At 41.3% G+C, this 72,089-nt stretch overlaps 1 long non-coding RNA gene and 1 pseudogene across 1 annotated transcript; one reads left to right on the top strand and one right to left on the bottom strand.

Annotated features, from left to right (window-relative positions):
• Window positions 1-35,572: 35,572 nt before the first annotated feature.
• Window positions 35,573-36,673, bottom strand: LOC127330863 (uncharacterized). Its single transcript, XR_011751172.1, has 5 exons — window positions 36,506-36,673; window positions 36,293-36,403; window positions 36,135-36,204; window positions 35,950-36,054; window positions 35,573-35,848 (listed from the first exon to the last, which is right to left on the bottom strand). It is a non-coding gene; the product is annotated as an uncharacterized lncRNA (long non-coding RNA).
• A 2,945-nt stretch (window positions 36,674-39,618) lies between these two features.
• LOC139835905 (cationic peroxidase SPC4-like) lies at window positions 39,619-40,313 on the top strand (annotated as a pseudogene).
• The last annotated feature ends 31,776 nt before the right edge of the window (window positions 40,314-72,089 follow it).

Raw genomic sequence — 72,089 nt, 5'->3', positions numbered from 1 at the left:
TAAAAACATAGTGGCAACTACTCATGGAGTCTTCCTACGCAACCTGCCACCTAGAAAACCTTAACAAACATATATAAATCAAGTTTTACCACAAATTGCCACTTCTCGAATCACTAGTGTAGCTATGAAGATGATTGGTTTTCCACCCAAACCCCTTTGCAAAACATCTTTCCCAAAACATAGTTTGTCTAAATGATGCCATAATTGTCACACTCATGTATATTTGAATTGCAAATAATTTGATGTAGCCCAATATGAATTATATTGTACAAAACACACATTTTTCATTTTGTAATTCTTTTGTTTGAATCCCTTAGTCTATTTACTATTTATGTGCCCTTGGATTCTTAGTACTACTCAGTTTTGCCCTCAAGTACCGTCACAAATGCTCGAGAAGCCCAAACTTATCCTGATTGGTTGAGCCGTTGTCACACGGATCGACTCCACGAACCGTTGATCCACCGATCTAACGGGCAGTATACCCCTATCCGTCTCTTCGTGGCAACCTCTCTCTCTCTCTCTCTCTCTTCGTGGCCACCCTCTCTCTCTCGTCGGTGGAGAATGCCCACCCTCTATTTATGTGCAATAACAAGTTTGCCACTTAATATAGTTTGGGATATAGTATTGGTATAAACATGAGGCATACATATTTGCGGATTTTGGTGATTGCATTATTTGTCACCCCTCTAACAATTATCAACTATCTTTAGCTGTCCTTTTCTTTTAGGGAATATAGTTTGGGATATAGTATTGGTATTTTGAAACGGCCTAAAAGTGGTATAATTTTGTTATAAACATGAGGCATACATATTTGCGGATTTCGGTGATTGCTATCAACTATCTTTAGCTGTCCTTTTCTTTTAGGGAATATAGTTTGGGATATAGTATTGGTATTTTGAAACGGCCTAAAAGTGGTATAATTTTGTTATAAACATGAGGCATACATATTTGCGGATTTCGGTGATTGCTATCAACTATCTTTAGCTGTCATTTTCTTTTAGGGAATATAGTTTGGGATATAGTATTGGTATTTTGAAACGGCCTAAAAGTGGTATAATTTTGTTATAAACATGAGGCATACATATTTGCGGATTTCGGTGATTGCATTATTTGTCACCCCTCTAACAATTATCAACTATCTTTAGCTGTCCTTTTCTTTTAGGGAATATAGTTTGGGATATTGTATTGGTATTTTGAAGGGACCCTATTTTGAAAGGGATCCCATTTTGAAACGGCCTAAAAGTGGTATAATTTTGTTATAAACATGAGGCATGCATATTTGCGGATTTCGGTGATTGCATTATTTGTCACCCCTCTAACAATTATCAACTATCTTTAGCTGTCCTTTTCTTTTAGGGAATATAGTTTGGGATATGGTATTGGTATTTTGAAACGGCCTAAAAGTGGTATAATTTTGGTATAAACACGAGGCATACATATTTGCGGATTTCGGTGATTGCATTATTTGTCACCCCTCTAACAATTATCAACTATCTTTAGCTTTCCTTTTCTTTTAGGGAATATAGTTGGTAATTTCGGTGAATGCACACACTAACTTTGAAAACAACTACAAGTACATGTAATTGAATAATGGATTTGTAAGGTATCCCTTGTAACAACTTCTAGCGCCTGGTGAGCAATGATAAGAATCCGATCGTAATTATACAACAACAAAAAAACCAGCCATCAGGTTAGCTTGCTTCTTCAACTCGATCAGCTGCCTTAACTGCTTGTTCATTTTCTTCAGTTCTCCCTTCACTTACACCAGTTCGCATTGGGAGCATTAGGCATAATCGGAACGGCTCCTCTCTCCGCCGCATTCTCTACAGCAAGTCCCCCCCTCCCAAATTGCGCCCCCCAATAGCGCCAATTGATTCCTGCAACTGAAGCCTCTGAACGTACACATCTATCCACTCGAAATGCCTGCATTTCTTCAAGATCTGAAAACAACAACGTGAACCCTAAATCCCAAATTCGAGGGAATAACAAGAAAATCGAGAGAAAACAGAGAAATTGGAGCGAGATCTAACCTTATCCCCCTCTCTATATGGCAAGCTCTCGCATGCAACGAACTCACGTCCACGGTTGCCGTTCTCGTCCGTCTTACAGATCGACCGCTTCAGAGGCTCCTGGCGTGGGCAGTCAGGGCATCTTGTCAAAGGCACGGGTCCATACTGCGGCCATGAAGAACGGGAGGTTGAAGAGAAACTAGACATCACCCGCCTACCGGAGAAGGGCTGCCGCTGGCGGAGAAGAAGAACAATGGGGCGCGGAGAAAGAAAGGGGAAGCAATGGCACGGGCACGGGCGCGGGGCTGGCTCGGGCTCCCATTTTGCAACGGTCACCTGGGTAAGCTGTAGGTCCGGCGCGCTAACGTGGACAAGTTGTGGGTCCCACGATGATCTGGATAAGTGGAGACGTGTCCACTGCGGGGCACCAACAGCGGCCCCACTTGCCAGCACCAACCAACGTCAACTAAACGGGATTCCTTCCGTCCGAGCTCTTTCTGCGGGTTACAGACAAGGGCTTGGGGAAAACTGAGGAAAAACTAAGGAGCTGGGGAAAACTGAGTACAACTAAGGACCCGAGGGCACGAAAATAGAAATCCCTTTTTCATTTTCTTCTCTATCCCACCTAGCACGCAATTCAGCCATTAATCTTATATTCTCATTAATTCTAACTTGGATGGCATTTGCTGTAGTAACAATTTTATTTTCAATATCCTCAGGTTTAGCAGCCATTTTATTAATTAAAGAAGATTGTGACGCAGACATGTATGAGATTCGGTTTTCAGCATTTGCAAGTTTAGTTTGCAACCCAGAAATCTCCATATTCAGATTTTCAAGTTGATTCCCTATATTCTTCAACAAGGTAGATTGTTCATTCATAGTTTTAGTAAACAATTTATTTTGCTCATATTGTGATTGCATAAAGCTCTTGGTGGATCTTTCAATTTCTAACATCTTTTCCTCATTAGGTGAAACATATCTACCATAAGAGTTTCCATTAGCAGGATATGGCCTAGAATCTTGAGCAACCAATGAAGCTAACGAAACATTATTAGGATCAACATTAGTCCTATCATTCACAAGCATAGACATAATAGCATCAATCTTATCATTCAAGGAAGAGGATTCTTCAACAGAATTTACCTTCTTACCTTGTGGAGCTCTTCGTGTGCCATTCGTAGTAATTAATCATCATATTATCAAGGAGCTTTGTTGCTTCACCAAGAGTGATGGACATAAAGGTACCTCCAGCAGCTGAATCCAATAAATTCCGCGAAGAAAAATTTAGTCCTGCATAAAAGGTTTGGATGATCATCCAAGTAGTCAGTCCATGGGTTGGGCAATTTTTAACCAAAGATTTCATTCTTTCCCAAGCTTGAGCAACGTGTTCATTATCCAATTGTTTAAAATTCATTATGCTACTTCTCAAAGATATAATTTTAGCAGAGGGATAATATCTACCAATAAAAGCATCCTTGCATTTAGTCCAGGAATCAATACTATTCTTAGGCAGAGATAGCAACCAATCTTTAGCTCTTCCTCTTAATGAGAAAGGAAACAATTTTAATTTTATAATGTCACCATCTACATCCTTATACTTTTGCATTTCACACAATTCAACAAAGTTATTGAGATGGGCAGCAGCATCATCGAACTAACACTGAAAATTGCTCTCGCATAACAAGATTCAAGAAAGGTGTTTAATTTCAAAGAATTATGCTGTAGTAGCAGGTGGAGCAATAGGTGTGCATAGGAAATCATTATTATTTGTGGTTGTGAAGTCACACAACTTAGTATTTTCAGGGGTGGCCATTTTAGCAGTAGTAAATAAAGCAAACTAGATAAAATAAATGCAAGTAAACTAATTTTTTTGTGTTTTTGATATAGAGTGCAAGACAGTAAATAAAGTAAAGCTAGCAACTAATTTTTTTTTGTGTTTTGATATAATGCAGCAAACAAAGTAGTAAATAAAATAAAGCAAGACAAAAACAAAGTAAAGAGATTGGGAAGTGGAGACTCCCCTTGCAGCGTGTCTTGATCTCCCCGGCAACGGTGCCAGAAAACAGTCTTGATGCGCGTATAATTGACACGTTCGTTGGGAACCCCAAGAGGAAGGTGCGATGCGCACAGCAGTAAGTTTTCCCTCAGTAAGAAACCAAGGTTTAATCGAACCAGTAGGAGTCAAGAAGCACGTTGAAGGTTGATGGTGGCGGAATGTAATGCGGTGCAACACCAGGGATTCCGGCGCCAACGTGGAACCTGCACAACACAAACCAAGTACTTTGCCCCAACGAAACAGCGAGGTTGTCAATCTCACCGACTTGCTGTAACAAAGGATTAGATGTATAGTGTGGATGAAGATTGTTTGCAGAAAACAGTAGAACAAGTATTGCAGTAGATTGTATTTCAGTATAGAGAATTGGACCGGGGTCCACAGTTCACTAGAGGTGTCTCTCCCATAAGATAAACAGCATGTTGGGTGAACAAATTACAGTTGGGCAATTGACAAATAGAGAGGGCATGACCATGCACATACATATCATGATGAGTATTGTGAGATTTAATTGGGCATTACGACAAAGTACATAGACCGCTATCCAGCATGCATCTATGCCTAAAAAGTCCACCTTCAGGTTATCATCCGAACCCCTTCCAGTATTAAGTTGCTAACAACAGACAATTGCATTAAGTATTGCGCGTAATGTAATCAATAACTACATCCTCGGACATAGCATCAATGTTTTATCCCTAGTGGCAATAGCACATCCATAACCTTAGAGATTTCTATCACTTCCCCAGATTCACGGAGACATGAACCCACTATCGAGCATAAATACTCCCTCTTGGAGTTACTAGCATCAACTTGGCCAGAGCATCTACTAATAACGGAGAGCATGCAAGATCATAAACAACACATAGACAATAATTTGATAATCAACATAACAAGTATTCTCTATTCATCGGATCCCAACAAACACAACATATAGAATTACAGATAGATGATCTTGATCATGTTCGGCAGCTCACAAGACCCGACAATTAAGCACAATGAGGAGAAGACAACCATCTAGCTACTGCTATGGACCCATAGTCCAGGGGTGAACTACTCACTCATCACTCCGGAGGCGACCATGGCGGTGAAGAGTCCTCCGGGAGATGAATCCCCTCTCCGGCAGGGTGCCGGAGGAGATCTCCAGAATCCCCCGAGATGGGATTGGCGGCGGCGGCGTCTCGATGAAGGTTTTCCGTATCGTGGCTCTCGGTACTGGGGGTTTCGCGACGAAGGCTATTTGTAGGCGGAAGGGCAGGTAAAGAGGCGGCACGAGGGGCCCAGACCACAGGCCGGCGCGGCCAGGGCCTGGGCCGCGCCGCCCTGGTGTCTGGCCACCTCGTGGCCCCACTTCGACTCTCCTTCGGTCTTCTGGAAGCTTTGTGGCAAAATAGGACCCTGGGCGTTGATTTCGTCCAATTCCGAGAATATTTCTTTACTAGGATTTCTGAAACCAAAAACAGCAGAAAACAACAACTGGCTCTTCGGCATCTTGTTAATAGGTTAGTTCCATAAAATGCATAAATACAACATATAATGTGTATAAAACATGTAGATATCATCAATAATGTAGCATGGAACATAAGAAATTATCGATACGTCGGAGACGTATCAATGATTCACCTGAGAATCGTTATGTGATGGACTAGAATATCATAAATACTTAGGAGGAGTTTGATAAGAAGTTAGACGCGAAACAATAGAGTAAGATTTGTGTTCCAAAACCATGGGAACTGTGTCAAGTACATCAGAACCCTAGTTATATGGTAAGAACATATGGAAGTATAGGAACTATATCCTAATAAATATGTATTCAGAGTAACCATATTAGAACTAGTGGTATCATACAAAATAGTCCTCAATAGCACTTATATATGGTATAATACTTTGTTAGTACTTCCAAACAAAACTAGGTTAACCTTAACTATCCTAGACCACTTTGTTTCAAGTTTATCTCATTGCAAATCAGCAGTTAGGTTAAATGTTGAGATAAATAGTAGAAACCTACATATTCGTGCTAAGTATCATGATATAAACCTATCTTATGTGGTGTTATATACTACACATCTCAGCCTGATGTTTAGAGATGTCTTACTCAATAATCATATTCAGGCTTATGATGGTGTGTATTATATGCACAAAGCTGAATCTTCTTGAATTTTATTGGAATTTTCATTGTTTGACTAGATCCATACATGAAGTTTGACTTTGATACACAAATGCATGTTGCAATATCAAGTTCTTACTTGATGCTATAGATCTAGAGGGTAATGGTATTCGTGGGAGGAAGTGACGAATTCTGGAAGATTCTGAAGACAAGATGAAGGTGCATCAGAAAAAGGAAGAAAAGTTGTGGGAAGTAACCGCAATACTCTAAATAAAGGATCAATCAAAACTCATGCTTTACCTCAACAGAGGAGTACTTTTGTACATAAGAAGCATGAGGTAAGAAATATGATGAATATGGAGAAGTAGAAGTAGAACCATCATCATTATCGAAGAGGGAATGCATGGGAAATCACTTAGGATACTATATTCATAGTGTCAGCTAGTGGTTTTCTTGCAAAATAAACCCTGAATGAAGGAAGATGATATATGAAACCATAGCAGATATAAGAAGACCATAGTTGATATCAGAAGACCACAATTGGTATAGGATCAATACTGCGAGAGAGAATAGAAGATGTCTCGTCCAGTTGATCAGAACCTATAATAGAATCCATTTTTAGATATCAAATAGCCACAGTTGGTATAATAACCACAGCTGGTATCAGTTGGTATTACAAATAGTCCACGATTTAATTATTTGCAACAAAAGTTGTGAACAAATAAAAAAATCTTGTGAGCCAAATAGCTAGATCTATAATCATTTAGTCAAAGGATTCATGTTGGATGTCCACGATTGAGTGGATACACCACAAAGATTCTTCGTAAAACCATAGAGGAATATAAATCATAAACTAGACCTAGACTAATATTCTAATCATAAGTCCAATAGTTGGAAGAAAAGAAGTTGAAAACCATAAGAAAACTCTAAGGGGTAGAGTAAAGATTGAGTTGGATGTACAATGACTCAATACTTTAAGCCAGATATAAGATGAAGGTCTGAACTGAGAGGAAGTTCGATCTTAATTTCATAAGATTGTTGGACATTACTTTCATAAGGATGTCAGACCAGAAGCCGAGGTTTATACCTCGAGGAAGTAAGAAGATGAATATAACTTGAGAAAATGAGTAGTACCTACTCAGAAGTACGAAAGCTCAAGTAAGTCGAACATAAAGAAGTTGGACGAAGAAAATACCGTAGGTCAAATACGGCTCAAGAAGGCCAAACACCGAAGGAGATTGACCCTACCAAAACTAAAGTCTATTTGAAAGATTCCTTTCATGGAACCTAAAAGAACCAAAATAGTTAAAGGTATCAATCATAAAACATGATTGGATGGACTAAATGAGTCTAATCCATTCTTAGAGGAATAAACCATCACGACCATTTCCATGGTAAGTACCTTACAAGTACCATTATTGCACTTTTGGTAGTAAGGGAAAACAAAGACCTATTTAACAATTAGGAGTTTATTATCATATTAGCTTTCAAATAAGACCAGCAGCACTAGAAGAAGTCTCAATCATTGAATCTTCAATGAGAAATGAAACAAGCTTATAGAGTTGGAAGAAATTAAATAATTAAAGTTAGAAGCCATGGCTCAGAGACAAGTATTATTAGATTCCAGAGAAAAATCATAGAACTGGAGTAAGAAACTAACGCTCAGAGACAGACACTATTGGATTCCAGGAAGTATCTGGACAAGGAATATATTCAATTATATCTAGTGAGATCATCACGGAGTTCGAGAAAAGATGTAGTCTGCACAAGTCAGATCCACACTTCGGAAACGTGAGAGAGTTCAAACTTCGAGGATGAAGTTTAGTTTAAGGGGTAGAGACTGTAATATCCCAGGTGTTGGGGTTACAAAAATAGAGTAAACAGATGTGTGCATTGCATTCATGCATAGAAAATCTGGGGAATTTTCGCGCTTTAAAGTAAAACAGTCACAGTAACTGAAGTTTCACTTGACCTTGGTGGAATTGAACTAGCTCATCAAGTCAAGCGCTATAAACCTCAATGTGACTTTGTTAAAACCTTGTTTTGGGTACAGATGATTTGATCTAAGGGGTTAGATCAAATGGAACTAATAATCAACACAACAACACTTTACTCAGTGATCAATTACTTGATCTTATTAAAGATCACAACATGGTATTCCTTGCCATAACATATGAACATCCATTTAAATGGAAATCAAGTAACAATAAATGAAGAAACCATTCTTCACTTATATTTCCATGTCTTAAGACTAATCTATGATCCTACCATGAAACTTCATGGTATTCATTCCACTTCAACATTGGAATTATAACAAGAAGATCCACCCCAGAAATAGATATCCTTCTCTATTCCAAGTTAATACACATCAAACCTAGAGAGGTGAGAGTTCTATAGTATTTATTAGAGAAGCAATGGAAAACATTAAGCTAAAACCTTGAATATATATCCAAGTATTCAAATCATCATCTTTAAGAGGAACATCAGGATATTATTCAAGACAATTCCTAGAGAGAGAACCTAATTATGTTAAACCTAGATATTGATGATCACATCAACCTCTAGGGAGCCTAACCTTAGGTTATCATTGAATTCCTTCCCAAATGAGAGAGACCATTCATACTAACCTTAGCTTTACCTACTTAAGAATCAAGGACACCATTGAACTAAAATATTGGGTTGTAAACCATTTCATCTTGGAGTGGTGAGATAACCAAATACCAAGTGGAATAGGACTATATCCATGAATTAGTGAAATAAGGGTTGGACTAATCCAACTAAGTTAGACAATTGAATCTTTAGCTCAGCAACCTAAATAAATATTAGGAGTACACCATAAACCCTAGAATAAACCATTCCTATATGAGAGAACTCAAGCTATGGAGTTACACTCAAGATAGATGAGGCAACACCTGGATTTGAGGGAGAGAACTATTCTTATAACCAGATGATCATATCATCATTGTTGAGTAGAACCCTAACATAGTATCTCAGGCATTCTCCTGGGATATAAACTTTAGAGGCAACCATAGTAGTCCCATCCAAGAAAGTAAAGTATAAGTACTATACCTTAGCTGATCAAGACAATGCTTGATCATGGAAGTGAGAACCCCATTTAATGAGAGGTCCTTAGGAAGCCAAACCTTGATCATTATAAATTGAGTGATGATCATAAACCCTAAGAACTTGAGGTATTGAGGATAAACCCTAATAGTATAAGTAGATCTCATTCACCACATGAAATTATAGGGAGGTAGCTAGTAAGCAACCATAGGCTTATATCCTAACCTTAACTTGTGATTCACTTGGTGATCATAAGTAGAATTATACCACATGTACATTCCCCTTATGCTTCACCTAACAAACATAAGAAAACCTTAGAGTAAAACTCCATACTTAATATGGTAAGAAACCATCTATTCATATGACCAAAGTTAACTATAAAAAGAACTACAATTAATATAGTTACTTTAATGATAAGTTGGGGATAATAATAGAACTTAATAGGTAGAAGATAAAACCAAGTCTCAAAGCCTTAGTAATTAGGGAAACACATGAAATATTAAGCAAGTACCCACCTTATCATGGTTAGGGGAGATTAAACCCTAGCACAGGCAATATGGTGTCATCCCATCTCTATAACCTAGAATTAAATCTCAACCCTAGTTTGAGTAGCACTTGGGTGATCATAACTAAAACCTAAGCCACGACTAAGTTCCAAACCATATACCCTTTGGTAAATAACATTAGAACCCTAGTATTGCACATTAATCAATTCTTATGCTTCAATTCTTGAACATAAGAAAAACCTTGTGCTACATTATATGGTTAAAACCATATGTGTAGTGATCACCTATTTGTCTTGGTAACCAAGAACAACCATGAGGGAACAATACCTACCCTAGATCCTTCCAATGATAATTATAGTGTTAACTTACAAGGGGGATTGTAATGGAAATCATAAAACCCTAATAGAATTAATGCTCACATAAAATCATATGTGAACAACCAACTTCTCAAATAAAAACCAACTCCTAATAACTAACTCTGGAATACTTTGAGTTGAGATTACCAACTCTATTAATTCCAAATAGATTTGATTCATATAGAAAAAGAAATTAAAATAAGAATACAAACTCATGTTTAATTGCTATATTGAATAAGCCACATATGGGAAATTTAATCAACTATAAAATATCTTCTTCCAATAAGCAAGTGGTGTAATAACCATTGCACTAATCCTTGTATTAATTCAAATAGGAAATACCTGCAAAATAGAAAAGCATTCAAAATTGAATTAAAAACAGAATTCAAAAACAGAAAATAAGAGGAAAAATAAAACAGAGAAAAGAAATAGAGAAGAAGCTTACATGGACTTACCAGACGCAGCAGCCCAGCAACCTAGCCCACCAGAAGCCCAACACCACGGCCTGGCCCAGCCCGATACCCCTTCGTCTCAAAATATCGAGGACGAGATCATCCTCATCCTCTCCTCCCGCATGCCGGCCAGCACGACGCCGTGCTCTTCCTCCTCACTCTCGTTGTCGACTCCCCAGGGCGCAAATTCGTGACGAGGCTCGTCTCTGGAGCCCTATAAATAACCACGACGAAATCCTGGCTCGTTTTCTTCCTCCTTACTCCAATTTTTTCCCCATACCGAACCCTGGCTCCGCCAGTCTCCATTGCCGCCGGCGATAGAGACCTCCTCGAGCCTCGGCGTGGTCACCATCGTCACCAGCACCCTCTTCTTGCTCAACCCACGGAAGGAATCAAGCTAAAGCCTTCTGCAGCATCCCCGTCGAGCTCATCGTTCCCGTCGGCCGGAGATGCCGATTCCGGCGAACTCGACCACCACTGGTCTCGCCGCCATGCTCATCGTGCTTAGGGTGAGTCACTGGTGCTCAAGCGCCTCCTAGCCCTCTCGATTACGCCCTCCATCATGCCCACACCGATGTCCCGTGAGCTCTGCCGCTCGGCCTCGCCGTCGGCCAAGCTTCGGCGACCATTTGGTGGCGGCGCTACCACCACTAGGATCGCCTCATCGTCTTCTTTCCAGCAAGCACACACACGCCCCCGCGGGGTCGCAGAATCGCCGGCTTCAACCACCACTGGCCGCCGGTGATGCACTTGGTTGCCACATCACCGCCACGGTGGCAGCCAGCGTGGCTCTGGCCCACCTGTCTGTGTCTGTGAGTACCACAGGCACGGGTGTAGTTAATAAATTTCGTTTTATTTCAAATCCTATTTAATTACTGCAACTTCAAATAAAAGTAGAAAATTCAATTTAAGTCAGAAAATTATAAATGAGATATTAAAATTCTTAGAAAAGAAAACTCTATCCAATAAAAATATAATATGAAATTTTTATTTTTAATAAAAAATCAATTATTAAATACTTATTAATTAAGCATTTTCCTTTAATTCTTAATACAATTAAAATTCAATAATTAGTAAAAATTTCCAAAAGTAAATAAAAACTAGTAAGTAAATAAAGAAAACATTAAAACTAATTTTCTTTATTTGTAATTTTGTTAAAGCATTATCAGAGAGATTTAAACCCTAATTAATAATTACCCTAATTATTAATTGTTTAGAAAACAATAAAATGCCAAGTTCAATATTATTTTATTTCAAAGTTATTAATAACTTCAACTTTAACATGAAGTTATTAATCATAGAATTAAATGATAAATAGCACACCCCAAATTCCACATGGAATGATATTACAACCCTATCATTTCATGTGAAACCAAAACCCTAACTCAATTAGGAACCCTAGTTCCATTAATACATGTGAACCCTAAATTACTTCTGAACCTAAAACCTAGGTTAAACATGTGATCATGCTATTTTATCTCATTCATAGGTTCATAATGAGCAACATAGTGCTTGATCATATCCACATAAAATTAGAAGACCTATCACTAATATATGGATATCCCATGTGTTCATCTCCATCAGATCTAAATAATCAAGTAGGGTCAACCAAGTGTAAACCCTAGATCCTATTACCAAAGCCATCATCCTTATTCATTCCTATTTAGAATCACAACAATGTGATGAACCTTAGGGGCAACTATGCCAAATCTTGAGCATTACCTAACCATAATACACTAAACCCTACTAGTGTTGGATACTTATGAACCATCCTATTTAGGAACCAATCATTCTTTACTTAGGGAATTAAATAGCAAACCTAGACCACCTCAACCCTAATTGATATACTTCTTATTATTTAAGAAGTATGTTCTTCAAAAGTTATTCTTTTGAAGTAAATAAAGAATCATCATCAATCCTACCTATTAGAACCTATAGCCAATATCCAACTATCATCAGCAAGGAAAACCAACTTTGATAGCAACTATTTATAATAAATTGATCAAGATGCTTAGGCTTAACTCAACCTTACAAGCCCTAGGTGTTGATGAATCCAACCTCGTTAAGATCCATCTACTACTTACTCCAGAAGCAGTGGAAACCATAGTAAACCATAGAACCCCACAACCCTAATTATCATACTTGTTCTTTATTAAAGAACATGTTCTTCAAAAATTATTCTTTTGAAGTATATGATAATTAATCATTAACCATGCCATGTAGTGCTAAAACCAACCATTATTCATTACATGTTAGGATTATACCAAATGTTATAGTTGTGTGCTATTAATATTATTGTTATTATATATTGCAGCACCTGTTCATGATACCATGTAACCACACCTGAATAAGAACCTTGTATGAGAATCATTCTAAAAGTGCAACACACCCTGAACCAATCATTACAACTCACTGATCCTAAATCATCGGAGTTAGATCACGCTTAGAACGATTGCATCTCATACTTATGCATTATTGCATCCTTGCCAATCTTTTAAACATCGTCCTTACCGGACGATGATGCCATTTCAGAATTTGGAGTTATTGCGTACCGAAGACCTTGTCTGCATAATCTTGCAGCCAAGAAAGGCAAGTTCATCACTTGCTCATGTCATTTGAGTATTTTTACCAAATTACTTACAAAGTACTATGTTTATCACTATTGCATAAAAAGCAAAACCACTATTTTCATAACTATGCATCTGACTATGTGGTGGGCAGTGGAACCATGGATTGTGTTGATATGGTGGAGGTTCCATTGCAAGGGTTTATATCCATCTAGGATTAAACAACAAATGTCGTCCAGTGATTCTTGTGCCGTAATACCCGTGTTAACCATAAGATCCGGAGTGGGACGGAGTAGTCAAAAGTGTTTCCACCTCTCGTTCATCAACGGATGCTCATTACTGGGTGCACATGATCTTGCGAGACATGATGCAGGGGTGGGAACCCGTAGAAGTCCCAACGGTAATGAGGTCTATGATGGGTTGCAACTGCCGGCGTAGGAATGTATGGTAGAGCCCTGCATTGACGTCGTGGTCGGGGTCCACCCTGAAATATATGGGAATAATGGGACCGGCGTGGACCCAGGGTCGGAGTTTGCAGCAAAGGGTGGGTGTTCGAGGTAGCGGAGGAACATGATTGGCTAGACCTTATACCGGGCCTCACACCAAAGGAAGTGTGGACAGGAATGTACACCTGGTTGGCACCAAGGTTAAGATCTCTTATGGGTAAAGCAACACACCTCTGCAGAGTGTAATGAATCGTGACCTATCACTCCCTGTTCCGGGATATGGAACTGCGAACGCTGCCGAAAAGGAACTCCATGAAGTTCTAGTAAACCGGTGAAGGCTGACGGACATAGTTCTTCTGAATAAAAGCAACCTCTTGAAGAAATGGTTATGAAAACCTGCATTAGTATTAGACTTTCTGGTCTAATGCCGTAGCTAGTGCATTAAACATCTCTTTCCTATAATGAACTTGTTGAGTACGCTCGTACTCATCCCACTCTTAAATCCCCTGCTTAGATACGGAGGCATCGAAGGAGGATCTACAGTGCAACTCGAAGATCGAGGAGTCAACAACTACTTCAAGGGACAGGAACCTGTCAGAAGAGTCAGATACCACATCCAACAAGGAGAAACCTAGATTAGCATTAGAAAGGAACTAGCTTCCTAAACTTAGTTCCTATTTAGCTAGAATCTATTCATAGCCTCTGTAGCTAGTTAAATACTCTACAAGTAGAGTTCGTGTTAGGATTAGATCACGAGTCGTTCTTCTGAAGTTTATTTGCAGTTTTACCCACTGTTCAAAAACTAGGCCGATTCAGCGATTACTAGGCCGATTAATCACTACTAGGGGTCTGACCGTGTCGATTATCATTAATCGCTTGTGTTAATCCTTTAGCCCGATTAATCATACTGAAAGTCTGATTACTAGGTATGTTCCCGATTAACTACTACACTTGGTCAAAAAAAGTTACAAAATTTTCAATGCATATTGCTAGTACAGGCGCTACCCCTCCCCAATAAAGTAGGTTTTGCAAAGCTCCCGCTTGATTGCAGCCTCCAGCAGCTAGATTTCCACTGCATGTCACCAACTAGTTACTTGCCCTCCTAGACCAGTTGCTCGCAGTTGCCCAGATTTCAGATACAGGAGCTCGTGCAGCAGCTCGAGGATGCCTTCAATAGGTTAGGTGGTTGAGGTGTAAGAGGGGTCGTACCCTAGGTAGGTGGTGGGAGAAGATAAACATCAGAGGTGAGAGGAGAAGAAGTGGAAGGAAGGAATGCGACTTCGGCTAGTGGATCCTGATGCGCTCGTGACCTTGAAGATTAGGTCACGGAGGAGAAGAGTACATGTTTTCTGAGATTTTAGGCTCTAGACAAGTTGGGCCAGGCATATAGAGGCTCATATACTATTATTTTTCCTATATAAACTATTTTAAGTGCTAATTTGTGTATGTTGCACCGATTAATAGCCGACCGATTAAATCAGTTAATCGTCAGAATTCCGATTAATCGCTGCTCCCAAGCCGACCGAGCAGTTAATGATTACCGATTTCCTTAACATTGGTTTTACCTCATTGTAAAGTAGGAGGCTGTGATGATCTTATGTAAAGAGTCTGTGTTGTAATTCTATAGACATGCCTTGGACCCGCATATGTTTCTGTTGTACCACTCTGAGCGATATAATACGAGTGGAACGGTGTTTCATTGGTGTTATATCAAACTTGCATACTACACCATGCATTGGTATGCCGGGTCACCACACTACAGTAGTAACAACTTCCAAGATTCAAATATAAAACAAAGTGCAGAAGTAAAATAATGGGTTGTCTCCCATAAGCGCTTTTCTTTAACGCCTTTCAGCTAGGCGCAGAAAGTGTGAATCAACTAACATCAAGAGATGAAGCATCAACATCATAATTTGTTCTAATAATAGAATCATAAGGTAACTTCATTTTCTTTCTAGGGAAGTGTTCCATACCTTTCTTGAGAGGAAATTGATATTTAATATTACCTTCCTTTATATCAATGGTAGCACCAACAGTTCGAAGAAAAGGTCTTCCCAATATAATGGGACAAGATGCATTGCATTCAATATCCAAGACAACAAAATCAACGGGGACAAGGTTATTGTTAACCATAATACGAACATTATCAATCCTCCCCAAAGGTTTCTTTATAGCATTATCAGCAAGATTAACATCCAAATAACAATTTCTCAATGGTGGCAAGTCAAGCATATCATAGATTTTCTTAGGCATAACAGAAATACTTGCACCAAGATCACATAAAGCATTACAATCAAAATCATTGACCCTCATCTTAATGATGGGCTCCCAACCATCTTCTAACTTCCTCGAAATATAAGTTTCAAGTTTTAGTTTATCTTCTCTAGCTTTTATGAGAGCATTTGTAATATGTTTTGTAAAGGCCAAATTTATAGCACTAGCATTGGGACTTTTAGCAAGTTTTTGTAATAACTTTATAACTTCAGAGATGTGACAATCATCAAAATCTAAATCATTATGATCTACAGCAATGGGATCATTGTCCCCAATGTTGGAAAAAAATTCAGCAGTTTTATCACAAGCAGTTTCAGCAGTTTTAGCAATTTCAGGTATTTTTGCACGCTTTGCACTAGGAGTAGAAACATTGCCAACACCAATTATTTTACCATTGATAGTAGGGGGTTTAGCAACATGTGAATCATTATCATTACTGAAGGAGATATGCCCTAGAGGCAATAATAAAGTGGTTATTATTTATATCTTTATGTTTATGATAAATGTTTATATATCATGCTATAATTGTATTAACTGAAACATTAGTACATGTGTGATATGTAGACAAACAAAGAAGTCCCTAGTATGCCTCTTAACTAGCTTGTTGATTAATGGATGATTAGTTTCATAATCATGAACATTGGATGTTATTAATAACAAGGTTATATCATTGTATGAATGATGTAATGGACACACCCAATTAAGCATAGCATAAGATCTCGTCATTAAGTTATTTGCTATAAGCTTTCGATACATAGTTACCTAGTCCTTATGACCATGAGATCATGTAAATCACTTATACCGGAAAGGTACTTTGATTACACCAAACGCCACTGCGTAAATGGGTGGTTATAAAGGTGGGATTAAGTATCCGGAAAGTATGAGTTGAGGCATATGGATCAACGGTGGGATTTGTCCATCCCGATGACGGATAGATATACTCTGGGCCCTCTCGGTGGAATGTCGTCTAAAGTCTTGCAAGCATATGAATAAGTTCATAAGAGACCACATACCACGGTACGAGTAAAGAGTACTTGTCAGGAGACGAGGTTGAACAAGGTATAGAGTGATACCGAAGATCAAACCTCGGACAAGTAAAATATCGCGTGACAAAGGGAATTGGTATTGTATGTGAATGGTTCATTCGATCACTAAAGTCATCGTTGAATATGTGGGAGCCATTATGGATCTCCAGATCCCGCTATTGGTTATTGGTCGGAGTAAGTACTCAACCATGTCCGCATAGTTCGCGAACCGTAGGGTGACACACTTAAAGTTGGATGTTGAAATGGTAGAACTTGAATATGGAATGGAGTTCGAATATTTGTTCGGAGTCCCGGATGAGATCCCGGACATCATGAGGAGTTCCGGAATGGTCCGGAGAATAAGATTCATATATAGGAAGTCATATTCCAAGTTTGGAAATGATCCGGTGCATTTATGGCAGGTTCTAGAAGGTTCTAGAAAAGTCCGGAAGAAACGCACTATGGAAGGTGGAGTCCCGGAATGACTCCACAAGCTTGACCAGCCAAACCCTAAAGGAGGAGTCCCAGGTGGGCTCCACCTAGAGGTGGCCGGCCACCCCACCTCAAGGAAAGGTGGGAGTCCCACCTTGAGTGGGACTCCCTCCTTGAGTAGGTTTCCCACATATGGGAGGTTCTAGTGTTGGGGTCTTATTCGAAGACTTGGACTAGAACTCTTGGGGCTTCCACCTATATAATGAGGGGCATAGGAGAGGGGGCTGACCACTTGAAGCCTCAGCCTTGGCCGCACCCCTTAGAGGGCCGGCGCCCAACCCCCCTCTCTCCCCAAACCCTAGCGGTCTCTCTCCTCCACCACATCCCGCACGCTTAAGCGAAGCTCCGCCGGATTTCTCCACCACCACCGACACCACGCCGTCGTGCTGTCGGATTCAAGAGGAGCTACTACTTCCGCTGCCCACTGGAACGGGGAGGTGGACGCCGTCTTCATCAACAACCGAACGTGTGACCGAGTACGGAGGTGCTGCCCGTTCGTGGCGCCGGAAGCGATCGTGATCAAGATCTTCTACGCGCTTTTGCAAGCGGCAAGTGAACGTCTACCGCAGTAACAAGAGCCTCATCTTGTAGGCTTTGGAATCTCTTCAAGGGTGAGACTCGATACCCCCTCGTTGCTACCGTCTTCTAGATTGCATCTTGGCTTGGATTGCGTGTTCGCGGTAGGAAATTTTTTGTTTTCTATGCAACGTTTTCCAACAGTGGTATCAGAGCCGTGTCTATGCATAGATGGTTGCAAGAGTAGAACACAATGGTTTTGTGGGCGTTGATGCTCTTGTTATCTTTAGTTTGAGTACTTTGCATCTTTGTGGCATAGTGGGATGAAGCGGCTCGGACTAACTTTACATGACCGCGTTCATGAGACTTGTTCCTCGTTCGACATGCAACTTGTATTGCATAAGAGGCTTTCCGGGTGTCTGTCTCTCCTACTATAGTGAAGATTCAATTTACTCTTCTATTGAAAACATTAGTATCAACGTTGTGGTTCATGTTCGTAGGTAGATTAGATCTCTCTCGAAAACCCTAAACCACGTAAAATATGCAAACCAAATTAGAGACGTCTAACTTGTTTTTGCAGGGTTTGGTGATGTGATATGGCCATAATGTGATGATGAATATGTATGAGATGATCATTATTGTATTGTGGCAACCGGCAGGAGCCTTATGGTTGTCTTTAATTTTCATGTTGAGTAGTATTTCAAAGTAGTTGTAATAGTTGCTACATGAGGTGAACAACCATGAAGACGGCGCCATGAACCTTGACGCTACGCCGACGATGATGGAGATCATGCCCGAAGATGATGGAGATCATGTCCGTGCTTTGGAGATGAAGATCAAAGGCGCAAAGACAAAGGGGCCATATCATATCACATATGAACTGCATGTGATGTTAATCCTTTATGCATCTTATTTTGCTTAGATCGCGACGGTAGCATTATAAGATGATCCCTCACATTAATATCAAGATAATAAAGTGTTTTCCCCTTGTATGCACCGTTGTACAGTTCGTCGTTTCGAAGCATCTCGTGATGATCGGATGTGATAGATTCAACGTTCACATACAACGGGTGTAAGCCATGTTGCACACGCGGAATACTTGGGTTTGCTTGACGAGCCTAGCATGTATAGACATGGCCTCGGGACAATGGAAACCGAAAGGTTGAACACGAGTCATATGGATGATATGATCAACATGTTGATGTTCACCATTGAAGCTACATCATCTCACGTGATGATCGGTTTTGGTGTAGTGGATTTGGATCGTGTACCACTTAACAACTATGAGGGATGTTGTATTAAGTGGGAGTTCATTAGTAATTAGATTAAAACATGAACTAATTATCATAAACATAGTCTGAGTAGTATTTTGAATTAATTTTGTAGTATTGGCATCCATTTTCTACCATTTGTTAGTCTTGTAATTGAGATAGAAATACTGTTAAAATCTGATAAGAAACTTTACGGATTGGTACCGTATTGTTAATAAATCAAGAAATGATTAAGTCCTATTGCAAACTTTTAGTAAACCTCACATTGTTGATTCATGAGTTATGGTTTCAATTAGTACCTAAAGTTATCTTGTCTCCATGAAACTTGAAGTTCAAATCTGTTTGAAAAGTAAGGAGCTGAAAAACTTAGTTTTCAGAAATAATCAAGGAATGAGATATATGTGATATCTAAGACCTTATTGCAAGATGACAGAATATAATTTGGTGAGACTACATAAACTCATAAGTTTTATGGGAATGTACGAAGGTTGAAGACGCAAGGCGTCCCAATCCTCCAACTATTGGGGCACTAACAATATTCGCATATCCATGAAGTTATCATCCTTAGTATGCACCGTTGCTAAGACTCGTCGTATCGAAGCATCACGTGATGATCGGGTGTTATAGATTCTACGTGTGCATACAACGGGTGCAAGTCAGATTTGCACATGCGAATACCAAGGTTAAAACTTTATGAGCCTAGCATGTATAGACATGGTCTCAGAAAGTCATCATGATACAATGGATAAAATTATGAGTGAAATTGTTCATCATATTACAAGATTACTAATAGTGAAATCCGGAACACTTGTCATATGATGATCAACTTCAAAGTAAGAACCTCAAGGTTATTGGTATTTGACCAACAAACCAAGAAGTTATTGAAGTTGATGTGTTATTCTGAATAATGAGGAAAGCTAAAAGAGAAACTGCAAAAGATATTTTGGCAAATAGAAAAGAAAAGACTAGAAAGTCTAGCTCAGGTGTATATAAATGATATACATGTTATGGTTGTATTCTTAGTTAAGTCACACTATGAAATTCTTGGGTATTAGTACTATATTGGTTGGTATGAAGTGTCATACAAAACAACGCAATACAAGAATACAATGGCCTAAGTGATGGACAAGGAATATGATAAGAATGCACGTCTGGAACAGAATAAAGTGTTATTATGTTCGTCGTTCTAGCCCTTAGGATTTATAATAAAGAACTTAATAATTGTTATTTTGCTCTGGTCAAATGAAAACAATGAGTTGTTCAAATTATGACATTACTCCATGTATGATGGATAAGTTATTATAAATCTTAATGGTGAAACACACATACATAACACTGACGCTAAAATGCCATAAGGCAAATGATTTGAATTCCACTTATTTGTGGAACCGCCATTTAGGTCATGTTAGAAAGGAACGCATGAAGGAACTCCATGCAAATGGATTTTTGGAGTCATTTGATTTTTGAATCATTTGGCGCTTGCAAATCTTTTCTAAAGAGAATGATTAAAATACCGTTCATAGGCCAAAAGTTGAACGGGCAACTAACTTAGTGAAAAAATACATAATGATGTATGTGGTTCACTGGGCATAGTTGTGTGCGGGGGATTCTTCTACTTCATGAAAACTTTCAACAATGAATTGAGTATATATATGTGGATATATTCAATAAGAAAGAAGTTTGAAACATTTGAATGGATTCAAATAAATTTCAGCATGAAGTGGAAATCATCGTAATAGAAAAGTCAAATATCTATGATTGGATCATGGTGGAAATATTTGAATTACGAGTTTTAGCGAACATCTAAGAGAGTTATGAAATTGTTCTAGAACTCACATTTCTTGGAGTATCATAATGATGATATAGTATCCGAGATATGTATCCAAACCTTGTTGGATTAATGATGAAATAAAATATTATGACGCCATTATATTTTTGTGGATTATGCTTTAGTGACTACCGCTTTTACATTGAATAGAGCATCATCATGATCCGTTGAAATGACACCATACGAGTTATGGCATGGGTATAAACCTTAATAGTCCTTTCTTTAAATTTTGGTCTAAGAGTTTTCAACCAAAATCGGATGAATGTCTTTGTTGGTTATCCCAAAGATTTGATTGGGAATTCTTCCCACGAGACAAAGACAAAAGTGTTTGTCAATGTTTCTTATTTCCGAGAAATTGTTTCTAGTGAAGTATTTGAGTGGGAGGACAACATAATTTGATAAGGTTTATGAACCTGAGCATAATGATCAGAGTAGCGCAGCATCGGAATTGGTTTCGGAAGCGGCCACAACGATCGTGGCTCCCATGACTACAAAGTGTTTTAATCATGGAGATCGAAGTACATATTGAACCTTGTAGGTATGGTTTACTTTGTGATCAAATAAATGATTTGTGGACAAAGGATTGATTTTGAACAATGATAAACCAACTACAAACAAAGAAGTTATGATGGGCCCTGACTCCGTTAAAATGGCTATGCGCCATGAAATCCATAATAGATGAATACTTTTTGAAAGTAAATGGATCTATAGACTTGGATGAAATATCCTTGAAGAAGCTCGACTTGTTGAAAAAAATTGTTTACAACAAAGTTCAAAGAGTTGACTACGATAAGATTAGATCTTCCGTAGCAATGCTTATAGTCTATGTGGATTATTTTAGTAATCACTACATATTTCTTTTATGAGATATGCTAGTAGGATGGCAAAATACATTACTTATCAGAAGTATGTATTAAAGGTGTATACAAGATACAACCAAGAGTTTTGCTGGTCTGTGGAATACTAGATAGGTATACGAACTTCAATTGGATGAAGTAAGTATCGCGGAGTAGGAATCTTCACCAGATGAAATAGTCAAAGAGTTTTTGATTTCATCAGAGATGATGAAGAGGCTTGCATTTGCAAGAAATTAAGTGGGAGCGCTAAGACATATTTATAATACTTTATGTAGGTGACATATAGTTGGTTATAAATGATGTAATACTTGATTAAAAGGATTCATTGAGAAATTAACTTCAATGAAAGGATATGGACTGAAACAAATTTAGTGTCAAGATCTATGAAGATAGATTGATACACATAAATAAGTTTAAGTCAAAGTACATAGAATAGATATTGAAATGGTTCAATATAGAAATATTAAGAAAATATTCTTATCATGTTAAAGTTTTAACAAGACTTGAGTGTATCTGACACTCAATGAGTAAAAACACATGAGTGATTATAGATCACGAATAATATGTACACAATCAGATATCATGTGCTATAAAGTGTTATGAGCATATACCAGAATGATTCATATGATGATCATTGGACGACAGTAAGAATATCCTTGAGTACTTTAGAAGAACTAAGGATATATTTTTTTTTTGTATGAAGAAATGACAAACAAATCGCTGTAAGGTGTTACACCGATATTGGTTTTGTCACATATAAAATATAATTTCAATCTCAAATTAGACTAAGTGTTATTTAAAAGGTAGCACAATGAGCTAGAAGTTGTCTATGCTAGATTTAGAAGAGTTCTAAATATTGTGACGGATTCTACAAAAGAAGGCAGAGTATGTCATTGTTTTGACAATAACAAAGGATGTTAAGTCAAGAGGTTCTTTGAGAACTTGGTGTAGTTCCGACAGAGTTAGAACTTTGAAGCTATATTGTGTGTGACAATATTAGTAACATATTTCAGACCGCGGAATTAAGGTTCCACCAGAAGACCAAACATATTTAATGCCGACTCATTTGGAAATGAGTGATGTGTTGAGACGCAAATGAATTACAAAATACATACGTTTCTGAGCATGTCAGATCCGTTGACTAAAACCTCTCCTGTGAGCAATACATGATAAAGCACCAGAAGACCAAGGTGTTATATCTTTACAAATGTAAACTAGATTATTGACTCTAGTGCAAGTGGGAGACTGAAGGAGATATGCCCTAGAGGCAATAATAAAGTGGTTATTATTTATATCTTTATGTTTATGATAAATGTTTATATATCATGCTATAATTGTATTAACCGAAACATTAGTACATGTGTGATATGTAGACAAACAAAGAAGTCCCTAGTATGCCTCTTAACTAGCTTGTTGATTAATGGATGATTAGTTTCATAATCATGAACATTGGATGTTATTAATAACAAGGTTATATCATTGTATGAATGATGTAATGGACACACCCAATTAAGCATAGCATAAGATCTCGTCATTAAGTTATTTGCTATAAGCTTTCGATACATAGTTACCTAGTCCTTATGACCATGAGATCATGTAAATCACTTATACCGGAAAGGTACTTTGATTACACCAAACGCCACTACGTAAATGGGTGGTTATAAAGGTGGGATTAAGTATCCGGAAAGTATGAGTTGAGGCATATGGATCAACAGTGGGATTTGTCCATCCCGATAACGGATAGATATACTCTGGGCCCTCTCGGTGGAATGTCGTCTAAAGGCTTGCAAGCATATGAATAAGTTCATAAGAGACCACATACCACGGTACGAGTAAAGAGTGCTTGTCAGGAGACGAGGTTGAACAAGGTATAGAGTGATACCGAAGATCAAACCTCGGACAAGTAAAATATCGCGTGACAAAGGGAATTGGTATTGTATGTGAATGGTTCATTCGATCACTAAAGTCATCATTGAATATGTGGGAGCCATTATGGATCTCCAGATCCCGCTATTGGTTATTGGTCGGAGTAAGTACTCAACCATGTCCGCATAGTTCGCGAACCGTAGGGTGACACACTTAAAGTTGGATGTTGAAATGGTAGAACTTGAATATGGAATGGAGTTCGAATATTTGTTCGGAGTCCCGGATGAGATCCCGGACATCACGAGGAGTTCCGGAATGGTCCGGAGAATAAGATTCATATATAGGAAGTCATATTCCAAGTTTGGAAATGATCCGGTGCATTTATGGCAGGTTCTAGAAGGTTCTAGAAAAGTCCGGAAGAAACACACTATGGAAGGTGGAGTCCCGGAATGACTCCACAAGCTTGACCAGCCAAACCCTAAAGGAGGAGTCCCAGGTGGGCTCCACCTAGAGGTGGCCGGCCACCCCACCTCAAGGAAAGGTGAGTGGGACTCCCTCCTTGAGTAGGTTTCCCACATATGGGAGGTTCTAGTGTTGAGGTCTTATTCGAAGACTTGGACTAGAACTCTTGGGGCTTCCACCTATATAATGAGGGGCATAGGAGAGGGGGCTGACCACTTGAAGCCTCAGCCTTGGCCGCACCCCTTAGAGGGCCGGCGCCCAACCCCCCTCTCTCCCCAAACCCTAGCGGTCTCTCTCCTCCACCACATCCCGCACGCTTAAGCAAAGCTCTGCCGGATTTCTCCACCACCACCGACACCACACCGTCGTGCTGTCGGATTCAAGAGGAGCTACTACTTCCGCTGCCCGCTGGAACGGGGAGGTGGACGTCGTCTTCATCAACAACCGAACGTGTGACCGAGTACGGAGGTGCTGCCCGTTCGTGGCGCCGGAAGCGATCGTGATCAAGATCTTCTACGCGCTTTTGCAAGCGGCAAGTGAATGTCTACTGCAGCAACAAGAGCCTCATCTTGTAGGCTTTGGAATCTCTTCAAGGGTGAGATTCGATACCCCCTCGTTGCTACCGTCTTCTAGATTGCATCTTGGCTTGGATTGCGTGTTCGCGGTAGGAAAATTTTTGTTTTCTATGCAACGTTTTCCAACAATTACTAGTGGTGGTAATAGTCCAAACTTTAGCTACATTATTCTCTTTAGCAAGTTTTTCATTTTCTTCTATTTCCCACCTAGCATGCAATTCAACCATCAATCTTATATTCTCATTAATTCTAACTTGGATGGCATTTGCTGTAGTAACAATCTTATTTTCATTATCCTTATTAGGCATAACTTTCAATTTTAAAAGATCAACATCAGAGGCAAGTCTATCAACCTTAGAAGCAAGAATATCAATTTTATCAAGCTTTTCTTCAACATATTTGTTAAAAGCAGTTTGTGTACTAATAAATTCTTTAAGCATGGCTTCAAGACCAGGGGGTACACTCCTATTATTGTTGTAAGAATTCCCATAAGAATTACCATACCCATTACCATTAACAGAAGGATATGGCCTATAGTTGTTACCAGAATTGTTCCTATAAGCATTGTTGTTGAAATTATTATTTTTAATGAAGTTCACATCAACATTTTCTTCTTGAGCAACCAATGAAGCTAAAGGAACATTATTAGGATCAACATTAGATCTACCATTCACAAGCATAGACATAATAGTATCAATCTTATCACTCAAGGAGGAGGTTTCTTCAACAGAATTTACCTTCTTACCTTGTGGAGCCCTTTCCGAGTGCCATTCAGAGTAATTGACCATCATATCATCAAGAAGCTTTGTAGCCGCCCCCAAGGTGATGGACATAAAAGTACCTCCAGCAGCTGAATCCAATAGGTTCCGCGAAGAAAAATTCAATCCTGCATAAAAGGTTTGGATGATCATCCAAGTAGTTAGTCCATGGGTTGGGCAATTCTTTACCAAAGATTTCATTCTCTCCCATGCTTGAGCAACATGTTCATTATCTAATTGCTTAAAATTCATTATGCTACTTCTCAAAGATATAATTTTAGCAGGAGGATAATATCTACCAATAAAAGAATCCTTACATTTAGTCCATGAATCAATACTATTCTTAGGCAAAGATAGCAACCAATCTTTAGCTCTTCCTCTTAAGGAGAAAGGAAACAATTTCAATTTTATAATATCACCATCTACATCCTTATACTTTTGCATTTCACATAGTTCAACAAAATTATTAAGATGGGCAGCAGCATCATCAGAACTAACACCAGAAAATTGCTCTCTCATAACAAGATTCAGTAAAGCAGGTTTAATTTCAAAGAATTCTGCTGTAGTAGCAGGTGGAGCAATAGGTGTGCATAAGAAATCATTATTATTTGTGCTAGTGAAATCACACAACTTAGTATTCTCAGGAGTATTCATTTTAACAGTAGTAAATAAAGCAAACTAGATAAAGTAAATGCAAGTAACTAATTTTTTTGTGTTTTTGATATGGAGAACAAGACAGTAAATAAAGTAAAGCTAGCAACTAATTTTTTTGTGTTTTGTTTTAGTGCAGCAAACAAAGTAGTAAATAAAATAAAGCAAGACAAAAACAAAGTAAAGAGATTGGAAGTGGAAGACTCCCCTTGCAGCGTGTCTTGATCTCCCCGGCAACGGCGCCAGAAAATATGCTTGATGCGTGCAGTTAACACACGTCCGTTGGGAACCCCAAGAGGAAGGTGTGATGCGTACAGTAGCAAGTTTTCCCTCGGAAAGAAACCAAGGTTTATCGAACCAGTAGGAGCCAAGAAGCACGTTGAAGGTTGATGGCGGCGGAGTGTAGTGCGGCGCAACACCAGGGATTCCGGCGCCAACGTGGAACCTGCACAACACAATCAAAGTACTTTGCCCCAACGTAACAGTGAGGTTGTCAATATCACCGGCTTGCTGTAAACAAAGAATTAAACGTATTGTGTGGAAGATGATGTTTGTTTGCGAAGAACAGTAAAGAACAATTGCAGTAGATTGTATTTCAGATGTAAAGAATAGGACCGGGGTCCACAGTTCACTAGCGGTGTCTCCCCCATAAGATAAACAGATGTTGGGTGAACAAATTACAGTTGGGCAATTGACAAATAAAGAAGGCATAACAATGCACATACATATATCATGATGAGTACTATGAGATTTAATCAGGGCATTACGACAAAGTACATAGACCGCTATCCAGCATGCATCTATGCCTAAAAAGTCCACTTTCAGGTTATCATCCGAACCCCTTCCGGTATTAAGTTGCAAGCAACAGACAATTGCATTAAGTATGGTGAGTAATGTAATCAACACAAATATCCTTAGACAAAACATCGGTGTTTTATCCCTAGTGGCAACAGCACATCCACAACCTTAGAACTTTCTGTCACTATCCCAGATTTAATGGAGGCATGAACCCACTATCGAGCATAAATACTCCCTCTTGGAGTCACAAGTATCAACTTGGCTAGAGCCTCTACTAGCAACGGAGAGCATGCAAGAACATAAATAACATATATGATAGATTGATAATCAACTTGACATAGTATTCAATATTCATCGGATCCCAACAAACACAACATGTAGCATTACAGATAGATGATCTTGATCATGATAGGCAGCTCACAAGATCTAACATGATAGCACAATGAGGAGAAGACAACCATCTAGCTACTGCTATGGACCCATAGTCCAGGGGTGGACTACTCACACATCGATCCGGAGGCGATCATGGCGATGAAGAGACCTCCGGGAGATGATTCCCCTCTCCGGCAGGGTGCCGGAGGCGATCTCCTGAATCCCCCGAGATGGGATTGGCGGCGGCGTCTCTGGAAGGTTTTCCGTATCGTGGCTCTCGGTACTGGGGGTTTCGCGACGAAGGCTTTAAGTAGGCGGAAGGGCGGAGTCGGAGGAGTCACGGGGGCCCCACACGCTAGGGCCGCGCGGGCCCCCTCTAGGCCGCGCCGCCCTAGTGTGGCGGCGCCCCGTGGCGCCACTTCGTATCTCCCTCGGTCTTCTGGAAGCTTCGTGGAAAAATAAGCCCCTAGGCGTTGATTTCGTCCAATTCCGAGAATATTTCCTTACTAGGATTTCTGAAACCAAAAACAACAGAAAACAGCAACTGGCTCTTCGGCATCTCGTCAATAGGTTAGTGCCGGAAAATGCATAATAATGACATATAATGTGTATAAAACATGTGAGTATCATCATAGAAGTAGCATGGAACATAAGAAATTATAGATACGTTTGGGACGTATCACTTGTTCACAATGATGACATTATCTTTCGCATGCTTTGCCCTACATGTTTGCAATACTCCACAATCCTTGCATCCAAGATTGTCACAAATTGCTCATTCTTATGCTTGCTATGCAAAAATGCTTATTTCATTGTTCACGAGATGGCCCCCATAGCCTTCTCAATTTTTGATGATCCTAAGTTACCACACGCCACGAATGCACCTTCATACCATATGCACTATCGCCATACATTTCATACTATCTTGCTTGACACTAATGGTGATGTGCACAAGACTTGGACCATCATGATGGATGATGTGTTCCTCTACCATGCACACACGCTTTTTGTCTTGCTTATTCCATGTGTAGGTACACGGACGACCACTTCCACCGCCACGGAGCATGAGTTGACGAAACGAGCTCTAGAGAGCTACCCCAACAAGGACGAGATACATGATCCGACCCGTGGGATTCACACCAAAGGGTATGTTCACAAAAGCCTTCGCCCTCGTGTGTTTCCGACATCTCTTGTCGAGCTTCCGGTTTGGTCCAACTCCTCGTCACCCCTTTTACCTCTTATGCAACATATCTTGAAACATCTTGTTGGCACAATGGTTGTTGCATGTCTTGATGATATCATCATACACCCCGAGAATCTCAAGGACCATGTCATACATGTGAGAGACACATTATGCATCTTGTGCCACATGTCACACATAAAGTTGCTCTCCTTTGGATTTCTCATTTCATTTATGGCAGAGGGAGAGGAAGAAGAGGCGAGAGGAGGAGGCCCGGCCGGCCCAGTGGCCGGTCAACCGGGCCCCAGGCCGGACCAGCCGGTCCCAGGGCCGGTCAGACCGGGCCCTGGGCCGGGTCCTCCCCGGTGTCAACCGGGCTGCTCGCTGACGCCAACCGGAGGGGCATCTGAGCCGTTTCCGGTTTCCACCCGGTCCCTGGTCCGGTTTGGACCGGACGGGCCGGCCCCAGGCCCGGTTGGACCGGCCCCTGGACCGGATTTCACGGGTTTGACCCCACTAACTTGTACCTCTTCGACCCATGTCGCCTTGTATGCCTATATAAGCCCCCAGGTCGCCACCTTAGCTCTTTAGACAAGAATTAGGTTTAAACATGAATTTGAGCTTTGTCTCCCTAGGGTTTCATCCCCTTTGTATCAAGGCAACCCTTGTTGGATGATTGGATTTGGCGTGTGAGATTCTAGTGCTCCCCACTCTCTCTCCCACTCCTAGATTCATCTCCCTCACCGATCTCTCACCTCGGAATTCTACCGCGCGTCTCTTCCGGGTTGATTCTATTGGCGTGGTCCATCGAGCCACGAGGGTAAGTATCGATTGTATCGGGTTGGCGTGCGTGGTGTTGTTCTTCGTGTTCTTCATCCTCTCCCTCTTTCCCCCTTTGGATTTGGGTCAATCGCGAGATCGGGCCACAAACTAGGTCTTAGACCTCATCAGGTGGCGCATAGATTATATGGTAACCCGAGTCGGTACATGCATCGAAGTCCTAATACAAGTCGACCTATGTTACTTGTATTCTATGGCAAGTCACCACGGCATCTTGGTCGCTAACTCCCTCGAACTGACTTAGCATGAGGCGGCCCAAGTCTCTTCTCGTGCAAGCCTAGCTAGGAATTGCTCCTTAGTAGGCAACAAATCTCCCTTATCATCGGGGCCGGCTTCACCATGAGACTACCTGTATGGTATTCCTACATCAGTATACCCAAATTTGTTTCTCAAAGTTTCTAGTCAAATCTAATGTAAAATACTTAATTTTGGTTAAAAGATATTATCCATTTACGTTTTGTTTTGAAAATCCTAACATGTAATGAAAGATTTTATGACAACTTTGTTGAAGACGTTGGCTGGAATAAAGCGGAATACGTAAGCTTGTCGAATTACCTTCGGCTCTAAATATTTATTATTGCGGAGTAAGACAGATTATCTATTTCACCTGAGAAATAGTACTAGAAACAAATATTAATAAATTGTAAACAAACATAGCACCCCTGGAGAACAAGACCGCACATTGGCATATGTGTAACACGTGTGGGTCAGGAATCGATTCGTGTGCACGTGAGGATGCAGCGAAGCGGCCATCAGGTGCGGCTATCTCGATCAGTTCGTGTGTCATCACTCATCACGGTGTAAACGGAGGTTGAGTGTGTTGCCAGAAGACTAGCTACGACCAGCAGCAGGAGTACAAGACTCGAGACTGAATACAGAAATGACACTTTCGGCAAAACCCCCTTGACAGTGGTGACATCGCACAGAATCATACTGATCGATCCACTGATGATTAATGCTAGCTTGGCCTGTTTACATTCTCTGGAATTGGGGTTAAACCAGAGCTCGGAAAAGAAAAATTAAGATCGTCAGCAGGACGATCGGAAACGTAAACGTGCGCGCGGCAGCAACTTGTCCTAAAATGTTTTTTGAAAAGTGACGATCTGGAGAAAAGACAAAATATAAAAGCGCCAGCAAAATCAATTCAGATGACATGAACAGTTAATTATTATCCCAACAATTATGTATAGAAAACGAAGTGTCCTACCGTCCAACGTTTGAAGCGACGGCGACGTATGAAGTTGCTGATCGGTACCCGTGGCCGCATGCATGATTGGTTTGCTCCTAAACAATGGTGCTCATGACCGTTATCCTGGCTGTGTGATCGGACGCTGGTACGTGCACGCACGCCTCCTACTTCCCGGCCGACGCTGCGTGCTCTCCCTGGACGAAATTTTTGTTTCTTGCTATTACAATTTTAAATTTTTAACTAACACAATTGCCCGTGCGTTGCTACGGTTGAATCACATCTAACTCACGTTCTAAAATATCTGCAATTGATTACCTTTGTTATGCCATTGTTGTAGCTGAACTTGCTACTAAAAGTACCTTGATGTCACCGCTTTGGATGAAAGGTACCACCGACATTTTTATGATCGAGAGGGGTTAGCACGTCCGTCTATAGTTTTCCAAAGAATTAGTATTTTCTGATCATTACTTTTCTCCTCTCTATATTTTGCCTATAATTTTCTTAATGGTTTTATAATTATCCTCCTTTGTTTGATGTTTAAAATTAGAACTTGTATTCTTCCTTTCTTAAAAGATTGAACTTAATTTTGTAAAGGATTTTTATAAGTAAGAAAAATAAAAGGGGCACTTAACGTCATGGCCCAAGTGACCCATAAGCCCCAACATCAATCCTTATCTATCGTCCTAACCTTAAGATCACGCAAGAGGCACACCACATGCCACATACACGTGCACACATCCGTCTCCACCACCACCACCACACTGTTGTGATGTTAGGATTCTCAGAGGATCTACCGCATCCGCTGCCCGCTGGAACAGGGAGAAAACGTCATCATCAAAGTTGTACGTGTGCCCGAGTACAAAGGTGTTGACCGCTTGTAGAGCCGGAAGGATCTTCACCGCGGTCTTGAGATTAGCAAGTGAAGGATACATCATCCACGGGATCTGATCTCGTTACCGCTTTCGAGAGTAAGAATCGAGATTTATCTCGTTTGACCGGGGAGTACATGAGGTGAGGAAGACATATAAATCATTGGGGAGGCATTGAGATGCGGATCGATGGCGCCTGCTTGATCAGCCGCTCTGACACCAATGACGGCTATTTCTTGATATTGACGATTCCATTCCAAGAATTGCCTATTACACCATCAAAAAACCTGGTACAAAAGGATTTTTATTGAATATTTTTAGTCCATAGAGAAATTCAATTATGGAATTTTTGTTGTTAAAATGGTTGGTCTTTTTTTAGTGATTGTCATCCCACCATCACATCCGTATGTGTATCTCTTTTATTGTCGATGACGTCGACCAGCGAGACCCAGAAAAATACACATAAACCGGTGGGACTTTGTACGCGGGAGCGAGGTGGGACAATTTACCATTTACACAAAGTATCTTTGCGTTAACGCGTAGATCGTGATGGGGAACGAGGAAACCGGCCCACGCCGGCAATAGGAAGTGACCAGGAACAAGCATGGGATCCGGAACGGTTCCTCCGTTTCTTCAAGCCCATCGATGCGACAAACGAACCAGCGATTCCAGGCCCATCGAGCGGTACGGACGAACAAGCGATCGGAGGCTACCAACGGGAACCGTTATGTAATTTAAGCGGTGGCAGTCTCCGTAAATTTTATTGAGGTAAGGGGCAAATCTAAAATGGACCAAAAAAGTGGGAAGAAACCTTACTTCTTTTATTAGTAGGTATAGATTATGTACAACCGAGTATATCAGTTTGCAGATTCCTATTTATTACCCAACATTAAAAACTGGTGAATGGAAATCGATTGGGATTGGTTTGAGTGAAAGCTCAAAGCTTGGGTGGGAAAGTTACTCTGATTTGATGATTGGTTAGTGCTAATTGATTTAATTTACCTAGCCTGCCAATATTTATGTCATCTTTCTTCGAAATACTCAAAGAGGTAAGAAAAAAATAGACTCTTTTAGATCAAGTTTTTTTTAAAAAAACGGATGGCCATAAATAGAAAGTTTAGACTTATTCGATTGAATATCATTTGTAGATACAAGGATGAGGGCGGACTTAGAATTGAAATTCTTTAGATCAAGAATAAGTGTTTATTGAGCAAGTGACTTTTAAACTCTTAAATGAAGAAGCTCTAAGCTGATACGAAATAAATATCTTAATTCAAATCCCTATCCCAACTCCCAAGTAAAGGTTAAGTCTTCGAATTCCCCGTTTAGGAAAGGTCTTGTAAAATAAAAATATGAGTTCTTTGAAAGAGGCCGGATCCATCAAAATAGGTAATGGTGAGGAAGCCCGGTTTTGGTAAAACATAGTGGCTAGAAAACACGCCTCTAACTCAACAATAGTTATGTTTATATAACATAGTACAAAGAAAACAAGTTTCAGTTGCTAATGTTATGTCTCAAGTGCCTTTAAGCATAGGTTTTAGGCGAGCTCTAATGGATAATAAAGGAGAATGTACAGCTCTCCTCAAAAGAAGATGTTTTTGTTTGGAAGCTATAAAGATCTGGTACATTCACAATCAAATCATCATTGTATCTACATTACATGAATGACCATAGAACCTTTGTTCACAAATACATATGGAAAATAAAAGTTTTACTAAAGATTAGAATATTTGTGTGGTTCTTTCTCCGTAAAGTTTTGCTCACAAAAGATAATTTGGCTAAAAGGAATTGGCAAGGTAGTAAAAAAATTGTTTTGTGATCAAGATGAATCAGTACAACATTTATTCATATCACATCCTTTTGCAAAAATAGTATGGTGCATTGTGCAAAAGATTTTTCATATTATCCTACCTACTAATATAACAAATTTTGTTTGGGAATTAGTTGGCAGGAGTCGCGAAAAATGATAAGTGCAAGAGTTGGTGTGTGTGCTTTATTATGGGCCATAGAGATCACAAGAAATTATTATATTTTTAACATTGCAAAACAAGCTCTTTATGCAGGTAAATTCGTTGGTCACGTGGTGAATTCTTATGTGCAACTTCCTACAACCAATGAAGATGCGAGAGGATTTAACTAGTGGGTGCAACCGATTGAAGAAGGTTGCACAGGACATACAACCAACCAGTTGACGTTTTGAACACATAGTCGCTCAATAATGTCTCATCTTTTTAGATGGTTGATCCATGTGATCCTTGATGTAATTCTTTGTAAGATTTAAATTTCAATACAGTAATAAAAAGGCACATGTAGCAGTCGCTGGAGGCTACGTCTCCATTTTAAAAAGTAGTCTACTCCGGTCATATACTGGTCAACACTCAACAGACGCCAAGGACAATTGTTGGTCTTGGACTTGTTATCTAATTTAGTATGAGTGCGATCTGCGGTGGATGTGCCATTCTAAATTCTTAATTAATCAATATTAGCAACCCGTCCAGATTGGGTCCAAAAGAACGGACGTGAATTTGATTAGGACGGCAGTGACGGAGGTGCTATCTGAGATTCAATTGTATGCGAAAATACTAAAATAACTCTCATTTTTTTGGGTAATATGATTAAGATTGTTACTTGCATATACACTGTGCTAAAGTATAACTATATTTTTGTGGAAATAATGTATCATTCGAAACTATAGTGATCCAAAAGGATGAAGGAAACATTGTCTTTTCAGAAAGAAAAGTGGGGCATTTTTTATCTTCAAGACCCGCTTTAGTTTTACGGGGTTCAATATCTCTAATCGAATAATTTAAATTTTGCCAAACTATTTCAAATATAAGTGAATCATGCGAAGATAACGAAATCAAATTCACGTACACAATTTTCGTGCCCCTTTTATTTAGTACTGTGCCTTTACATGTGTTTGTGTATACTTTAGTATCTTTAAATACGCTTGCAGAGTTCTACAATGTACGACTCTAAGAAATATCTTCGTATATTTGCAGATATAATGATAGCCTATTTTAACACCACAAAATGCTGGAGAAATCAACCCAAAAGCTCAATATCTATGGCAAGTGCGCGAACGTTTTGGTAAGTTTTAGACCGTGCACATCTACACTAGAAGTATTAACAATGTATAAATTGACATAGTGTGTACGGATTTCTTCCCGTTGAATATCCAAATGTCCATTTTCGTCCACCATCTATCGTGTCTCTTTTTGTCCTACCCAACGTATAAATTGAAATCCGTACTAATTAGGAAGCTTTATCGAAAGAAAAAATTGCAATTTGCAAAATCGTTTACGGAGTACTATTTATTGAGTTGGTACGCAAATCAAAAGGTGCGCCAAGTTGGATGTTTTACACTTTTCCAGCCAAGAATGCTAACTGGGAAACATCCGGCGGTACATTTGAGCATGGGCTTTAATGTAGGTCAGTTTATTGGGCTGAATTTTCTTGGGCTGATGATACCAGATAGTGTCTTCTGAGTTTAACATTTTTGCATAGTGGACCTTTTTGGGAAAGGCTTGGAACTTGAAAGGCTCGAGACCAGTTTGCACCAACTCGTTGTCGCTAGGAAAATCTCCTCTTAAAAAAACTGGTTGGTTCGTTGAGTACTCCTTATTAGTTTTTTCTTCTGTCAAAAAAAAAATGTTTTTTTCTCCTTGTCACTGCAACGCATATTTGGTTACAGTATCTACTAACCTTGTACTTCCTCTGGTCCATGGTTCGATAGTATAGTAGTCTCTACCAGTCATCAAACAAAAGCAAAACAACTACGAATCGCGGGACTCACTGGTAGAAAATCTCTCATCAGTACCGGTTCCAGAGGGGCTTTAGTACCGGTTGAGCAACCGGTATTAATTATCCGGCACTAAAGGCCCCCCCCCCTTTCGTACCGGTTGCTTACGAACCGGTATAAAAGGCCCTCCACGTGGGCCACCAGGAGAGCTCAGGGCCAAGGAGCTTTGGTACCGGTTGGTAATACGAACCGGTACCAAAGGTTCCCACCCGCGGCAGGGAATTTGTCCAAATCTCTGCCGCGGCAGAGAATTGGTTTTTTAGGGTTTTTGGAGGGGTTTAGGGATATCGGTTTGTTTCATAGCGCGTCGATGCACCAGAAACGCGTTTGGGTTTAGGTAGTACATGAAGATCAAGATGATGCATAGCAAGTTGGTGCATATAATATAACACACATGTTATTGCATAAGATCGCAAATTAAGTAGCACTATGCATGAAGATCGATCTTCATGCATAGTGGTACTCTCCGAGGCGTACTCTATATATGTCTATTACATGTAGCATAGTGGTACTCTTCGAGTCAACTATATATGTAACATGTACATCTTCATTCATAGTGGTACTCTGCGAGTGGTGGTATGACGTCCCGAAGGAAAAATCCCGCCAATTCCTCGCCTATTGCTATGAAGCGGTCATCGATTGAGAGCTTGTTCCGCTTTCTTGCCAACTATAAAAGAATAAGATACAAATGAATACATGAAACAACTATTACTGAAACTCAGCACAACTTATGATAACAAAACAAATTTGTGAAGATTGTTTTTGTACCTCTTTATTTCTTTCATTATTCGTTCTCTCGCTGACAATTCTGCGGATGCACTCGCAAACGAAGAATCCACAGAGATCGGTCCCCGGAGGTTGTTGCGGGCATTTCTTTACAAGAATATAATTCAATCAAACAATAGTCAAGTATGATAATTAAAAGGTGTGTGGACCTAGGTAGTACTACTTACTTTCGCACGCCATCGCAGCTTCGGTGTCCATTCACGGGACGTATCTTCCTTGATGAAAGTTTGCCATACGCTGCTCGACAAAAGAAAATGCATAAAAGAGTCATCAATTAGTTCAAAGCAGGAAATTAACGAAACAAACCGATAAGAACTAAAATTACCTTCTGAGCATTAAAAAACAAGACACGTATAGATCCGATTTTTTGCTTAGTGAGTCCAAGACTTCAACTTCTCCAATTTCCAAATTGATGACGAGAAGAATAAAGTGAAACCTACGCACGTTTCAATATGTAGTGTCATATATATAAGTCATTAGTTAAAATTTTGACATACGGTGAGCAAAATATAATGTGTTATAAGACAGTAAGACTCACTCGAAGTTGTAAGGCCAAAGTATTAGCTTTTTGTCACGTTGTCGCTTCAAAAACCTTAGCAAAGTCTGCGGTGTATCCTTGTTATAGAGGGGATTCTCTATGGTTTTAACATGCATTGTGTGCGGGTCAATGAACCCAATGTCTGTGATATCGTTCCTTTTGCATTCGAGCATCTTCGATCTGCATAATATAGCGCACAAAAGATTATAATCTGCAGACAATGAACGACTTCTCAAATTAAATAAATAAATCACTTACAGACAATAGCAACTGATGATTGATTTGTCGAGGGCCCGGAGATTGTATAACTGAAAGAGTTCGGCAAAGTCAACATTCACACAGTACTCCTGGAAGTAGTGCTCTTCCCTAACTCGCACCATGATAGTCTCGATCCCTTCCTTTGAGGCCTTAAGGTACCACGAATGCAAGTTACGCATACATGTTGGTACCTTGCTGAGATTCTCGACCAAATCTTTCCCTTGAACAAACTGATATGCTCGTTCAGCGAAGGCGTAATCAGTTGCGTCTTGTCGAGAACTTTGAACGGGCTTCCCGTCAAACACCTTGAGAGGGGCGACCGATTGAACGGGTTGTTGTCCGAGCTGGTAGACACTGTGTATCCCTTTTATCTCCCTGATACCCGATTGAACGGGTTTTGTCGCCTCGATCATCTTGTCATACGACCTTTCAATAGAACGTGCATAGTCAGATGGCGGCGATGGTACAGGGTCATATAGATTGTCAACGGTACGCACAACTTTCACCGGATCTAGTGTCTTCTCGAAAGGTATCTCTGGCACTTTCGGTGCAAACCATTTCTTCAACTCGGCCTGAACGGCCTCTGCGTTTTCCTCTGGAGTTTTTTCCCAAGGTAACTTCTCAGTAGGCGGCAGTTGTTTCTCCTTTCTAGCTTTCTTCCTAGGCGGCGTACCGTTAAAGCAACGGACGCCTGTCTTACGTCGCGGAGGATCTCGAGATGGTGGACTCACGCCGGGGTCCCTCTCGGGTAGGTGTGGACTTGGCTGCTCACCAGGACTGCCACCAGGAGGAGTCGATGGCATTTGCTGCTCATGTGTAGGAGTCGGTGGCCTTTGCAAAAGGACGACGTACTTCTTCGGCCATAGGGCGAAACCGTGCTTGACATCGGCCAGTGTCCTCTCATCTTCACCTCTAGGAATATCAAGCTCCACTTTTTCAAAACCCGAAACAACTTCATCCACCCCGACACGAACACAACCAGGTGGAATGGGCATATGATGGTGCATTGCTCCATCTTCACTTGGGTACACATAGCCGACCGCCACCTTAACGAGACGCGGTCTGATTAACATATGTAGCTCGCAATCTGTCTTCTCCGTGACATAATCCACGGGGTAGCTTCCTCCACATCCGTAAAGATGCGAGGAACCGACACCTTCTTCGCCGAGATGGGGCAGCATCGGCTTGTGGATCCTGTAGAAACAATGGCTGATCAGTGCCCTCTGATTTCTCTCAAGAGCCTCCACCCTAGTTAACAATTCCGTTACAATGTCGGCGTCCTTCTTCTTCTTTCGCGAACGGCTTCTATAAGTGTCGCCGCTGTCCGGCCACGCTTCCTTCATGGTGAGACCAGGCGAGCTCGTACCCGTCCAACATGTTCGGGGTTCCCCGTAGCGAGTGTCACTCGTCATTCTCTCGATCGGGAATGTACTCTCCCTTTACGACCTTTTCAATTGCATCTACAAGCTTCGGTACAATTGCCTCAATTTTTCCTTCCATTTTCCCTTCGCAACGATCAGCCCTGTCTTTGGGTCCAACCCTGCCCCATGAGCGAACAACTGAACTTGGACCGTTCGGGCCAGTCCCATGTCTGTGGAGTGATTCCATGATCAATCAGTTTATTCTCAAACGCTGTCCACTTCGGAATGGCACTCTTGTAGCCACCTGACCCCAAATGATGCGGAAGTTTCTTCTTTGCAGCATTTTCGGTATTTTTCTTCGATCGGGACACAAAAGTAGACGATTTCTTATAATCCTTAAATGCGGCCCAGTGATCTTTTATCTTCACTAGATTATCATCGAATACTGGATCTTCATTCTTATATTTGTCCCATAAATTTTTCTTCCAGGTCTGGAATTGTATGGCCATCTTCTTCCATGTCCATTCCTTGACTTTATTCTTCTGGCCTTCCGTCATGTCTTCCGGTAGGCTGAACTTTGTCAGTAGCGTGTCCCAAAGAAATTTTTTCATCGTGTCGTTGACATAACTAGCACCACTCTCCGGGTTCTTCGGCTTATGCCACTCTTGAATGCTGATCGGTACATGGTCCCTAACAATAACTCTGGATTGACTTGTAAATTTGCGGCAAAACTCCTTGGGCTGCACTGGTTCACCATTATCCTTGAATGCCGTGAGGGCTAACCTGCCCTCGCCCTTTAGCACCCGCGTCGGGCCTCGTTTTGATCTAACAGACTTGCTCGATGATCCAGACGGCTAAAAGAAAAAATTATTCGTTAATAAGTGCAATACAAATAAATGAATGCATCTAGGGATGAACACAGACTAATTGATACATAGATATACACCTCGCCGGAGTTTGTGATGGACACTTCATTGTCTTTTCTAACTTGTTCAGACTCAAGTCCCTCGCCAAAATCATTCAGAAAGTCTTGGAACTCGTTGTCATCTCCATCGCCGGGTTCCGGACCACGGGCACTCTCATAGATCAATCTCTGCACCGCTTCTTCCCCCTCCTCATCTCGGACGAAGGTGCCGTCCTCCATACCTCAATGTCACTGCAAAATGAAGAAAGCAATTAATAGCATAATCATTTGAAATACAAGCACATATGCCCTCCTTTTGAAATGAATATGCCAAACAAAAACACAAGCATGCCCTTAAGAAATCTTGCAGTTCATTTGCAGAGACAAAATCAACTTCGAAATTCACTGCTCAAATAATGTAGAATGGATGCGTTTTGGCAATATATGAACATTATGGGCGGCGCCGTGGTGCGGGACGCGCCCGCGGGCGTCGTCGCCGACAAGGGCGAGCGCGGTTCCGCTCCGACGCGCTGCAGCGAATCACGAGAGCCGAGGTTAGAGTGAGACACACGGAGAGCAGAGCAGTAGTGATGGCTCCCACTCCTCTGCTCGCTGCAGCAACACTGATGGCGGTGGCGGTGGCGAGCTGGTCACTTGCTGCGGCGGAGCAAGAGGGTGCCGGCAACCTGAGGCAGCCGCCGGTGGCGCGAGGGCACAGTCGTTCGACTTCTACGAGACGGAGCGGTCCGAGAGCGGAGACCACCGGGCGGGACTACGGCAAGGACGCTGTCCGCAAGGTCGTCGGCATCGCCGCCGGACTCCTCCGCCTCCACTTCCACGGCGCCGTGCAGGGCTGCGACGCCTCGGTCCTCCTCGACGGGTCAGCCACCGGTCCCGGTGAGCAGCAGGCGCCGCCGAACCTCACGCTGCGCCCGTCCGCCTTCGCCGCCATCCGCGACCGCCTCGAGCGGGAGTGCCGGGGCGCCGTCGTCTCCTGCTCCGACATCCTCGCGCTCGCCGCGCGCGCGACTCCGTGGTCTCCACCGGCGGGCCCTCCTACCGCGTGCCGCTCGGCCGCCGCGGCCGACCGCGCTTCGCCACCGTGCAAGACGTGCTCGCCGGCCTCCCCGCGCCCACCGCCACCGTGCCGTCCCTCCTCGCCGTGCTCCGCAACATCAACCTCGACGCCACCGACCTCGTCGCGCTCTCGGACATCCACCGCCTGCATGCTCGTCGCCGAAGCTCTTCCGCCGCATTTCCTCGAACACCTAGCGCGCGTGCGTGAGGGAGGCCGGCGGCGACCGCGGCGCGCGGCAGCGACGCGCGCGCGGGCTCCTCTGGCGAGCGCGCGGCGGCCGGGGAGCGGCGAGGGAGGCGGCGAGGAGGGAGGGGAGGGTGTGCTCACCTCGGTGAGGGCGACGGCGGCGGAGAGGTGGAGCGGCGCGGGCGGCAGCGGCGACGACGGCGGCGGCCGGTGAGGGCGACGGCGGCGGCTACAGCGAGGGCGACGGCGACGGCGATGGCGGCGGCGGCCGCTACGGCGGCAACGATGAGTCGGCGTCGGCGGCGAGAGCGGCGTCTACGAGGTCTCTGGCGCGCGGAAGAAGAAGAAAGTTGGGGGAAAATTGCCCCGCGCTAAGTCCTAAACAGGGGGATCGACCTTTGGTACCGGTTGGTGCCACCAGCCGTACGAAAGACCTTTCGTGCGGTTGGTGGCACCAACCTACCAAATGTTTTTTTGTTTTGTTTTTCTTTTTATGTTATCTTTTCTTTTCTTTGTTTCTTTTCTATTTATTTTTTTCTTTTACATTTCTTTTTACTTTTCTGTTTCTTTTTACTTTTCTGTTTCTGTTTCTTTTATTTTTTATTTCTTTTCTTTTTATTATTTTCTATTGCTTTTATATTTTTTTTCTATTTCTTTTCTTTCCTTTTCTTTTCTATTTTTTTTCTTTTCTGTTTCTTTTTTACTTTTCTGTTTCTTTTTTACTTTTCTGTTTCTTTTTCTTTTATTTTCTATTTTTTTCTTTTTATTATTTTCTATTGCTTTTCTTTTTCTTTTCTATTTATTTTCTTTTCTTTCCTTTTCTTTCCTATTTCTTTTTTCTTTTCTGTTTCTTTTTTACTTTTCTGTTTCCTTTTACTTTTCTGTTTCTTTTTCTTTTATTTTCTATTTTTTTCTTTTTATTATTTTCTATTGCTTTTCTTTTTCTTTTCTATTTCTTTTCTTTTCTTTCCTTTTCTTTTCTATTTCTTTTTTCTTTTCTGTTTCTTTTTTACTTTTCTGTTTCTTTTTACTTTTCTGTTTCTTTTTCTTTTATTTTCTATTTCTTTACTCCCGCCACGACGCCGTCCGCGCGGGAAACTTTCCCGCCACGTACGACAGAAAAAGGCGGGAAAGAAAGGGCGGGAATAAAATTTTATTACGATTGAACTCGAATTAAAAGTACATAGCTTAACTGAAAATTAAAGATACATGGCCAAATTCTACTGTTGGAGTCATTCAGTCATACTCGTGCCTAGCCCTGTAGTAGTCGCCACTGTAGTCGTCGTAGTCGCCGTCATCATCGTCGCTGGCATCGGGGTCGCGGTACTCGAACGTCGGCGGGTGAGCACGCGTGGGTGGGAGCGAGGGTAGCGCGGCGAGCGGGGCCACGGTAGGCCATGACGCCACTGGAGAGTCCGGCCGCGCCACCACAGCCGCCGGCTGGCCTCGTTGAAGTTCGAAGGAGGCGGACCGCCCTCCTCATGCACAGAAAAGCGCCCTCTCACGCCGATTGATGAAGAAGCTTTCCCAAGTCGGGCTGTAGTCGGGATGCCACCGGGATTCCTCCGCTGCTGCAGCGTGAGCTCGAAGTAGTAGTGGTTCGTGATGGCCATCTCGCGCGCCACACCTAGAGGGACTGGAGGGACCGGTCGCCTCCGGCAGCTTAGCAACCAGCCGGTCGGGACGCGGTAGCCCGGCGGGCAGGGGTAGTTTGAGGCGCAGCGCCTCCGCCTCCGGGGGTTAGAGATGCGATGGAAGCCATGGGAGAGAATGATGAGGTTTGCAGATATGAGTCTAGATGTGATATGTAAATGGTGGCCAAGCCTACATATATATAGTGAAAAAATGGCGGGAAGACAAAGGCGGGAACCGGTGGAAAGCGTGGGAAGAAAATAGGCGGGAAGACAGAGGCAAACCTTTAGTACCGGTTGGTGGGTGCAACCGGTACTAAAGGTGTCGGCAGGATAAGGACGCCCTGCTCGATGAGATAAAGTATGTAGCGCACGACGCCCTGTCGGTGGGATAAGGACGCGTGGGTAACCTTAGTACCGGTTGGTGGGTGCAACCGGTACTAAAGCTGTCGGCAGGATAAGGACGCCCTGCTCGATGAGATAAAGTATGTAGCGCACGACGCCATGTCGGTGGGTTAAGGACGCGTGGGTAACCTTAGTACCGGTTGGTGGGTGCAACCGGTACTAAAGCTGTCGGCAGGATAAGGACGCCTGCTCGATGAGACAAAGTATGTAGCGCACGACGCCTTTGTCGGTGGGATAAGGACGCGTGGGTAACCTTTAGTACCGGTTGGTGGGTGCAACCGGTACTAAAGCTGTCGGCGAGATAAGGACGACCTGCTCGATGAGATAAAGTATGTAGCGCACGACGCCCTGTCGGTGGCATAAGGACGCGTGGGTAACCTTTAGTACCGGTTGGTGGGTGCAACCGGTACTAAAGCTGTCGGCAGGATAAGGACGCCCTGCTCGATGAGATAAAGTATGTAGCGCACGACGCCCTGTCGGTGGGATAAGGACGCGTGGGTAACCTTTAGTAGGTTCGTGTACGCAGCCGGTACTAAAGCTGTCGGCGAGATAAGGACGCCCTGCTCGATGAGATAATGTATGTAGCGCACGACGCCCTGTCGGTGGGATAAGGACGCGTGGGTAACCTTTAGTACCGGTTGGTGGGTGCAACCGGTACTAAAGCTGTCGGCAGGATAAGGACGCTCTGCCTATAAAAGGAGCATCGATACACCATGGGAAGCAGCTCAACAAGCCAACATGGATGGAGAGTTTCATCACCATGGATGGAGGAAAGGGTTGGGAAATCTCCCGTGGCGGAACTTGTCGAAGATGCCCTTGGTGCACACGCCCTATGGCATCTTCGGAAGTTCCTCCTCGGAAAATTTTGCCTGCAAGCCCGTGGAAGACTCCATCTCCTCTAACAATGTTGGGGAAAGGGTTGGAAAATCTCCCGTGGCGGAACTTGTCGAAGATGCCCTTGGTGCACACGCCATATGGCATCTTCGGAAGTTCCGCCTCGGAATTTTTTTCCTGCAAGCCCGTGGAAGACTCCATCTCCTCTAACAATGTAGCGGAAAGGGTTGGGAAATCTCCCGTGGCGGAACTTCTCGAATATGCCCTTGGTGCACATGCCCTATATATGGCATATTCGGAAGTTCCGCCTCGGAAAAATTTCCCTGCAAGCCCGTGACTTAACTAGTAAAACAAGCCAACCATCTCCATTGTTAATATCTTACATACAGTAACATCATTACACAAAAGTGATTTCCATATTGAGATACACAAGTTATACTCCATCTCCTCTAGTCTTCTGAGTTTTCTTCGCCCGTTTCCCTTTCTTCTTCTTTGCGACGCAACCATGGACAATCTTCATTGTTTAAGATGATGCTTGGGTCAATTTTTACCTTGAAGGGTGGAATATCGTCAAACTTATTATAATCTTCTGACATGTCTGTCTTGTCCTCTACTCCCACGATGTTTCTTTTTCCTGAAAGAACTATGTGCCGCTTTGGCTCATCGTATGATGTGTCCTCTTGCCTTTCTTTTCTTTTTTTTGGTTTGCTAGACATATCCTTCACATAAAAAACCTGAGCCACTTCAGCTGGGACGAATGGTTCGGTGTCGTACCCTAGATTCTTGAAATCCTTGTAGTCATTCCGCTTGGGTCTACATGCACCCGTCTTTCAGGTTGAACCATTTACACCGGAACAAAGGGACCTTGAAATTAGGTCCATAGTCAAGTTCCCATATCTCCTCTATGTACCCATAATATGTGACCTTGTTCCCATTGCCATCTTCTGCATCAAAGCGGACACCACTGTTTTGGTTGGTGCTCTTTTTGTCTTGGGCGAAAGTGTAAAATGTGTTCCCATTAATCTCGTACCCTTGAAAAGTCGATATAGTAGAAGATGGTTGCTTGGCCAACAAGTACAGCTGCTCGTCATCGGTGACATTCATGAGACGTGTTTGCAACCAACCGCCGAAAGTCTTCATGTGTTCTCCATCAATCCAATCTTCACGTTGCTCCGGGTATTTAGAGCGTAAGATCTCCTTGTGTTCCTCTTTGTACGGAGCCACCAAGATGGAATTATGTAGAACTGTGTAGTGTGCTTGAGTGAAAGAATGTCCGTCCATACACGTTGCTGATTTCTTTCCTAGCGTGCCTTTTCCACGCAGTCTCCCCTCATAGCGCGTTTCAGGAACACCGACCGGCTTAAGGTCAGGAATAAAGTCAACACAAAACTCAATGACCTCCTCTGTTCCGTAGCCCTTGGAGATGCTTCCTTCTGGCCTAGCACGGTTATGAACGTACTTCTTTAAGACTCCCATGAATCTCTCAAAGGGGAACATGTTGTGTAGAAATACGGAGACCGAGAACGCCAATCTCTTCGACCGGGTGAACTAGGAGATGTGTCATAATATTGAAGAAGGATGGTGGGAACACCAACTCGAAGCTGACTAGACATTGGACCACATCCTTCAGTAAATTTTGTAGAGTAAGTGGATTGATCACCTTCCAGAAATTGCATTGAGAACGCACATAGCTTCACAATGGGTACTCGAACATTTTCCGGCGAAGCCCCTCAATGCAACCGGAAGTAATTGTGTCATAATCACGTGGCAGTCATGAGACTTTAGGTTTTGAAACTTTTTCTCCGACATGTTTATTATTCCCTTTATATTCGACGAAGCCAGACGGGACCTTGATGCTACTCGGGACTTCAAAAAGATCTCCTTCTCCTCTTTGGTAAGAGCATAGCTGGCAGGACCTTGATACTTCTCTGGATTCAGGTTGTTTCCTTCGTGGATACTTTGCTGGTCCTGCCGTGCATCCGGTGTATCTTTTGTCTTCCCATACACGCCCAAGAAGTTTAGCAGGTTCACGCAAAGATTTTTCGTCACGTGCATCACGTTGATTGCAGAGTGAACCTCTAAGAATTTCCAGTAGGGTAGCTCCCAAAATATCGACTTCTTCTTCCACATGGGTACGTGTCCGTCAACATCATGCGGAGCAGTTGTCCGCCGGGACCCTTTCAAAGATCACTTTTAAATCCTTGACCATATCATATATAACTTCCCCATTAGGGCGGGTAGGCTTCGTTCGGTTATCTGCCTCACCTCCGAAATGCTTTCCTCTCTTTCTTACGTGATGTTGTTTTGGAAGAAATCGACGATGCCCAGTACACATTCTTGTTTCCCAAATAATTACTATCAGTCTCACCTAAACGAGTGTGTGCATGCATTGTATCCCTTGTTTGACTGCCCTGAAATGTTACCAAGAGCAGGCCAATCATTGATGGTTACAAATAACAACGCTCGTAGGTTAAATTCCTTTTGTTCGTGCTCATCCCACACAGGTACACCTTCGTCATGCCACAACTCTAAAAGTTCTTCAACCAATGGCCTCAGGTACACATCAATGTCGTTGCCGGGTTGCTTCGGGCCCTGGATGAGCACGGCATCATAATGAACTTCCGCTTCATGCACAACCAAGGAGGAAGGTTATAGATACATAGAGTCAACGGCAGGTGCTATGGCTGGAGCTCTGCTCCCGAAAGGATTAAAGCCATACGTACTTAGACCAAATCTTAAGTTCCTTGCGTCATCTGAAAATGACTTGAACTCTCTGTCGATTTTTCTCACTGCGACCCGTCGGCGGGTGTCTCAGCATCACATCTTTCTTACGGTCCTCTTTGTGCCATCGCAACAACTTGGCATGCTCTTTGTTCTGGAACACACGTTTCAACCGTGGTATTATAGGAGCATACCACATCACCTTCGCGGGAACCCTCTGCCTGGGGGTGGACTCACCCTCAACATCGCCGGTCATCTGCTTTGATCTTATACCTCAATGCACTACATACCGGGCATGCATTCAAATTCTCGTACTCCCAGCGGTAGAGGATGCGGTCATTGATGCATGCATGTATCTTCTGCACCTCTAATCCTAGAGGGCAGACAACCTTCTTTGCTTCGTACGTGCTAGAGGGCAACACGTTCTCCACAGAAGCATCTTCTTTATTATTTTCAGCAACTTTTCAAATCCCTTGTCGAAGTACCATTCTCTGCCTTCCACTTTGCAGCAATTCCAGCGTGGTACCCAGCTTTTTCAGACCATTTTCGCAATTTGGGTACAACAGTTTGTTGTGATCCTCTAACATTTTCTCCAACTTCAACCTCTCCTTTTCATTTCCGCAGTTCATCTTCGCATCAAGAATGGCCCGACCCAAATCGTCATCCGGGTCATCAAAAATCGGCTCATCGAAAATGGGCTCTTCTTCAGCTTCGTCTTCCCCCATTCTACTACCACCGTCTTGGTGAATAAGGGATAGTTGTCACTATCCTCTTCTTCTTCGTTGTCTTCCAATATAACCCCTCTTTCTCCGTGCTTGGTCCAACAATTATAGCTGGGCATGAAACCATTCTCCCGCAGGTGGACGTGAAGGGTCTTCGAGGTAGAGTAATCCTTCATATTCTTACAGGAACTACATGGACAATACATGAAACCATTCGACCGCCTGTTTGCCTCAGCCACGTTGAGAAAATAATGCATGCCAGTAATGAACTCGGGATGGCACCGGTCACCGTACATCCATTGTCGACTCATCTGCATTTTATATGTATATCAAAAATCATTAAAATCACAACATCATGGATATATGAGTGACCAACTTAATTAATATTCAAGTTCATCACATAAAACTAATTGTTTTTTATAAAAGAAGAGGGGCTCACCGAGGTGGTACCGTGCCGGCTAGGGGACGACGCTGGCGATTGACAGCGGTAAGGACGGGGATGATACTAATTAAAACCTACAAAACATACCATAATTTCAGCTCAAATTGCATATAAAAAAATAAAATCACTAACTTAGGCATTTCATCGAACACCTTGCTTGCACTACAAAAATAGTACGAGTTAAAACTACCAAAGAACTGAGCTAAATTAGGAACGCCGGAAGGAAGGATGATATTGCTAACCCTTGGATAGATGTATGCCGTTAATCTTGTTAAAATGGTGGAGAAAAATAAAGATTATTGGAGTGTGAGAGGTGGAGAAAAATTTAGAGTGTGAGGAAGAAGAGAAAAATGAGAGCCAGGGGGCTCGGGAAGGGATCTGGGCGATTTGATATAGCTGGGTACCCATTGGTACCGGTTCGTGTTACGAACCGGTACCAAAGGTCCAGCCCGGGCCCCACCACGCGTCTGAATTTTGGCCGAAGACCTTTCGTACGAAAGCTCCTCACGAACCGGTACCAAATCTCCTCGCCCGCCAGAGCCCTTGAACCGGTGCAGATGACCCCATTGGTACCGGTTCGTAAGGGAACCGGTACCAATGGCTTAGATGGATGAGAGGTTTTCTACTAGTGACTGGAATCTCGGAGTTGCGGGGTTTGCCTTAGAGGTTTCAAAATGGGATAACGTACTCTCTATTTGAAATATATTGACATGTCTCGTCTGGTTATGTGCATAATAAGAAATAAATTAATATCGCTATATACATGCACGGTACAAAAAGTAGTGTGCTAGACCGCATATGTTTGAAGAAAATGAATGGACTCGATAGTAAGACTTCTACTCCCATAAACTACAATCAAGATAGTAAAAATACACATATAGAACCATTTCAAGAGATCGATGATAGACTCGGTGTAAAATTCTACCAAGATCGACTTCCATCCACCCTGCTTGTGCCACTTCAAATAGAGTGGGGGTGTGAACCTCCCAGGTGCTTACAAGTTACAACTGGGGATTATTCCAATGCCTAGTGCCCTCAAGATCCTCTACCCCTTACTAGTATGATAGCTAGATATGGATGACTTTAGTCGCGGTCCGTCCGAGTCCTCTATAGCCCAACTTCGACATTGGACGCTCTCTGTTGGACGTCAATGCCGACAACCCCTTTGTTTTCCATGGAGTATGTGCTAGAGCTTGATGATCGAGTAGTTGAAAAGTGAGTGGCCGACAAGTCAGTTGTTACATTCTCGGCTCCTTTTTGGCCCATTCATGAATTTTACTTTGGCACTATAAAAGCATAAAGGTTGAACCGATGCTACCCCTCTAGGAGCTAAAATTACTTATTTTCTGCTTGATGGCATATTGGCATCTACATGCAATAGAAATAATATCATCATTTTTAATCTAAAAATAGGCATCTACTCGCCGAAGAGGATAACTTAGTTGCATGTAATTCCAATTTCACAAGAAGAACCCATGAAGAGGAAGGGGGTGTGCCGGCCCTGGGATGGACTAATGTAGATGGGTATAATGGAGCGGGGTTGCTGACCGGTCCTTCATATGTGCTCAAGTCCCTTAAAGCTTTACATGCATAGAAAAAGAACTAAATTATTTCCTTTGTGGTTTCCAAGTTCGTGTGGTTAGTTACAAAACTTGATTGTACTACATTTTCGCCTTGTACATAATTGAGTTTGCGATAATCTAGTAATGATAAGAATATGAAACCGTGCAAGTTCAGCAAGCTTTTGTTGATCAACCTTGAGCTACAATAGCGTCTTCTCGGACATCTCTGAGACACAAACTCATTTTTTATGAACATATATAAGGAACCACTTGTAAAGAGATCATGTGTCGGCATGATAATGGACCTGTGTTCTAATGTATATTGAAAATAATGAGATTATGTGTTCTCTTGTGTTACCGCAGCAGAACATTTGGCTATTCTTAGGTGGAATATCACAGTGAAACCAGTAAATAATCCTAATAAATTTAGGGTTTTTGGTATCCCAAATAGTAGTTATTTATTTGTGCAAGCATGCTCTTTCCTTATTAGTTGATGTTTGATGTTAATCATATTGGTAAATAATTATTTATAATAAACTCTTTTACTTACTTACATAGCGACTATCTAGTCCCTGAATCTTACAATGTCATATTAATGATACAAATCTAGCATCTAAGATTGCTATTATATCCGTGTCTGATTTGTAATATGGTTAGATCTGGTTGTGACATTTTTCTTATCTAAATTATATATGCTATTGTTGAAATATGTTGTCTAGCCCTTTCGAGCAGTTGAAACTTTTTATTGAGTTGGCTAGTGCATCAATTTAATATGGTCTCAGAGCTAAGAGGTCTCAAGTTCATGACTCGACCAACACATTATTTAATTAAATAGATGTGTTCTTTTCATCGATCTCACGTCTAAGGTTTGGATGTGACTAGATGTGAAGGGGTGGGGTAGGGGCATGTTGTCTTTATATATATCGTGTCTACTTTAGTATGTCTACTTTAACATCTTTATATACCCTATCATAGTTCTAAAATGTATGAATCTAACAAATATCATCATATAGATTTTTAGATAAGAGTATCCCATGTTAGCATAACAAGAAAAAAAAAATAGGAAGTACATTTTAGTATCACAAGAAATGGAATATAAATACAAAGTTGAAAATATATGAGGTACTATGAAGCTAATTTTTCCTTGAATCATTTTTCTCGCCTCAACTCATTTGGTCGCTAGGTTTCCACCTGGTGGATTTTCCACGGGAAGTGAGAGCCTAGTAATGGTTGCTTTTACTTTGCACCCAAATCGGAAGCGAATCGTATGCTACCTTCGATGTGGGAGCGGCAGGCATAAAAGTTGTTGGCTAAAATATAAGGTAAATTTTCCATGTGGTAGATTTCTTTGACATTTGCCATCCACCGTACGCTATAAAATCCGATGGCTCTAGATGCGTTCACATCAAGGGACCGAAATTCCCACATTTGCTCAATATAATTTAACTTGATACTCATATTGCATGCACATTCTAAATCTTTAACCGTGCCACGACGGGATAGGAATTGTCAGTTTAGATCTAGGCGGTCATTTTTTGTTTGCTTTTTTTCAAAATAAATGTTGCTGAGTCCCACATAAATATACCCTTGCAACTTTCATACCGGGTGGCCAGGGCACTAACACAGAAACATTAGCTCAACATAAAGTTTGTTACTTTTCACAAGTACCTGATATGGGAAATGTGGTGACTAATGAAACAAATAATTGGGTAATATTTTAAAATGTCTCCGGTAGATGTTTTTTGGATTAACTGGGACACCATCCTTACTTCCATTGAATATATCAACGAAACCTTCCACAGGCAGGCTTGAGGTTTAGCTAGGTTTCTTACAACCACCAAAGATAAAAGTTTTCTCTCACGGTAAACAGAAAAACTAAATACTAAAAGCAGACCGAAAAGGTGGCCAGAAGAACGACAAATGGTGTCAGACATCAACAACCAGCTGCTAAAAACAAACAAACTGTGAACGAAAAACATGCAGGAACACCAGCACTCCTAGACAGGTAAGATGAAGGACATAGCTTCCAGGGTCGAATTGGGGGTAGACCAAGTCCCTTGCATCGCCTTTTTCTTCACCATGTAAGAGGATGAGCAAGATTTGGGACGGGGAAGCATAGCTGTCAGCCACCTTGAATCGTGAAGGCCTTCGACGGTTCTGATCCATCGACACATGCTCGCGGAAGCGATCCACGGTAGTTGTCTTCTGGTCCTTGAAGATTATCCTCTATCTCGTGACTGAGAGCAGAATCATCCGCAAGATCTGGTGCAAATTTAACCATGGTTGCCCATTAAAGATCATCTCATTACGAAATTTCCATATGCACCCAAGGGTAGCAACACAAACAGAGTTAAGAACTGAGTGCTTTTTATTCTAAACCCAATACGTGGCAGTCAATAAGTAATCAATCCCCAACTGGAGACCAAAGAAATTAGAGATGATATGCCAGACATTTTACCTATGATGCATTGGAAAAAAAGGATGATCAATACTTTCATTCTCGTTATAGAAAATACAACGTGCAAGTTTATTCATATTCCTCTCTAGATATGGCAGTCGATAAGTAATCAATCCCCAACTGGAGACCAAAGAAATTAGAGATGTGATGGGATTCGTAGCATAGAAAACAAAAAAATTCATACCGCAAGAACGAAAACCAAGCCAAGATGCAATCTAGAAGATGGTAGCAACGAGGAGATCACGAGACTAACCCTTGAAGATTTCCAAATCCTACGAGATTAGATCTCGTTGTTGCAGAAGATGATCACTTGCCGCTTTCAAAAGCGCGTAGAAGATCTTGATGGTGCCACAGTCGGGGAGCACCTCCGTACTCGGTCAGACGTTCGATGTTGATGAAGACGTCCTTCTCCCCGTTCTAGCGGGCAGTGGAAGTAGTAGATCCTCCTCGGAATCCCGACAGCACGACGGCGTGGTGGCGGTGGTGGTGGAGATCTCCGGCAGGGCTTCGCCAAAGCGTATGCGGAAGAGGTGGTGGAGGAGGGCGGCTAGGCTTTGGGGAGAGGGGGCTATGGGCGCCGGCCTCTGGGGGGCAAGGGTGGTGCGGCCAAGGTGTGGCCGGCCCCCTCCCTCTCCTCATCTATATATTGATGGGATTCGTATCATAGAAAACAAAAAAAATTCCTACCGCAAGAACGAATAACAAGCCAAGATCCAATCTAGAAGATGGTAGCAACAAGAAGATCATGAGACTAACCCTCGAAGATTTCCAAAGCCTACGAGATTAGGTCTCGTTGTTGCTGTAGTCGATCACTTGCCGCTTTCAAAAGCGAGTAGAAGATCTTGACGGTGCCACAGTAGGGCAGCACCTCCGTACTCGGTCACACGTTCGGTGTTGATGACGACGTCCTTCTCCCCGTTCCAGCGGCCAGCGGAAGTAGTAGATGCTCCTCGGAATCCCGCCAGCACGACGGCGTGGTGACGGTGGTGGTGGAGATCTTCGGCAGGGCTTCGCCATAGTCGTGCAAGAGGGAGGAGGAGGAAGGGGCAGCTAGGGTTTGGGGAGAGGGAGCTAGGGCTGCGACTTGTGCACCTCTTGGGGCTCCCCTTGCCCTCCTTTTATAGGTGGAAAAGGTCCTTGGGTCGTCCAAGATCTGCCCCCAAAGTTTGGAAGAGTTCCGGTAGGTTTCTGTCAGCCGAAACCTACTAGAACTAGGACTCTTTTGCCAAATCCGAATCTGCTTTAGGGGAAACTTCTTAACCCTTCAGGAAAACATGGATACACCTATTATGGAACCCTCCGGACTTCCTTAGACAGCCCGGGTCGTCCCAGACACTTCCGGAACCTTCCACAATATTCCGGACTATTTCGGTCCTTCCAAAACCTTCTAGAAGCTCCGGTCAAAACACCGGACTTTTTCCGAACCCCGGAAAATGACTTCCCATATATGAATCTTATTCTCCGGACCATTTCGAACCTCCTCGAGCTCCATTCCACATTCCATATCTACTTAAAACGACATCAAACCTTAAGTGTGTCACCCTACGGTTCGAGAACTATGCGGACATGATCGAGACTCCTCTCCGATCAATAACTAATAGCGGGACCTGGAGATCCATAATAGCTCCCACATATTCAACGATGACTTCGTGATCGAAAGAACCATTTACATACGATATCGATTCCCTTTGTCACGCGATACTTTACTGTCCGAGGTTCGATCATCGGTATCTCCATACCTTGTTCAACCTCGTTACCGACAAGTACTCTTTACTCGTACCGTGGTATGTCATCTCTTGTGACCTAGTCACATGCTTGCAAGCTAATCAGACGACATTCCACCGAGAGGGCCCAGAGTATATCTATCCGTCATTGGGATGGACAAATCCCACTCTTGATCCATATGCCTCAACTCACACTTTCCGAATACTTAATCCCATCTTTATAACCACCCATTTACGCAGTGGCGTTTGATGTAATCAAAGTACCCTTCCGGCATAAGTGATTTACATGATCTCATGGTCGAAGGACTAGGTAACTATGTATCGAAAGCTTATAGCAATTTGAACTTAATGACTTGATCTTATGATATGCTTACTATGGGTGTGTCCATCACATCATTCACCTAATGATATGATATTGTTATTAATAACATCCTATGTTCATGATCAGGAAACCATGATCATCTATTAATCAACAAGATAGTTAAATGAGAGGCTTACTAGGGACTCTGGTTGTTTACACAACACACATGTATTAATGTTTCCGGTCAATACAATTATAGCATGGAGTGTAAACATATATCATGAACACTAAGATATAATAATAAATAATTTATTATTGTCTCTCGGGCATATCTCCAACAGTCTCCCACTTGCACTAGAGTCAATAATCTAGTTTACATTTGTAAAGATATCACCTTGGCCTTCTGGTGCTTTATCATGTTTTGCTCATAGGAGAGGTTTCAGTCAACGGATCTGACACGCTCAGAAACGTATGTATTTTGCAATTCATTTGCGTCTTCACGCATCACTCATTTTCCAAATGAGTCGGCATTAATCATATATGTTCAGTCTTAGGAGCATGGGCACCAAACGTGTATTTCGTACATACCTGGAGTGTACGTGTCTAAATTACACATACCTAAGGTTTACATACCTAACATATACACATACAAGTTACACATACCTAACATTTACATACTTAACATACACACATGCAAGTTACACATACCTAACATATATATACACGTATCAGTGTACGTACACCTTAGGTATGCAATACCTTAGGTATGTATCACTTGAGTATGCATATCTTAGGTATATATACCTTAGGTATGTGTAACTTAGGTATGTATACCCTCAGCTATGTGTACAACAAAGAAAAAATACGCGTATCTACGTATGGTGCCCGGGCACCTAGGAGCACCAGTTAATTTACCTTATATATATATATATATATATATATATATATATATATATATATATATCCTTGGTTCTTCTAAAGTACACAAGGATATTATTACTGTTGTCCAATAATCATCACATGAATCATTCTGGTATATGCTCCTAACTCTTTAGAGCACATGACATCTGATTGTGTACATATTATTCGTGATCTAAAATCACTCATGTGGTTTTACTCATTGAGTGTCAAATACACTCAAGTCTTGTTAAACCTTCACATGGAAAAGAACACCTTCTTAATATTTTTATATTGAACTACTTCAATATTCATTCTATGAACTTTTAACTTAAACTTATTATGTGTTTCAATCTATCTTCATAGATCTTGACACTAGATATGTTTCAGTCCATATCCTTTCATTGAAGTTAATTCTCAATGAAACCTTTTATTCACATCAAGTATATAATTACATCATTTATAATCAACGATATGTCATCTACATAAAGTATTATAAATATGTCTCAGCGCTTCCACTTAATTTCTTGCAAATGCAAGCATCTTCATCGTTTCTGATGAAATCAAAAACTTTTTGACTATTTCATCCGGTGAAGATTCCAACTCCGTGATACTCACTTCATCCAATTAAAGTTTGTATACTTATCTAGTATTTCACGGACTAGCAAAACTCTTTGGTTTGTATCTAGTATATATCCTTCATACATACTTCTGGTAAGTAATGTATTTCTGCCATCCTACTATCATATCTCATAAAAGAAATATGTAGCGATTACTAGAATAATCCACATAGACTATAAGCATTGCTACGGCAACTCTTTGAACTTTGTCGTAAACAATTTTTCGACAAGTCGAGCTTCTTCAAGGATATTTCATCCAAGTCCATCAATTTTATAGATCCATTTACTTTCAAAAAGTATTCACCTATCTTGGATTTCATGGCGCATAGCCATGTTAACGAAGTCAGGGCCCATCATAACTTCTTTGTGTGTAGTAGGTTTATCATTGTTCAAAATCAATCCTTTGTCCACAAATCATTTATTTGATCACAAAGTAAACCATACCTACAAAGTTCAATACGTACTTCGATCTCCATGGCTAAAACACTTTGTAGTCATGGGAGCCATGATCGTCGTGGCCGCTTCCGGAACCATTTCCGACGCTGCGCTACTCTGATCATTATGCTTAGGTTCATAAACCTTATCAAGTTCTATTGTCCTCCCACTCAAATACTTCGCTAGAAAAGAATTTATTGGAAATAAGCAAGTAACGTTAACAAACACTTTTGTCTTTTACTTCATAGTGGAAAGAATTCCCAATTTGTTCTCTGGGATAACAAACAAAGACATTCATCCGATTTTGGTTGTAAATTTACTTATGCTATGCATACCAAAATTTAAGAAAGGACTTTTAGGGTTTATACCCATGCCATAACTCGTATGGTGTCATTTCAACGGATCATGATGATGCTTTATTCAGTGTAAAAGCGGTAGTCTCTAAAGTATAATCCACAAAAATATAATGGCTTTATTTTATTTTATCTCATCATTAATCCAACAAGGTTTGGATACGTCTCCCGAATACTCCATCATCACTATGATACTCCATGAAACGTGAGTTGTAAAAAAATTTCATAACTCTCTTAGATGTTCGCTAAAACTCGTAATTCAAATATTTCCACCATGATCCTATCATAGATATTTGACTTTTCTATTACGATGATTTCCACTTCATGCTGAAATTTATTTGAATCCATTCAAATGTTTCAAACTTCTTCCTTATCGAATATATCCACATATATATACTCAATTCATTGTTGGAAGTTTTCATGAAGTAGAAGAATCTCTCGCACACAACTATGCCCAGTGAACCACATACATCATCATGTATGTTTCCACTAAGTTAGTTGCCCGTTCAACTCTTGGCCTATGAACGGTATTTCAGTCATTCTTTTTAAAAAAGATTTGCAAGTGCCAAACGATTCAAAAATCAAATGACTCCAAAAATCCATCTGCTTGGAGTTTCTTCATGCGTTCCTTTCTAACATGACCTAAATGGTGGTTCCACAAATAAGTGGAATTCAAATCATTTGCCTTACGACATTTTAGCGTCAGTGTTATGCACTGTGTTTCACCATAAAGATTTATAATAACTTATCCATCGTACATGGAATATTGTCAAATTTTGAACAACTCATTATTTTCATTTGACCAGAACAAAACAACAATTATGAAGTTCTTTATTATAAATCTGAAGGGCTAGATAGAATGCCAACGACGAACATAATAACACTTTATTTTTGTTCCAGACGTGCATTCTTATCATATTTCTTGTCAGTCACTTAGGCCATTTGTATTCTTGTATTGTGTTGTTTTGTATGACACTTCATACCAACCAATATGGTACAAATACCCAAGAATTTCATTGTGTGACCAAACTAGGAATACATTCATAACATGTATATCATCTATATACACCTGAGCTAGACTTTCTAGTCCTTTCTTTCTTTCTGCCAATAATCTTTTGTAGTTTCTCTTTTAGCTTTCCTCATTCTCAGAAAAACAAACACTTCAACATCAACAACTTCTAGGTTTGTTGGTCAAATACCAATAACCTTGAGGTTCTTACTTTGAAGTTGATCATCATATGACAAGTGTTCCGGATTTCACTATTAGTAACCTTTTAATGTGATGAAAAAATCATGACGACTTTCTGAGACCATGTCTGTACATGCTAGGCTCATAAAGTTTAACCTCAGTATTCGCATGTGCAAATCTGGCTTGCACCTGTTGTATGCACACGTAGAATCTATAACACCCGATCATCACGTGATGCTTCGAAACGACGAGTCTTAGCAACGGTGCATACTAAGGACGATCACTTCATGGATATGCGAATATCGTTAGTGCCCAACTAGTTGGAGGATTGGGACGCCTGGTGTCTTCAACCTTCGTACATTCCCATAAACTTATGAGTTTATGTAGTCTCACCAAATTATATTCTATCACCTTGCATTAAGGTCTTAGATATCACATATATCTCATACCTTGCTTATTTCTGAAAACAAAATTTTCAGCTCCTTACTTTTCAAATAGATTTGAACTTCAAGTTTCACGGAGACAAGATGATTCTAGGTACTAATTGAAACCATTGTTCTTTGAATCAACAATGTGATGTTTACTAAAAGTTTGCAATAGGACTTAATTATTTCTTGATTCTTTAACAATACGGTACCAGTTCGTAAAGTTACTTGTCAGACTTAACAGTATTTCTATCTCAATTACAAGACTAGCGCATGGTAGAAAACGGATGCCAATTCTACAAATTTAATTCAAAGTACTATTCAAACTATGTTCATGATAATTAGTTCATGTTTTAATCTAATTACTAATGAACTCCCACTTAATACAACATCCCTCATAGTTGTTTAGTGGTACATGATCCATATCCACTACGCCAAAACCGATCATCACGTGAGATGATGTAGCTTCAATGGTGAACATCTACATGTTGATCATATCATCCATATGACTCGTGTTCAACCTTTCGGTTTCCTGTGTTCCGAGGCCATGTCTGTACATGCTAGGCTCGTCAAGCAAACCCAAGTATTTCCGCGTGTGCAGCATGGCTTACACCCATTGTATGTGAACGTAGAATCTATCACATCCGATCATCACGAGATGCTTCAAAACGATGAACTGTAGAAACAGTGCATACGAGGGGAGAACACTTTATTATCTTGATATTAATGCGAGGGATCATCTTATAATGCTACCGTCGCGATCTAAGCAAGATAAGATGCATAAAGGATTAACATCACATGCAATTCATAATGTGATATGATATAGCCCTTTAGTATGTGCGCCTTTGATCTTCATCTCGAACGCACGGACATGATCTCCATCATCAACGTGCATTATCTCCATCATCGTCGGCGTAGTGTCAAGGTCCATGGCGCCGTCTTCATGGTTGTTCACCGTGTGTAGCAACTATTACAACTACTTTGAAATAATACTACAACATGAAATATAAAGACAACCATAAGGCTCCTGCAGGTTGCCACAATACAATAATGATCATCTCATACATATTCATCATCACATCATGGCCATATCACATCACCAAACCCTGCAAAAACAAGTTAGACGCCTCTAATTTGGTTTGCATATTTTGCGTGGTTTAGGGTTTTCGAGTAAGATCCAATCTACCTACGAACATGAACCACAACAGTGATACTAGTGTTGTCGATAGAAAGAGTAGATTGAATCTTCACTATGGTGAGAGAGATAGACACCCGCAAAGCCACTTATGCAATACAAGTTGCATGTCGAGCGTGGAGCAAGTCTCATGAACGCTGTCATGTAAAGTTAGCCTGGGCCGCATCATCCCACCATCCCGCAAGATGCAAAGTACACGAACTAAAGACAACAAAAGCATCAACGCCCACAAAACCATTGTGTTCTACTCGTGCAACCAATCTATGCATAAAACTGGCTCGGATACCACTGATGGGATTCGTAGCATAGAAAACAAAAAAATTTCCTACCGCAAGAACAAAAACCAAGCCAAGATCCAATCTAGAAGATGGTAGCAACGAGAAGATCATGAGACTAACCCTCGAAGATTTCCAAAGCCTATGAGATTAGATCTCGTTGTTGCAGAAGATGATCACTTGCCGCTTTCAAAAGCGCGTAGAAGATCTTGATGGTGCCCCAGTCGGGCAGCACCTCTGTACTCGGTCACACGCTCGGTGTTGATGAAGACGTCCTTCTCCCTGTTCCAGCGGGCAGCGGAAGTAGTAGATCCTCCTCGAAATCCCGACAGCACGATGGCGTGGTGGTGGAGATCTCCGGCAGGGCATCGCCAAAGCGTATGCGGGAGAGGTGGTGGAGGAGGGCGGCTAGGGTTTGGGGAGAGGGGGCTGTGGGCGCCGGCCTCTGGGGGGCAAGGGTGGTGCGGCCAAGGTGTGGCCAGCCCCCTCCCTCTCCTCATCTATATATAGGTGGAATAGCCCCAAGGTTTGCCCAGAAAATGAATAAGAGTCCAACTCCTAAACCTTCCATAAGGACGAAACCTACCCAAGGTGGGACTCCTACTCAAGGTGGGACTCCCACCCCTTCCTTGGTGGGGTGGCCGGCCACCATGGGGTGGAGTCCACCTGGGACTCCTCCTCCCTTAGGCTGGCCGGCCAAGGTGGGTGGAGTCCATCCGGGACTCCACCTTCCGCGGTGATTTCTTCCGGACTTTTCTAGAACCCTCTAGAACCTTCCATAAATACACCGGATCATTTTTAAACCTAGAAAATGACTTCCTATATATGAATCTTATTCTCCGGACCATTCCGGACCTCCTCGTGATGTCCTGGATCCCATCCGAGACTCCGAACAAAACTTCGAACTCCATTCCATATTCCATATCTACTTAAACTACATAAAACCTTAAGTGTGTCACCCTACGGTTCATGAACTATGCAGACATGGTTTGAGACTTCTCTCCGACCAATAACCAATAGCGGGATCTGGAGATCCATAATGGCTCCCACATATTCAACGATGACTTAGTGATCGATTGAACCATTTATATACGATACCGATTCCTTTGTCACGCGATATTTTACTTGTCCGGGATTTGATCATCGGTATCTCTATACCTCGTTCAACCTCGTCTCCGAAAAATACTCCTTACTCGTACCGTGGTATGTCATCTCTTATGAACCATTCATATGCTTGCAAGCTAATTAGACGACATTCCACTGAGAGGGCCCAGAGTATATATATCCGTCATCGGGATGGACAATATCCCACTCTTGATCCATATGCCACAACTCATACTTTCCGAATACTTAATCCCACCTTTATAACCACCCATTTACGCAGTGGCGTTTGATGTAATCAAAATACCCTTCCGGCATGCATAAGTGATTTACTGATCTCATGGTCGAAGGACTAGGTAACTATGTATCGAAAGCTTATAGCAAATGAACTTAATGACGTGATCTTATGCTACGCTTAATTGGGTGTGTCCATTACATCATTCATCAATGACATAACCTTGTTATTAATAACTGATACGTCTCCAACGTATCTATAATTTCTGATGTTCCATGCTAGTTTTATGACAATACCTACATGTTTTGCTCACACTTTATGATGATTTCATGCATTTTCCGGTACTACCCTATTAACAAGATGACGAAGTGCCAGTTCCTGTTTTCTGCTGTTTTTGGTTCCAGAAAGACTGTTCGGGCAATATTCTCGAAATTCGACGAAACGAAGACCAAACATCATAATTCACCGAGACGGACCAGGACACCGAAGGGGAGTTAGAGGGGAGGCCTGGGGCCCACAGACCATAGGCCGGCGCGGCCTGTAAGGGGGGCGCTCCGCCCTATGGGGTGGGACCCCCAGGCGCCCTCCTGCGCCGCCTCTTCGCCTATATAAGCCCTTTCGACCTAAAAATGCGATACGAATTGACGAAACTCCAGAAAGACTCCAGGGGCGCCGCCGCCATCGCGAAACTCCAATTCGGGGGACATAATCTCTGTTCCGGCACGCCGCCGGGACGGGGAAGTGCCCCCGGAAGCCATCTCCATCGACGCCACTGCCTCCATCATGCTTCGTGAGTAGTTCCCTGATACGTCTCAAACGTATCTATAATTTCTTATGTTCCATGCTACTTTTATGATGATACTCACATGTTTTATACACATTATATGTCATTATTATGCATTTTCCGGCACTAACCTATTGACGAGATGCCGAAGAGCCGATTCTTTGTTTTTCTGCTGTTTTTGGTTTCAGAAATCCTAGTAAGGAAATATTCTCGGAATTGGACGAAATCAACGCCCAGGGTCCTATTTTTCCACGAAGCTTCCAGAAGTCCGAAGAGGAAACGAAGTGGGGCCACGAGGCGGCGACACACTAGGGCGGCGCGGCCCAGGTGCTGGCCGCGCGGGCTAGCGTGTGGGCCCCTCGTGACGCCCCCTGACCTGCCCTTCCGCCTACTTAAAGCCTTCGTCGCGAAACCCCCAGTACCGAGAGCCACGATACGGAAAACCTTCCACAGACGCCGCCGCCGCCAATCCCATCTCGGGGGATTCAGGAGATCGCCTCCGGCACCCTGCCGGAGAGGGGAATCATCTCCCGGAGGTCTCTCCATCGCCATGATCGCCTCCGGATTGATGTGTGAGTAGTCCACCCCTGGACTATGGGTCCATAGCAGTAGCTAGATGGTTGTCTTCTCCTCATTGTGCTATCATGTTAGATCTTGTGAGCTGCCTATCATGATCAAGATCATCTATTTGTAATGCTACAGGTTGTGTTTATTGGGATCCGATGAATATTGAATACTATGTCAAGTTGATTATCAATCTATCATATATGTTATTTATGTTCTTGCATGCTCTCCGTTGCTAGTAGAGGCTCTGGCCAAGTTGATACTTGTGACTCCAAGAGGGGGTATTATGCTCGATAGTGGGTTCATGCCTCCATTAAATCTAGGACAGTGACAGAAAGTTCTAAGGTTGTGGATGTGCTGTTGCTACTAGGGATAAAACATCGATGCTTTGTCTAAGGATATTTGTGTTGATTACATTACGCACCATACTTAATGCAATTGTCTGTTGCTTGCAACTTAATACTGGAAGGGGTTCGGATGATAACCTGAAGGTGGACTTTTTAGGCATAGATGCATGCTAGATAGCGGTCTATGTACTTTGTCGTAATGCCCTGATTAAATCTCATAGTACTCATCATGATATATGTATGTGCATTGTTATGCCTTCTTTATTTGTCAATTGCCCAACTGTAATTCGTTCACCCAACATCTGTTTATCTTATGGGAGAGACACCACTAGTGAACTATGGACCCCGGTCCAATTCTTTACATTTGAAATACAATCTACTGCAATTGTTCTTTACTGTTCTTCGCAAACAATCATCTTCCACACAATACGTTTAATCCTTTGTTTACAGCAAGCCAGTGAGATTGACAACCTCAATGTTACGTTGGGGCAAAGTACTTTGATTGTGTTGTGCAGGTTCCACGTTGGTGCCGGAATCCCTGGTGTTGCGCCGCACTACACTTCGCCGCCATCAACCTTCAACGTGCTTCTTGGCTCCTACTGGTTCGATAAACCTTGGTTTCTTTCTGAGGGAAAACTTGCTACTGTACGCATCACACCTTCCTCTTGGAGTTCCCAACGGACGTGTGTTAACTGCACACATCAAGCATATTTTCTGGCGCCGTTGCCGGGGAGATCAAGACACGCTGCAAGGGGAGTCTTCCACTTCCAATCTCTTTACTTTGTTTTTGTCTTGCTTTACTTTATTTTATTTACTGCTTTGTTTGCTCTTTATATCAAAAACACACAAAAATTAGTTGCTAGTTTTACTTTATTTACTGTCTTCTTCTCTATATTAAAAACACAAAAAAAATAGTTACTTGCATTTAGTTTATTTTGTTATCATGTCTAGCTCTGAACCTGTTACTTCTTCACCTCATGAATTAATCTTTACTTTTAAACAAGGGGATGAGGAGAGTTTTAAAGATGCTTGGTCTAGAATTTTTGATTCTTACCGTAGAGCTGAACCTCAAATGACTCTAAGTTTGCTCCTTAGTAACTTTTATTTTGGGCTTATGATTCGCTATAGATATGCCTTGGATGCTATAGTAGGAGGAGATTTCCTTCATTGCAACGGGGATCAAGCTTTTAATGCCATAAAAAAATTGGTTGCATCACATAGTTCAGCTAATAACTTTGATTCAGCTCTTATTAGCATTTATAATAGATTAAACACTCTTGAGATAAGTGCATCTTGCTTGAAAGAAAATTATAGTTATGTTCGTAACCGTCTTGATCAAGTTTTAGTGAACTCTGAACCTTCAATATGGGACCCTACTATTAAAGTTGTTATTGGTGATGAAACTTTTCATGCCCATTGTGATATTATGTCTGAATTTTGCCTTATTCCTAAGAGTATTGATGAATCTTTGACACTTTGGGGACTCGTTGAAGGGGGAGAAGGAATAAATCTTATTGATAACTCTGTTATAATTCCTAAGGGAATAGTCGAGGGTGTGCATACAACCATTCTTGGAAGAACAGTATCCACTGATTATCTTGTTATTGAATGTGTAGGAACAGGACAAATCACACTTGGAAGATCCCTGCTGAAACTATTGGGAGCAGTCATAGATGTGGGAGAAGGCACCCTAAAATTCACCTCTACACCGGGAGGTAGACATGTATTCCCTAAACCAAAGAGTAAGAAAAAGAATAAGAAGGGTAGGAATAAAGCCCGAGGTAATGTTGATGCTTCATCTCTTGATAATACTTGATTCACACTTTATGCGCCTAGCTGAAAGGCGTTAAAGAAAAGCGCTTATGGGAGACAACCCATTATTTTACTTCTGCACTTTGTTTTATATTTGAGTCTTGGAAGTTGTTATTACTGTAGCAACCTCTCCTTATCTTTATTTTATTGCATTGTTTTGCCAAGTAAAGTCTTTGATAGTAAAGTCAATACTAGATTTGGATTACTGCGCAGAAACAGTTTTCTTGCTGTCACGAATTTGGGTATGGTTCTCTGTAGGTAACTCAGAAAAATCTGCCAATTTACGTGCGTGATCCTCAGATATGTACGCAACTTTCATTCAATTTGGGCATTTTCATCTGAGCAAGTCTGGTGCCTCAAAAAAATTCGTCTTTACGGACCGTTCTGTTTTGACAGATTCTGCCTTTTATTTCGCATTGCCTGTTTTGCTATGTTTGATGGATTTCTTTGTTCCATTAACTTTCAGCAGCTTTGTGCAATGTCCAGAAGTGTTAAGAATGATTATGTCACCTCTGAATATATGAATTATTCACTGACCCTCTAATGAGTTTGTTTTGAGTTTGGTGTGGAGGAAGTTTTCAAGGGTCAAGAGAGCAGGATGATACAATATGATTAAGAAGAGTGAAAAGTCAAAGCTTGGGGATGCCCCCGTGGTTCATCCCTGCATATTTTAAGAAGACCCAAGCGTCTAAGCTTGGGGATGCCCAAGGCATCCCTTCTTCATCGACAAATTATCAGGTCACCTCTAGTGAAACTATATTTTTATTCCGTCACATCTTATGTGATTTACTTGGAGCGTCTGTTTGTTTTTGTTTTTGTTTGAATAAAATCGGATCCTAGCATTCTTTGTTTGGGAGAGAGACACGCTCCGCTGTTTCGTATGAACACATGTGTTCTTAGCTTTATCTTTAATGTTCATTGCGAAAGTTGGACTATTTCATTCATTGCTATATGGTTGGAAACGAAAATGCCGCATGTGTTAAATGGTATAATGTCTTGAATAATGTGATACTTGGCAATTGTTGTACTCATATAGATCATGTTTAAGCTCTTGCATCATGTACCTTGTACCCATTAATGAAGAATTACATAGAGCTTATTAAAATTTGGTTTGCATGATTGGTCTCTAGAGTCTAGATATTTTCTGGTTGAGGTGTTTGAACAACAAGGAGACAATGTAAAGTCTTATAATACCTACAATATGTTCATATGTGAGCTTTGCTGCACCTTTTACACTTGAGTTTGCTTCAAACAACCTTGCTAGCCTAGCCTTGTATTGAGAGGAATTCTTCTCGTGCATCCAAATCCTTGAGCCAAATACTATGCCATTTGTGTCCACTATACCTACCTACCACATGGTATTTCTCTGCCATTCCAAAGTACATTACTTGAGTGCTAACTTTAAAATTCTATTCTTTGTCTTTACAATATATAGCTCATGGGAAAAATAGCCTTAAAAACTATTGTGGTGAAGAATATGTACTTATGTGTTTTATTTCTTAATAAGTTGCTTGTTGAGCGGTAACCATGTTTCTGGGGATGCCATCAACTCTTCTACCCTTTGTTGAATATCATGTGAGTTGCTATGCATGTTCGTCTTGTCTGAAGTAAGGGCGATTTTCATGATCAAATGGTTTGAGTATGCATATTGTTAGAGAAGAACATTGGGCCGCTAATGAAAGCCATGATTCATGGTGGAAGTTTCAGTTTGGACAATTAATCCTCAATCTCTTATGAGAATTTTAACTGTTGTTGCATGCTTATGCATTAAAGAGGAGTCCATTATCTGTTGTCTATGTTGTCCCGGTATGGATGTCTAAGTTGAGAATAATCAAAAGCGAGAAATCCAATGCAAACTTTCTCCTTAGACCTTTGTACAGACGGCATAGAGGTACCCCTTTGTGACACTTTGTTGAAACATATGCTACGCAATGATAATCCATGTTAATCCAAGCTAATTAGGACAAGGTGCGAGCACTATTAGTATACTATGCATGAGGCTTGCAACTTATAAGATATCTTATACATAACACATATGCTTTATTACTACCGTTGACAAAATTGTTTCTATGTTTTCAAAATGAAAAGCTCTAGCACAAATATAGTAATCCATGCTTCCCTCTGCGAAGGGCCTATCTTCTACTTTATTGTTGAGTCAGTTTACCTATTCTTTCTATCCCAGAAGCAAACACTTGTGTAAACTGTGTGCATTGATTCTTACATGTTTACCTATTGCACTTGTTATATTACTTTGTGTTGACAATTGTCCATGAGATATACATGTTGAAGTTGAAAGCAACCGCTGAAACTTATATCTTCCTTTGTGTTGCTTCAATGCCTTTACTAAGAATTTATTGCTTTATGAGTAACTCTTATGCAAGTCTTATTGATGCTTGTCTTGAAAGTATTATTCATGAAAAGTCTTTGCTATATGATTCATTTGTTTACTCATTATCTTCATCATTGCTTCGAATCGCTGCATTCATCTCATATGCTTTACAATAGTATGATCAAGATTATGATAGCATGTCACTTCAGAAATTATCTTTGTTATCGTTTACCAACTCGAGGGCGAGTAGGAACTAAGCTTGGGGATGCTTGATACGTCTCAAACGTATCTATAATTTCTTATGTTCCATGCTACTTTGATGATGATACTCACATGTTTTATACACATTATATGTCATTATTATGCATTTTCTGGCACTAACCTATTGACGAGATGCCGAAGAGCCGATTCTTTGTTTTCTGCTGTTTTTGGTTTCAGAAATCCTAGTAAGGAAATATTCTCGGAATTGGACGAAATCAACGCCCAGGGTCCTATTTTTCCACGAAGCTTCCAAAGTCCGAAGAGGAAACGAAGTGGGGCCACGAGGCGGCGACACACTAGGGCGGCGCGGCCCAGGTGTTGGCCGCGCGGCCCTAGCGTGTGGGCCCCTCGTGACACCCCCTGACCTGCCCTTCCGCCTACTTAAAGCCTTCGTCGCGAAACCCCCAGTACCGACAGCCACGATACGGAAAACCTTCCAGAGACGCCGCCGCCGCCAATCCCATCTCGGGGGATTCAGGAGATCGCCTCCGGCACCCTGCCGGAGAGGGGAATCATCTCCCGGAGGTCTCTCCATCGCCATGATCGCCTCCGGATTGATGTGTGAGTAGTCCACCCCTGGACTATGGGTCCATAGCATTAGCTAGATGGTTGTCTTCTCCTCATTGTGCTATCATGTTAGATCTTGTGAGCTGCCTATCATGATCAAGATCATCTATTTGTAATGCTACATGTTGTGTTTGTTGGGATCCGATGAATATTGAATACTATGTCAAGTTGATTATCAATCTATCATATATGTTATTTATGTTCTTGCATGCTCTCCGTTGCTAGTAGAGGCTCTGGCCAAGTTGATACTTGTGACTCCAAGAGGGAGTATTTATGCTCGATAGTGGGTTCATGCCTCCATTAAATCTAGGACAAGGATGAGAAAGTTCTAAGGTTGTGGATGTGCTGTTGCTACTAGGGATAAAACATCGATGCTTTGTCTAAGGATATTTGTGTTGATTACATTACGCACCATACTTAATGCAATTGTCTGTTGCTTGCAACTTAATACTGGAAGGGGTTCGGATGATAACCTGAAGGTGGACTTTTTAGGCATAGATGCATGCTGGATAGCGGTCTTTGTACTTTGTCGTAATGCCCTGATTAAATCTCATTGTACTCGTCATGATATATGTATGTGCATTGTTATGCCTTCTTTATTTGTCAATTGCCCAACTGTAATTCATTCACCCAACATCTGTTTATCTTATGGGAGAGACACCACTAGTGAACTGTGGACCCCGGTCCAATTCTTTATATCTGAAATACAATCTACTGCAATTGTTCTTTACTGTTCTTCGCAAACAATCATCTTCCACACAATATGTTTAATCCTTTGTTTACAGCAAGCCGATGAGATTGACAACCTCACTGTTACGTTGGGGCAAAGTACTTTGATTGTGTTGTGCAGGTTCCACGTTGGCGCTGGAATCCCTGGTGTTGCGCCGCACTACACTTCGCCGCCATCAACCTTCAACGTGCTTCTTGGCTCCTACTGGTTCGATAAACCTTGGTTTCTTTCTGAGGGAAAACTTGCTACTGTACGCATCACACCTTCCTCTTGGGGTTCCCAACGGACGTGTGTTAACTGCACGCATCATTCCCCCATGGACTACGGGTTCTAGCTGTAGCTAGTTGGTACTCTCTCCCCCATGTACTTCAATACAATGATCTCATGAGCTGCCTTACATGATTGAGATTCATCTGATGTAATCGGTGTTGTGTTTGTTGGGATCCGATGGATTGTTACATTATGATTAGTCTATCTATATAAGTTTATGAAGTTATTGTTGCTGCAATCTTGTTGTGTTTAATGCTTGTCACTAGGGCCCGAGTGGCATGATCTTAGATTTAAGCTCTATACTTATTGCTTAGATTGTATCTACAAGTTGTTTGCACATGTCTATGTCCGGAACCCGAGGCCCCGTGAGTGACGGCAAGCTGGGATAACTGGAGGGAAGGCTTAGATATGAGGATCACATGTTTTCCCGGAGTGTTAATGCTTTGCTCCGGTGCTCTATTAAAAGGAGTACCTTAATTTCCAGTAGATTCCCTAGAGGCCCGGGCTTGCCATTTGGTAGGACAAAAGATGTTATGCAAGTTTCTCATTGCGAGCACGTATGACTATATATGGAAAACATGCCTACATGATTAATAATCTTGATGTTCTGTCTTAATGTTATTTCAATCCTATCAATTGCCCAACTGTAATTTGTTCACCCAACACTTGTTATTGGAGAGTTACCACTAGTGTAGATAGCTGGGAACCCCGGTCCATCTCTCATCATCATATACTCGTTTCTATATGACATTGGAAGTAGTATCAACTATTTTCTGGTGCCATTGCCTCTGTGTTATTGCTACTGCTGCTGTGTTACTGTTACTATTGCTCCCGTATTACTGCTACTTTCACATCACCCCTGTTACTAGTGCTTTTCCAGGTGCAGCTGAATTGACAACTCAGTTGTTAAGGCTTATAAGTATTCTTTACCTCCCCTTGTGTCGAATCAATAAATTTGGGTTTTACTTCCCTCGAAGACTGTTGCGATCCCCTATACTTGTGGGTTATCAAGACTATTTTCTGGCACCGTTGCCGGGGAGGCATAGCTCTACTCATAAGTTCACCTGGGGAGTACACTCCACCTCTCTCTGTTTTATTTTATTTTGTTTTGCTTAGTTTACTTTTGTATAGTTTATTTGTGCTTAGTTTATTTCTGTCTAGTATTATTTTGCTTAGTTTACTTTTGTCTAGTTTGTTTTTGTTTTATTTGTCCTATATACTCGAAAATCCATAAAATTTTGATAAACCTAAAAATTAAAAACTGTTGTTATGGAAGAACCCACAACCTATTTGGAGCTTATAGAATTATATAATAATTATAGAGAATCAAGAACGGGAAAAGTTATGAGTGCTGTGATAGAAAAATTGAATACAATTGCTAAAATCTTGCTTAAACGCCATGATATAAACTGTTGCTCTAAAGAGGATACTAAACATCTTAAATTTCAATGTGGCTTTAGTGAGGAAGTTTTAATTAAGAACTATAATTGGAATAGCTATATTCATTTTGGGTTCAAAGAAGTAGAACAATTTGTTTTGTTTATGGGAGCTTCTGAGATAGAATCCTTCATGGCTAAAAATTATGAAACTTGTGTTGTTTGTAAGGACCTTAAAGATTATGTCTCTTCTATCCTTAATTTTTGCATAGAAAGTTACAGCGATAATCCTTATATCATTGATTATAAAGAGAGACTCATTAATGCACAAGAATGCACTCACAATTTGCAGGAACCAGTGGAAGAAGAAATTGATGAACCTGAAAGCTCATTGGATGAAAAAGAGGAGGAAATTGATGAAGCTGAAAGCTCATTGGATGAAAAAGAGGAGGAGAGTGATGAACAAAAGGAGGAAGAATGGATTAGCTACCCATGCCAACCTTCTAATGGGAGTAACTCTTTATATCTTACACTATTTGATCGTCATCCATGCTTACCAAAGGAGGATGAATGTTATGTTCCTGTGGATTCTCTTGAAATATTCCCTATGAGTAAAACTTGTGAGAATAATTATGCTACTGTTATCTATGATAATCCATGCTATTTTAATAAATCTTATGATAATGCTTTGTTTGTGCCTGATGTCGAAATGCATGGTACTAAAGAGTTTTGCTTAGCAAATGTTTATGATAAATCTCTAGATGATGGTCCTATGTTACTAGATAATATTAATTGTACTACTAATGAAAATGGGATTGGAGAGGTCTTGACTTTATCTAGGAGTCCCATATGTTTTGAGATTGATCAATCATCTTGTTATATTATTGATAAAAGTGAGTTTGAAAGTTTTGATCCCATTATTTCTGAGCTTGATAAAAATTATGTGTTTGTGGATCATGAAAAACATGCTTTATGTGATAGTTATATTGTTGAGTTTATCCATGAAGCTACTGAAAATTATTATGAGAGAGGAAAATATGGTTGTAGAAATTTGCATGGTACTAAAACACCTCTCTATATGCTGAAACTTTTGAAGTTACTCTTGTTTTATCTTTCTATGCTTGTCACTTTGTTCTTCATGAATTCATTTGTGTACAAGATCCCTATGCATAGGAAGTGGGTTAGACTGAAATGTGTTTTGAATTTGCTTCTTGATGCTCCTTTTGCTTCAACTCTTATTTCCATGTGAGCATCATTAAAATCTACTGAGCCCATCTTAATGGCTATAAAGATAGAACTTCTTGGGAGATAACCCATGTTTTTATTTTGCTACTGTTTTGTTGTGTCTTGGAAGTTGTTACTACTGTAGCAACCTCTCCTTATCTTTATTTTATTGCATTGTTGTGCCAAGTAAAGTCTCTAATATAAGGTTGATGCTAGATTTGGATTTCTGCGCAGAAACAGATTTCTATCTGTCACGAATTTGAGTAGGTCTCTCTGTAGGAAACTCAGAAAAATCTGCCAATTTTCATGCGTGTTCCATAGATATGTACGCAACTTTCATTAGTTTTGAGTTTTCTGATTTGAGCAACAGAAGTACCTCTTAAAAATTTGTCTTTACTGGTTGTTCTGTTTTTACAGATCATGTCTCTGTTTTTTTTTTGCATTGTCTCTTGTGGACTTTAAGCAAGGCTTTCTAGACGTGGAGAGCTGTAGCTAATGTTTTATTGAGTTCTTGCAATGTGTCACTACAGGACTAAAGTGGATTAAAGTTTTTTGAGTACTAATCCCTCTAATGAAGTTTATGAGAAGTTTGGTGTTAAGGAAGTTTTCAAGGGTCAAGAGAGGAGGATGATATATGATCAAGAAGAGTGAAAAGCCTAAGCTTGGGGATGCCCCCGTGGTTCATCCCTGCATATTTCAAGAAGACTCAAGCGTCTAAGCTTGGGGATGCCCAAGGCATCCCCTTCTTCATCAACAACTTATCAGGTCACCTCTAGTGAAACTATATTTTTATTCGGTCACATCTTATGTGCTTTACTTGGAGCGTCTGTGTGTTTTTATTTTTGTTTTTGTTTGAATAAGATCGGATCCTAGCAATCCTTGTGTGGGAGAGAGACACGCTCCGCTTTTTCATATGAACACTGGTGTTCTTCGTTTTACTTTTAAGGTTCATGACAAAAGTTGGAAGCTATTGCACTTACTGTTATTTGGATGGAAACAGAAAATGCTTCATATTGTCTTGAATAATTTGATAATTGGCAATTGTTTTGAGCTCTCAAGTAGATCATGATTAAGCTCTTGCATCATGTAGTTTAAACATATTAGTGGAGAACTACCGTAGAGCTTGTTGAATTTGGTTTGCATGATTGGTCTCTCTAAGGTCTAGATATTTTCTGGTAAAAGTGTTTGAGCAACAAGGAAGACAATGTAGAGTCTTATAATGCTTGCAATATGTTCTTATGTAAGTTTTGCTGTACCGGTTCATACTTGTGTTTGCTTCAAACAACCTTGCTAGCCAAAGCCTTGTACTGAGAGGGAATGCTTCTCATGCATCCAAAACCTTGAGCCAAAACCTATGCCATTTGTGTCCACCATACCTACCTACTATGTGGTATTTTTCTGCCATTCCAAGTAAATACTTCATGTGCTACCTTTAAACAATTCAAAACTTTATTACTCCTTATTTGTGTCAATGTTTTATAGCTCATGAGGAAGTATGTGGTGTTTTATCTTTCAACCTTGTCATTTACTCTTGACAGACTTTCACCAATGGACTAGTGGCTCATCCGCTTATCCAATAATTTTGCAAAAAGAACTAGCAACGGGGTTCCCAGCCCAATTAATTAACCTTCATTAATAATTCTCTTCATATGTTTTGCCCTGATTCATCAGTAAGCAACTTAATTTTGCAAATAGACACTCCTTCAGGGTATGTGAAATGTTGGAAGGCACCCGAGGATTCGGTTAGCCATGGCTTGTGAAAGCAAAAGGTTGGGAGGAGTGTCATCTATAAATAAAACTAAAATACATGTGTAAACAAAAGAGAAGAGGGATGATCTACCTTGCTGGTAGAGATAACGTCCTTCATGGGAGCCGCTCTTGAAAGTCTGGTTGATGAGGTAGTTAGAGTGCCCACTACCATTCGTTGACAACAACAAACACCTCTCAAAACTTTACTTTTATACTCTCTATATGATTTCAAAACTTAAAAAGCTCTAGCACATTATTT

The sequence above is a fragment of the Lolium perenne genome, chromosome 2 (assembly GCF_019359855.2).
Source record: "Lolium perenne isolate Kyuss_39 chromosome 2, Kyuss_2.0, whole genome shotgun sequence".
Taxonomy (NCBI): domain Eukaryota; kingdom Viridiplantae; phylum Streptophyta; class Magnoliopsida; order Poales; family Poaceae; genus Lolium; species Lolium perenne.
This window is presented reverse-complemented; position numbering and strand designations above follow the sequence as displayed.